This window comes from Pleurodeles waltl, chromosome 12, assembly GCF_031143425.1.
Source record: "Pleurodeles waltl isolate 20211129_DDA chromosome 12, aPleWal1.hap1.20221129, whole genome shotgun sequence".
Classification (NCBI taxonomy): Eukaryota; Metazoa; Chordata; class Amphibia; order Caudata; family Salamandridae; genus Pleurodeles; species Pleurodeles waltl.
Genome location: NC_090451.1, coordinates 372964362 through 373036450, shown reverse-complemented (window position 1 = coordinate 373036450; position 72089 = coordinate 372964362).

Below are 72089 nucleotides of genomic sequence, written 5' to 3'. Positions count from 1 at the left end.
AGATTTAAGTGCAGAGAAATATTCACTTTCTAAAAGTGGCGTTTCTAAAATAGTAATATTAAATCCAACTTCACCAGTCAGCAGGATTTAATGTCACCATTCTGGCCATACTAAATATGATCTTCCTACTCCTTTCAGATCAGTAGCTACCACTCAAACAATGTATGAGGGCAGCCCTAATGTTAGCCTATGAAGGGAGCAGTCCTCACAGCAGTGTAAAAACGAATTTAGGAGTTTTAGACTGCCAGGACATGTAAACTACATAGGTACATGTCCTACCTTTTGCCTACACAGCACCCTGCCCTACGTGTTACCTAGGGCATACCTTAGGGGTGTCTTATGTGTAGAAAAAGGGGAGTTTTATGTTTTGCAAGTACTTTTAAATGCCAAGTTGAATTGGGAGTGAAACTGCACACACAGGCCTTGCAATGGCAGGCCTGAGACAAGGTTCAGGGGCTACTTAAGTGGGTGGCTCAATCAGTGCTGCAGGCCAACTAGTAGCATTTAATCTACAGGCCGTGTGCACACATAGTGCACTCTACTAGGGATTTATAAGTAAATTAAATAGTCCAGTTGGGTATGATCCAATGTTACCATGTTTAAAGGGAGAAAGCATATGTACTTTAGCATTGGTTAGCAGTGGTAAAGTGCGTAGAGTCTTAAAACTAGCAACAAAGGTGTCGAAAAAAGTGGAAGGAGGCAGGCAAAAAGTGAGGGGTGACCACCCTAAGTCTGAAAGGTCTACCAATCTCTTTATATGCAAAGTTCATCTCTCATAAATTGCCTCTCTCACCAATACACTTTGAAGAGAGATTTATCTGGTTCTGCTGCTGATTGAGAAATAATCTCTTTCAGCGATGTTATGGTTCTGCCAGCATGAAAGGAGCATAATGCTTGGTAATATCCAGCGGAATATTGACCCTTCTTTCCCGATCTCCCCGTGTTAGCACATTGAAAGAGCTGAAAAACAGCATGGACGTTACACACACCTCAAAAAATTGATAAATCATTTTTTTTCATTCACCCTCATTTCTAAAGATACTCGATGACTCTGAGGCCTCAGCAGTTTCATTTGGATAAACTAACAAGTACTCATATATTCATATGAATATAAGTGTGATGAGTTCAACGCATTTTTAAAAGTTTAGTCATCAAGTACTAGTATAGTATTTTTTCAGGGTATACCATGGGCGTTTTGCAAGTGTTTCTCAGCTGTCTGGGGGAAACATGCTTAAAAGCTCACAGGGGAATGAATGCTCATTGATTCTGTTTTTGGGTGATTTTATTTGAGAGGCATTTTCGTGTTCATAACAACATTTTCAACGTATCGTATAGGGTGCGGGAAAACAATATTTAATAGGGATTCTTTCAGTAACATATAATCGGATGGCATGCTAGAGCTAGGGCAAATTTCTTACTGAGAAAACAATTTACAATCAGTGTTTTGCGTCACCTTACTTGTGGCTTTGGAGCCAAATGAATAAACAGGGAATGAGGGAATATTAAATTTGGAGGTGGGTTAGACAGGCATGTTTAATGTGATAACAAATATCAAAATTGAGTCCTTCGTGAATGATAACAGGGAAAACACTTTATACTTTGATTGTGAATAATTTGATCATAACATTCAAAGACCTCCACGTGTTTGCGAGGTGATAGTAGGTGTTGATCCTCCTTCCTAGTGTAGTCCTACTTTTTTTGGCTTAACTATACCCATGTGTTTGATCCCCTCGTAAGACTACAGTAATGTTTGATTTCACTCAGGTTTGTATGCTTCTGGTGTGGAAAATTCTCCGGCATGTACTCATACAGTGTAAAGTCACACTGATGACATGAACTTGCCTATCTGTGGTCATTTTTCGATTAAACGTTCACACCTAAAACCCCTTTGATGGCAGATTCTATTTTAATTCCATTGACCACTAAGACTTTACTGTTATTTACTAGGTAAAATAGAATAGGCATCTTGGTATATTTTCCACAAATCACATTTTAGAAAAAGTTACACCAATTCTGAATTGCACAAATGAGGAATAGACCCCTCTGTATGTTACCTGAGCTCTCTTGGGAACTCTCAACTTAAGGTTCACTAAGAAGGCTTGCTAATGGGTGAATAACTCAAAATCACAGCCTATTGTTGTCAGAAGAATCAGCAGCAGGCCACCAGCTCCTAGTACAATACATGGTTCCTCACACGTTCTTTTTGACAGATGTATGGATTGTAGCATTGAAGGAAAAACATATCCACAAGAAGTAGAAGACTAGAGATATGATTTTCTTTTCTGAGGATGTTGGTAATGATAAACTACACTCTTCATTACAATTGGTGACTTAATTCTGATGAGACTGGTAACAGCAGTTATTCCCCACGTTCCTATACGAATGATAAGATCTGAATGAACACCAATTACCTGTTTACTCTGTTCCAGAGACTTTGGCTGGTGAATGCATCTAAAATCTCAGGTTGAATGTCCAAAGCAAAATTATAAACTAGTCATGGAAACATCACCAGAGGTGCTGGTTTAGATTTTGGCAGACCTTAGGCATGACAGCAACAGAGCGTACTCTTGATCTACCACTGAAATATTCCTCCGACAACCTGACTAAAGGCTGTCAGAGTTTTAGAGCGGGCAGTTGAACGGCCACTTAGCGCTGATCCTCACTGACTGCAAAATGAAAACTCCCAAGGTGTGGAGGTCCATGGGTATTGTATTTTCTAAAACAAAATCCCATTTTGTCTTTGAAAATACAAACATGTTAAAAGTTTGATGGATGGTGCTGTCTTTTTGATTGCACGATCCGTCAAACATTTAATACACTGACAGGAACTGCCCGGATGGCGGACCCTGCCAATGTTAAGAGATGTCCTCTGGTCTAATGACACAACTCTATCTTTGAGGGGGAGTGGACTGGACCCTCGACATGGCAAGGATTAAGTGCTCTGACGTACTGACAGATGTAAGTCAACTGCTAATGTCTAAATCAAGACCAGTGGTACCAATTTCTCTAGTAAATCCTCTTTTCTTAGTGTAACTTCACGGTCCAATTTTTGATGGGACCGATTTTCCTTGCCCACAAGAGTTACTAATACCAGCAACTTGTAAGGAAGTCTAAACAATTCCAAACAAATTGCTACAGATTTGGCAATATTTCCTCTCCAAATCAAACAAGCTGAATTTTTGCTCATGCTATTAATGAGTGAAAAATCTGGATATTCACTAAGAATGGGACAAGAGCATTAATAAGAGAACTCCAAAGCGACAAGAAGGTCCATCCCAATATTCTAACTCAGAAGCATCACTTTTTATCGCCTCAAATCCACACAAAGAGGGTTGTGATTTGTAAATTGCCTAATTTGTGAGGTGTATGTTTACCAAGCTTTTTTTTTTTTTTTTTTTATCTTCACCAACAGGATAAAAAACCCACAGAACCGAAGTTATTTGGAAGAATATCTTGTTTAAGGAAACCTCTCATTCAAGCACTTTTTTAACTCGAAATTACAGTTGCAGACAAAGTTTTGCAAAATTGGTAGGTTGGCAGACTCGAAGTAAAACCCCTCTTCTTGCTAACAATTATATAGACAATCATGTTTAGATTACTCTGATTTAATTGAGCATATTAATTTCTCCATTCATCAGAATAGCAAAATACGAGGACCAATGATCCTCACTGGCACCCGTGCTCTGGAATCAGCTTCCCTATCACAAAAGCAATCTAGACCCTCCAGTTCAAATAGCAGCCTATCTTGAATACTACTCTCTGTTTTGCTCTGCAGTGCCAACTCCGAAAGCTAATTTAGACTGTAATGTGCAGGCAACTAATCCTCCAAGAAAAGAGCTGCAGATAGTAGAGAGACAGAGAAAAATATAGCACCTCCACCCCGTGAAACAGTTTTTCACATACCCCAAAAGGAATGATTTCTTCTTTGTAACTAGGGCCTCATTTCTGAGAAAGGACCTAAATTGACCCCAACTCATGCTTATGTTTGAGCAGGGGTGAGAATTATTATAAGATATGAGCCGACACAGGCCAATCTGCAATTTTCCCCAGGCAAATTCTCAAGGGAAATGTATTCAGTGCATTCTGATTCAAGTAGAATTTGTTGGGGAATGCAATAGTTTCACGTGTAAATTCTCAAATTTTCTTCAGCATACTTGGCATAGACGGAATTTACTGCACATGGTAATTACACCACCCCAGGGTAATGGGATGTTTAGGTGCAGAATCCTCATCCTGGCCCATGTGTATTTAGGGCCTCTAAAGTCTATAGAAGCACAACATATCTACAGAGTAAAAATAGATTTTTGGTACTCACTACCTGCTGTTTACTCATGAACACCACTGGTCTTTTACAAATCTTATACCAGTATTTTATTAGTATATTCTTTAATAATTTAATGTTGGTTTTCATAGCTTTGTGATATACTATTGTATTTAATTACAGAGTTAGAAATGTTTGCAAAGGCAGGAGAGGCATTCCTTGCCCTGCCATTGCTACCTGCTTTTGAGGTGTGCTTGAACAAATCCTGAGTGCAAAGCTGACCCAGTATATGAAAATAAATTCATATTCTTGCTCTTTGCTTCAAGGGTTTACATAATGATACTGGTTTGTCAAGCATTAGGCTTCTATTGTTAGAATGGTGTGGTGCGCACTGGACATTGTTGAGACTGCCATCTCTTAAAGAAAATAATATGTACGAGGACAGAGGATACTAAGAAAAAATTCAATAGTATCTTCTAGTCCTCCATAAGGCTGGAGGTCCATGCATCATGGAGACAATTCCATTGGTGACCCCTCTGCTCCTATTTAATTCCGTTATAAAGCATTCACAAAAAACAATATTGCTATATCATGGTTCTCATTGCCAACTTTTCATCAAAGTGATTTACCTTTGTTTCAAATTAGAGAAGCACTTCAAGATAACTGTTGCGGTGGTGTGCTAATTGGGCTGTCAATTGCACAACAAGAAGCTTGCTAAAGCTTCAGACTATGTGATTGTTTATGGAAAACAGCAGTAGCTTTCATGCTGAGCAAATATTTATTCCCAAAGCAAAATATTATCATTTTATCCCCTGGTGCTTGCTTGTTTTCCACAGGGTAGCATCATGGGACTTTGTTCACTGGATTTTGTTGTTATTACTCAAGCTTTTTTTTTAATATTACTGTGCTAGAATTAATACTGTGAGTATCCACATACATCACTGTGAACCACCAGTGTTTTTTTTGGACTTAAATGGTCACTCTCAATAAGGACGTCCGCTTTCAGTAGTCTATACTGAGTCATTCCCAAGTTTAGCCAGGCAAGTGAAGTGAGTGACTAAAAGTTATTTCTGTGTTTTTGGTTGTGATCAACTCAATGCCCTCCCTATAGTCCAAGCAAAATCTTTCATATCTAACTTGCAAATAAACCAAATTCAGGGATTGGCTCAAGATCCCAGCAAGCTCTAGGGATCCTGGAAATGACAGCTTCACCATACACTGCAGTTTGAGGAGAACATGGGATTACAAGTTGTGTGTAAAAACACACACTTGCAGGGTTTTACCCAGAAGCATGTTTCTGAGGAAAACTGGCAGAATTCATAACCACAAAAGGGCTCATCATAAGGAAAAATCTAAGGAAATTAGTGCAAGCCCTAGTTTCCTCAGTTGTGCTTTATTTGGAGGGAAACAACAATAATGATGTGCTAATATTGCACCCAGTAATTTTCATACTCCATGGTATTGCCAGTTTCAGATGTATCTGTTCTAAAAGGGATACAGGGTGCACAGTTGACATTTGTTTCTTTGCAAATGGATCTTTATTGTTCTGAGAAGTGCAGTGGCTGCTTTACTGTGTTACCTATGATAGTCTTCTGTGTCACTGCATCTGTCCCCTTCCTGGAAAGGTCAAATGATGTGCAATTATGTTTTTACCTCAATGTTTATTTACTACCCCAGCTTTCATTTTCACTTTATTCGTATTGAAAAGCATGTACGTGAATGGCTTAATAGCAGTGGAGGCCGGCAGCTTTAGGAGGGAGGGGGAGGGCGGGAAGCACACACACACACACAGACTCATTCTTTCACACACAGACACGCACACACATCCATTAACATGCATAACATTCAAACATGCACACACGCACCAAATATTAATTTTAAAAGTTCACACACACACATTCTTTAACACACACATGAACACACGCACATCCATTAACAGCACTCATAATATTCAAACATGCACGCACACACCAAACATTCATTTTAAAACATCACACACACACACTCATTCTTTCACACACACATGCATGCACGTCCATTAACAACACTCATAACATTCAAACATGCATGCATGCACTAAACATTCATTTTAAAACATCACACACACCCACACACAAACACACACTTACCTTTAGCCTCGAGGTCCCAGGAGGGTTGGGACTGCTGCCTTCTCTCATTGGCTGGAATAAGGGAAGGCAGCAGTCCCAGCCTCGTCACAGAGTGGGATGGGGTCAGTGAGACTGCTGACCCCACCCCACTCTGTAAAGAAGTGTCACTGATTGACACTCGCCCTGGGTGCTTCAGGGCTTAAACCTGAAGTGCCCAGGTCGAAGTCAATGGGTGACACTTTCTTCATCACCCAGGGGAGGGCCTCAAGGCACCTTTGCTGAGCAGAGGAGGTCACGCCCATAGGAGCTGTGACCTCTTCAGCCCAGCAAAGTTTAGCTCAGGCAGCCAGGAGTCTGTGCGATGTCTCACTCCTGGCTGTGTGAGGTGAAAATGAAGAGTGCCTGTCAGGCTGACCTGTGTTCAGCCTGACAGACACTCTTCATGAGCGGCAAAAGGTGGGGGGAGTGGCCTCTCCACCCTAAAGGATGGGCCGTGTCTGCTTAATAGTAAAATAACACAATGATTTAAATTACACAACCTGTGAAACTAATATACGGTGGTACAAGTTATAGGCGGCAGGAATGAAGATGTAATTTCCTCTTGTTGGTGTTAATTCATCGAGCTGGCCCAATTCACATTCCTGTGTCAGTTTGCTTCTGTATTTTCAACAATTCTTTTGCAATGCTATGCTTTCTGACCCACAGATCAATGCCTTCAATAGGGCAGCATTAAATGTGTGTCTGCATTTCAGACAAATGATCTCTCTAGCCTCACCTTTGTCCGCCAATTTTCATGATTTATTCAAATACTCTACATTCATTTATCATGCATCGTGTCTGTTCTTCACACCGGGTGACAATGAGTGGACAAATAAGGCACTTTCAAGTCTAGTGACCTGTAATGGCCAAAGTGTCTCATCTTAGGTTTGACTTAATGGCACTTTTGCCTTTCAGTGAAACGTATTGCATAGGACGTTTAACATGAACTACTGAGTCGCTTTGAAGAATTGCTTTTCCTTTTGATGCGAGAGAGAGAGAGGCAAGCAAGCCTCCTGGCTCAGGAATGGAGTATAACGTTTTGACATGGTAATAGGGTTGTCAGCAAGAAAAATAAACCAAATACCTCACCTTAGCTAGTAAAAGAATGAAAAAGAACCACTAGTGCACAGAACTGATCATTTTTTTTACAATCATCTCCAAATAAACAAATGTTTAATTCTTGTGAAAGCAATAAATAAGACATTGTAAATGCCAGTTTCAGAGTTGATCACAAAAGCATTTTTGATTAGGGGAAGTGATACTACAACAGTCGTCTTTTGGCCTCAAAACATCCGAATCCTCTTTAGTAAACATGCATGCAAAAATGGCACAATCCTTACTATTTGTAAAAATTATCTATAAATCTTCCCTGAACAGTCTCATTTTTTCCAATATTAGCTTGTTTGTGGAAAATTTCATAAAGACACATAATGGTTCATGGAAGTATACTTGCAGGAAACCCTCCTTCCTGTATGCTTATTTCCCTTTGTGAATCGGCCCTTAATGTCTAGTATGTTAAAATAACTCAAAAAAATGTTTGTACACTTTTCCTTTTATTTTTCTATCCTGTTTGAAAATGCCAGGGTATAAGACATTGGATTATTAGTTGCAAAGGATGTGAGTCCTTTAAAGGTAATAAGTCTGCAATCCTGTTTTTACTGGACACCAAGAACCCCATTTAGACAATATTCCATGGCCTACTTACAATATGTGGTTTGGTCTAGCACACCGGTCAGCAGACACACTAATAATTCATTGCCCAGTCAGTCAGTCAATGCCAACACCTACACCACTTGCAACATCACAATAGACGGAGGTGCCATTATCAATAAGGCAGGCCAACGGGCTTTGTCAGGGTGTCAACATATTAGTAAAAGCATCCACATATTATAATTCAGGGCAACATCATTGAAACCAAAGGGGACAGTACCAATATACAATACATTTTATGTCAGTAGCATTCACTATACTATAAAAGACTGTATTGTCCAGCATCAACATTCTTATTAGAACACTAATTTCAATAACACGTACTTCAGAGTTTTTCATTAGACTGCTAATACAATCATACTAGTTTAAATGAAACAATAATGTTGTATTTATCCATTAGTTGAAAGTTATTCGTATTCATTTCAATTAGCACAAAATCATATAATGTAGTGTCAGAAAGTGAATCATTAGTGCAGACGGAGCAATGTTCACATATAACTACATACAAATTCAACCAAATACATCAAACACACTGTAAACTTCCCATTACTTTTGATTAGATAGTACCAATAAGGGATGGGCTGTGGTTCAGGGCTTCTCCTACAGATCAAATACAATCTTAAAACATATGGGAAAGTTATATTGACATTTTGACCCCCTAAGATTTATGAGGTATCTTCAGGACATCGTTGTCTACCACTCACACCTTAACAAATCAAAGTGGTCACTGTCAAGCTCCTCATAATCACTTAAGCAGAACATAGGACTGATCCAGTACTATCAAATTGTCTATCAATAGGCACCAGTCATATCCGTCATTGCTAAAAACAAATAGTATGGGATCCACTCCCCTTTATACACTTTTTTAGAACATTTTGAGTTTGCAAAGACAGCAGTTGCTAGCGTGGTGGGGAGCTGAACACTGTGCTTGCCCTGCATGCTGTTGTTTATACAGAGTGTATTCCCTGCTATTTGTTTCATTGTTTAATTTAAACTGTTCAATTTAATATGAATGTAAGACAGTTTTAGAAGTATTCACAGAGCTCTAAAACTTATTGGCATTCAGCTCTGTTAAAATTAGTCCCATGTGACAATTGTATATATTGATCACTTTTTAAAAGTGTTGTTTAAAAAAAGTAATGTTAAATTTGACTTTACCAATAAAGAGGGTTTATCATTAGCATTCCAATCATTTCTGAGCAGGAATTACAGTGTAAACATGTATTAAGGAATTCCTAATGCTGACTGTTAGACTATTCATTCCTGGCGTGGTCTCCCTTAACTTTTTGCCTCTGTTTCCCAGATTGTTGATGTGTGCTGTTTTTGCTGTTTTGTTACTCTGGCACTTTACCACTGCTAACCAGTTCTAAAGTGCAATGCTAAAGTGCTCCTAAACAAAATGTGTATGTAATTGGTTTATATCCATGATTGGCATATTACATTTACTAGTAAGTCCCTAGTAAAGTGCACTAGAGGTGCCCAGGGCCTGTAAACCAAATGCTACTAGTAGGCCTGTAGCACTGGTTGTTCCACCCACCTTTGTAGCTCTGCAATCATGTCTCAGACCTGCCACTGCAGTGTCTGTGTGTGCAGTTTTAACTGTAAAGTCAACTTGGCAAGTGTACCCACTTGCTAGGGCTAAACCTTTCCTTTTCTTACATGTAAGACACCCCTAAGGAAGGCCCTGGGTAGTCCCAAGGGCAGGGTGCAGTGTATGGTTAAGGTAGGACATACAGTAATGGGTTTTAAATGTCCTGACAGTGAAATACTGCTAAATTTGTTTTTCGCTGTTGCAAGGCCTATCCCTCTCATAGGTTAAGATGGGGGCTACCTTTAAATATGATTAAAGTGTAGATTCCCTTTGGGAGTGGATAGATATGTGGAGTTTGGGGTCTCTGAGCTCACAATTTAAAAATACATCTTTTAGTAAAGTTGATGTTGAGATTTTGTGTTTGAAAATGCCACTTTTAGAAAGTGAGCATTTTCTTGCTTAAACCATTCCTGTAACTCAGCCTGTTTGTGGATTACCTGTCTGGGTCAGTTTGACAGTTGGGCTGGTGGCACCTCTCACTAGGCAGTGACACAAAGGGAGCTGGGGTGTAGTCTACATCTCCTGATGAGCCATCTGTGCTAGGAGGGAGGGGAGGAGGGGTCACTCACATCTGAAGGGGCTGTGCCTGCCCTCACACAATGCAGTCTCCAACCCCGTGGTGTGTGTCTGGGGCCTGGCCTGGGCAAGGCAGGATTTCACAAACAAGAGAGACTTTTCTCTGAAGTAAGCCTACTTCAAAGAGCAAAATGGGTTTAAGAAGGGCACCCAAAACTACAGACTTTAGAACACTTCTGGAAACCTAGAGGATCCTCTGCCTGGAGAAGAGCTGAAGAGCTGATGAAGAAGAGCTGCTCTGCCTGTGACGGTGCTTTGTGGAGCTATCCTGCAGTTGCTCCTTCTGCCTGTGCTAGAGGACAAAGACTGGACTTTGTGTTGCCTTCCTTCTTGTGAAGAACTCTCTAAGGGCTTGCCTCCTGTTGATTGAAGTCTCAAGGACAGCAAAGACTTCCTCTGCCAGCACCTGGAGCCTCTGCTGAGACTCCTACTCTGCCAAGTGGTGCCCATCCAGTTCCTGGGACCCCTGGGACCCCTGGGACCCTGAAAGGGGAAGCTGGTATCCCAAGAGTGAGAAATACACGCACTGATCGCCGTGTGGAGAAAAAAGCGACGTGACTCCGATCTGCAGCTGAAAAAACGTCACGCCGCTGGCTTTGCGGCTGAAAATCGATGCTCGCCTGCAACTTGACCGAAAGATCGTCGCCCACGGCTGAAGAAACGATGCGCAGCCTCGCTGACGGAGGCTGGTGAGATCACAACCCACGCTGCATGGTTTTTGGATCATCGTGCGGCCGAATTTCTGATGCAACCATTGCTGGGCGTGCAAAAAAAGATGGAAGGCCTGCCCGGATCTGAGAGTGAGGACCGAATCGACGTATCGCTCGCCTGCGGAGAGAAGAAACGACGCATGCCTTCTCGACTGAAGGAGAAAGGATGCAAGGTCTTGCTTGTGAGTGATATCGATGCATCGCAAGCCCTTTTTTGACGCACACTCACCCGTGCGGGGTTATTTTTGACACACCGAGGTACATTCTCACGCTAACAGCGTTAGCGTTGTGTTTAAAATTACACGAAGACCCTTTTTGCTTTTTAATTGATAACTTGACTTGTGTATTGTGGATTTTTGTCATTTTGGTCTTGTTTTGTTTAGATAAATATTTTCTATTTTTCTAAACCTGTGTTGTGTCATTTGTAGTGTTTTCATTGAATTACTGTGTGTGTTGGTACAAATACTTTACACCTAGCACTCTGAAGCCTACTGCTCATGCAGAGCTACCAAGGAGGTGAGCGGGGGTTAGTTGAGGGTGATCCTCTTTTACCCTGACTAGAGTGTGGGTCCTTGCTTAGACAGGGGGGTAACCTGACTGCCAACCAAAGACCCCATTTCTAACACTGACCTATGAGAGAAGTAGGCCTCACAGTAGTGAAAAACAACTTTGGTGGTGGTTTTTCACTATGAGGATATGTAAAACATAAAAGTATATGTTCTGCCTTTTACTTATATAGCACCCTGCGCTATGGGCTACCCAGGGCCTATCTTAGGGGTGACTTATATGTAATAGAAGGGAGTTTAAGGCTTTAATTGCAAAGCTGAAGTGGAAGTGAAACTGTACAAACAAGGTGTGCAATTGCAGGCCTGAGACTTGTTTAAAGGCTACTGAAATGGGTGGAACAATTAGTTTCAGGGGCCCACTAGAAGCATTTAAATTATAGGCCCTGGGTATATGGTATACCACTTTACAAGGGACTTACAAGTAAATTAAATATGCCAATTTGCATACACCAGTGTTACCTTTTTTAGGGGAGAAGCACATGCACTTTAGTACTGGTCAGCAGTGGTAAAGTGTGCAGGGTCTTGAGGCCAGCAAAAAGAGATAGCAAAAATAGGACGTAAAAGGCAAGAAGTCTGGGGTAAGAACACCCTAAAGATGCCAGGCCTAACACCAACCCTCCTGGGTGATTTCAATGTGGCGACATCATATTATCTGTGGAAAGGGCTTCACTGAGAGCCTCAGCTGTCCTTCCCTAGCTGATGAGGCTGCCTGATCCCTTCCCTCCCCAGCAAAATAATGAAGCCCCTTATGTGTTTGGATGTGGTGGTCTGGATCTCCTCCTTATATTCTGTAGGCCTGGGCTGTCCCTTCTCAGGTCCAGTAATCAATCTAATTAACAGATTCAGGATCCCTGTCCACCCCTTCCTCTTCCAGGGACTGTGTTAAGCACTAGTCATGGCTCTGTGTGGGGAGGCATTTGATCATTTTCCTGGAGAGAAGATTAATTTTCTTGGCCCAGCTGGGGAGGCAAGGTGTGGAATCTGATTATAAGCTGTGCAAGAGAAACAGGACAGTTCTTTAAGTGCCTTTAGAAGTGAAGGTGTGATGTCAGGGACTGTAAATGAGGGCTGGGTTTCATGTTTACCTCAAACATCAATAGCTTGAAGGAACCTGCAGGGTTAAGATGGCGGACCTATACTTTAATGTCTATAATGTGTGATACAGTTTAAGCACCACTGACATTCAGTAAGCACTGAAAGACCTACACTACGACTGCTCACTCATCATAATACCTACACCAGTCCTTGAAGTGTCCCTTCTGCTGCAGACTACCCGTGCACAGATACTGGGCTGCGCAAGACAGTAGTTTCAGACATGCAATTTACCTACATGTGCGATTGTGTATGCTCACTTATTTATGTGTAACCAGCCCAGAGAAACTTTCCCTAGCTCCACAGCATTGGTCTTATCTTAAAAGGCACACGCTGGTTTTCTTTCAAATTGACTATAAAGCTAGACAGCCCCAGCTAATACTTTACTGTAAGGAGCTCATACTAGAAATACTGCAAGATCTGGTGGCCATTTTAAGTGTGGTCCTCCCTGCAGAAGTTGGAGTGAAGGGACTAAGGGGCATATTTAAGTGCCCCTAGCACCATTCTAACTCCACATTAGTGACATTTTTTATGCTAATATGACGTTTGAAGGCCAAAAACGCTGTGCCATATTTACAAAGTGGCACGATGCATACATAGCACCACTATGTATAATGTATGCATAGGGGGCATTCCCCGATCAAAGGGGCTGAAAAAATGGAGCAAGGAAATCTAATAGATTTTCTTGCATCATTTGTTTCAGCACTTTTAACGCCTGTTCAGAGCAGGCATTAAAAGGGGGCATGCCATTGAATATAATGGGCCCCTATGTACTCTGCAAATTTAGGGCCAAAATGTTGGCACTTCTCCTACAGAGTACATCAATAGCTTAAAAAAAAAAAAAAAGAGTAATTACCTCCTACCCTGCGCCATAGTGCACTGTACCTTAAATTAAATATGGTGGTGGTAAAGGACACTAAAGGGTGCAAGAAAAGTGGCGCTGCACACAGTGCAGCACCACTTTTCTTAAAAATGCCCCAAAACCTGCAATGTATTTAGACTCAGTGCTACTTTGTTACTGATATGCAAATTATCCATGACTTAGCCTGCAATATGAAAGATCTTTAATGATTGCACGATTATGGGACTAGGAATATTCTTAGTTAAATGTAGGGACTATTATGTAATCCGTCATCGTGTTAGTATATATGTGTGTATGTGTGCACACACAAGTGAGTATGTTTATGTGTGCATGCATGTGTGTCTTGTTTGTCCTTTTGAAATGGTCTGTGAGTGAGTATTGTATTTTCTCTGTAGAAATGACGTTTGATGTGTGCGTGTGTTTGTCTGGTCTTTGGTTCAAAAGTGCTCTCTGTAGGACCTTGTCTTTGAGATCTAAAGTTATCTTCGAACATACCCAAAAAAGGATCTCTCTATAAGTGGCTTTCTGAAATAAGGGAAGACATGTTGATGGCAAATCGTGGTGTACTCACTCCATATACTGCTTTTGTGAAGGTACTCTTTTATTTGAACTGTATATTCATTGTTGTGTCAACAGCACAGTATTACTGTAGCAACGAACTGTTAAACAAAAAAGGAATAGGAGGCAGTCACAATGCATTAGCAGAAGAAGCCAATAAAGACAACGAATAACGATCATACATACCGCCTAGCAGGTTCAGACTAAAGAATAATTCAGGAAAGGAGAGAAGCCATAAAAGTGTATTTTCTCAATGTAATTACATATAACACGATTGGTGCCAATCGGTGAAAGACCCCATGAACACTGCAATGTGACATGCATATAGGCAACAGTTATTTGCTTTGCTTTGTAGTGAATGAAACAAGGCCATGGTAGAGTGTTTGTCAAGTAGGGTTATTCATGTAGAGCTTTATACCAGAATAGATCCAGTTTGTATGTGTTCTAGATTGTAGTCGAAAATTGAATGTAAAATAACGAGAAACGATTTACCCAGCGAAGAAATACGGATTAGAGCAAAGGTTTGGCCTATTACTTTATTAAAGTATTAAAACATGTAACTTTCCTAAACTTGGGCATCATTTTTTACAAATATCATGGAAAATCATCTTTATCAAAGGCTTCCTTCTCTGTTGCACCTTTAAAGAGATCCAAATCCAGGCCTCACACAGAGCCTTAATTGTAGCTTCCATCTGAAGCATTGACTCCTCAGCCTGAGCTAAACTGAGCTTTTTTACATGTTTGTGATCCTGTGAAATAAGCCTCAGTAGAGAGGAATTATTAAACTGCACCCAGGGATAACCTAATCACAGGAAAAACATGCAGCCTGTCAGAGGAAGGTCCTTGTAGCTTCCTTGGCTGCCTGTCTTCTGCTTTCATCTTGTAATCTATTTTCGCACTCGTGGAGCCAATTTTGAGCCGAGCTTCTTTGTGAGAGCAGTTAAGATCTTGTGCGGGAAGATTTTCTTCAGTGCAGACATGCATACAGATCAAAGCTTAAACCCTTACAGTGTGACAACTTTCTCTATTTTGTATAAAATTTGATGTATAATCTACTTTTGTTTGGTTAGGCAATTCCGGCTGTCTAGGTAACACGTTTCTTCCTGCACATTCACCCAGATGCTTTCATGTTGAACACATACATTTACCAAGGTGTATTATTTCCTACCAGGCACTGTAAAATTACTTTCACGCTTTACTGATTTAAATAAAGTCACACGCTTTACTGATTTAAATAAAGTCACAAAGTTAGTTGATTTCTTTCTAGCGCCGTGATTCATTGACTTGTGTAAAAAAACTTTTATAGAGGAATATGAGGGCAGATTTATCAGGAGATATTTTAACAAGTTAACCGATTTACTCCATTTCATAATTTACTGCATCCCAGACTGAATGGCAGTAGGGGTTTACACACGCTAGGCAAAATATATGTGCATGTTTGTTAAACTGGAATTCACATCTCTCTGCAAGCGAATTAGTACGTTTTAACGTGCTATGTGAGGCAAAATGTGGTACAATAATTAAGCAGACATGTGCACTTGTGTACAGGTCCTTATTTCAATATATTAAATCAATCATGATAATAAATACAAAAAAATCCGCTATATATATTGCACTGTTATTTTGTGGATGGTAAATTGTTTGGATTCATGCACAGTTTTTGAGGCCGAAGCATTGCTGTGTTCAAAAAGTCACATATACAGCTCCAGATATTGAGCTTTTTACTTTGCGGGACAGTTCACTGTGAAAGACTCTACACTCACTGTGTTTCGCAAATTCCATGTTTCTTTTTCTGTCTCAGAATTTAGTAGTAAAACTCTGTGGGCCATATTTATACTTTTTGACGCAAAACTGCGCTAACGCAGTTTAGCGCCAAAAAAGTTAGCGCCGGCTAACGCCATTCTGAAGCGCCATGCGGGCGCCGTATTTATTGAATGGCGTTAGCCGGCGTTAGCCCACCGGCGCTGCCTGGTGTGCGTGAAAAAAAAACACGTACACCAGGCAGCGCCGGCGTAGGGAAAAATGGCGTTCGGGCGTCCAAAAATGGGGCAAGTCAGGCTGAGGCAAAAAAAAACGTCTTAACCCGACTTGCGCCATTTTTTTTGGGCACCCAGACGCCATTAACATGACTCCTGTCTTAGCAAAGACAGGAGTCATGCCCCCTTGCCCAATGGCCATGCCCAGGGGACTTCTGTCCCCTGGGCATGGTCATTGGGCATAGTGGCATATAGGGGGGCACAAATCAGGCCCCCCTATGCCAAAAAAAAAAAAATATATATACTTACCACAACTTACCTTTTCTTCCCTGGGGTGGGTCCCTCCATCCTTGGGTGTCCTCCTGGGGTGGGCAAGGGTGGCAGGGGGTGTCCCTGGGGGCTTGGGAGGGCACCTCTGGGCTCATTCTGAGCCCACAGGTCCCTTAACGCCTGCCCTGACCCAGGCGCTAAAATCCGGCGCAAATGCGGGTTTTTTAGACCCGCCCACTCATCGGAGTCATTTTTGAAGACGGGAACGCCTACCTTGCATATCATTAACGCAAGGAAGGTGTTCACGCAAAAAAATGACGCTAACTCCATGAACTTTGGCTCTAGACACGTCTAACGCCAAAGTATAAATATGGAGTTAGTTTTGCGTCGAATTTGCGTCGAAAAAAACAACGCTAATTCGGCGCAAACGGAGTATAAATATGCCCCTGTGTGTCTGACACGGCCAAACTCTATACACCAGGCTCACGATTACATGTTCAGTGATACTGGATGCAGTAACAAACACATCACCCATAATTTCAGCCTGAAGGGAGATCCTGGAAATGTAATTTCAAGAGAAACTGGTGAGCGACCTATCTTTCTCAAAGGTTTAAACATGATTTACCTATGCACATCATCTATAATAATGCTGAATTGTTTGTCATACGTGTTACAAAATGCAAATAAATGCTACAATAATAATGGGGGTCATCCAAAGTACATATTTGACCAGTATGGTTTGGCCATGTACTGTAACAGCAATTTCAAATATTTAACATATCACGAGCCATAATGTGAAATTACATGATATTCCAATAAATTGTTGGAAACATATAACCCATCTGCCCAATATCCTATCACAAATACATATTGTTGGGCATGACCACGTCAAGGGTGAATGAGCAAAAACATAGTAATGGAAAACACACGTGAAGCCTAGCTATCAAATGTTGAGAAAAAATTCCATTTAGGAAGAATTGGTAACATACTTCTGTTACTTGGGTAGCATGGCCAATGAAGTAAGGCATGCAGTAGGGTACACACTGAATAATTAGCAATGCGAGGTACAAGGTTGTATATGTATTATGAATGCCCAGGGAGGGTCATGGTGAATGATGTCAACAGGAAGGTTGCCCGGAAATGGTACAGGAATGGCGTAACTGTGTGGGTTTTATATTGATACAGGAGGATGATGACAATTTTGACACAAAACGTGGATGATTGACTCTTCTTTGCCTGACTTTGTGAGTTAGTTTTCTTTTTGTAATGTGTAAAACAAATTTTTAATGTAGTGCACTGAAATATATTAGTAAATGTGCACAATGAAAATGAACGTTATCTAAGCTACATTAATACTTGTTTGCTCAATGATTTTGTGGCTGAGGTGCTGGGCTGGGATCTGGACAGCCTGGCCCTAGGGGAAGGACGGGGGGGGAGGTGTAGGGGAGAAGTCAATGTTAGCCAGGAAAAGTTTCTTTGACACTGGGACGGGAAGATGGAGGGGGTTTGGGAGTGGAGGAAGAGGTAGTGGTTGTAGGAGGTGTATATCTGCTGAATTTGGGTGAAGGTGCATGGGCTGGAGGCTGTTGTGAGGTGGATGGCTGTTGAGTGGGTGTGTGCCTGCATTTGAGTAATTTGGGAGGAGGGCTCACAGACACACTGGGAGAGAACACAGGGGACGTGTGCATGGTAGTGGGGGTGGTGATTGCACATGAGCGGTGTGCAGTGATGGGCGTGCTGGTGATGGAGGTAGTGGCTGAGGATGTAGTGCATGCAGGTTTGAGTACAGACGAGACTGGGGGGAGTAGGAGGATGTTGAGGAGGGGGACACAGTGGAGGCAGTGGATGTTGGTGTGTCAGCATGGGTATGGTGCTTGTGTGAGTGCCTGTGGGATGTGTGGTGCTGATGTTTGCCATGTCCACTCTTGTGTGTTGATGAGTGTGCATGCTGGTCTGATGGTGTGCTTGGGATAGGCTAAGGTAGAGGGGATTGGGTTTGGGTAGTGGAAGTTGGAGGAGGAGGCTGGACACAGGGACAATGTCTGCCATAAGTGCTGAGGTCAGAGCCTGAAATGCTCTCTGTTGGGCTGCCACGCCACAATTAATGCCCTCCAGGTATGCATTTGTTTGCTGAAAATGCCTCTCGACACCCTGGATAGCATTCAAAATGGTTGATTGCCCAACAGAGAGGGATCTCAGGAAGTCAATTGCCTCCTCACTGAGGGCAGCAGGGCTGACTGGGGCAGGGCCTGAGGTGCCTGGGGTGAAGGAAATGCCCACCCTTCTGGGTGAGCGGGCACGGGAACCACGCTGAGGGGCTGCTGGGGGGGTGGTGGTGGTAGGGGGGTGGCGGCTGTACCTGGTGATGTGGTGGGCACAGAGGTGCCCGACACAGCAAGGGTTCTCCCATCAGAGGAGGACCACTGTCGCTGGTGTCTCCTCCTGTCCCCGTCGTGGAGCTCCCCTCACCCTCCGTCCCACTGGTGCCTTCAGACTCCATAAATTCACCCTCCTAGGCCATGTGGGTTGCAGCTCCCTCCTGCTCCGGTGCCAATGCTCCTCCGCCAGATGATGCTAATGCACAAAAGGACAGGGTGACAGAACGAAAAGGGGAGGAAAGACAGAAGAGACACATGGTCAATGACTGCAACAACTCCACCGTTGGCGGACACAACACACAGGGAGCAGCCCTATGCACTAAGCCATGCACTAACAGTTCAGGGGAAAATCACGTGCCCATGGGGGACTGTGCCTAGACCCATTAGATGCACACCTGGAACCCACAGGAGCCTGACTAGGTGTAGATGGCCACTACCACTTGTGGGGTTGGAGTGCCACAGAGCCTGCCTAACAATAGACCAACTCTGGCACGTTTGCCCTGGCCTAGGGGAACCCAAAGCCCACTTCCCCCACCCAGACACCTCATACAGCGTGCAGAGTCAGATGAATGAGACTGTACTCACCCCCTTGCGGCTGCTGTGATGCCCTCAAGCGCCCATCCAACTAAGGTAATGCCACTGCAAGGATTCGGTACATCACGGGGGTCATGGTGCGACGGGCACCCCTTCCACGTTGGGAGGCCATCCCCAGCTGGGCCTCCGCCGTCTTCTTGCTCCAGAGGCGCAGGTCCTCCCATCTTTTGCAGCAGTGGGTGCTCCGTCTATGGTAGACCCCCAAGATCCACACTTCCTTGGCGATGGCATGCCAAATACCATTCTTCTGGTGGGCGCTGACCTAGAGGATAAGAGAAGTAAGAATGGATTTTACTCCCCATTCCGGTTCTTCTTAATCATTGGCCACAACTTCCCACCCTGGACCAGAAACACATACACTGACCATGCTCACATGCTGGCCTCTGCCCACCCCCTGTATCTTCCATCCACGCCACTCCATACATTCATGTCCCATCCATCATGCTCACAGTGTACTCACCTGTTTGTCTGGAGGACCGTAGTGTATCGTGTACTGGGGGAGGACCCCAGCCACCAGGTTGTCCAACTCCTCTGTGGTGAAGGCAGGGGCCCTTTCCCCAGACACTGTAGCCATTTTTGCTTCCAGACTCAGGTCATAGCAGCACTTGCAGTGTAGGTCCTCTCCTGTTGAAGGTCAGGTATCAAGTGAGTGAACAGATAGAAAATGGCGGTCACATTCGCGGCGGTCTGACCCATCACCACCGGCGTACGTCATCATTGGCTTCTGGAACCCATAGGGCCCAATGATAACCAATGCTGAATTGAACCGCGGTCTTCGTCCGACTACCGCGATGCTGCACAATGCCAGGGCAGTTACTTCATTTCCCCTTGTCCCTCCTTACAGGTCAGGCAGCCACCATTTCAGTGGGCCACATGGCAGGCCAACTAACTGTGTCACATCACTTTTGGGCAGGAATACGGACCAAAAAAACAAAAGTACACAGTTCCAGACAATAGAATCCGTACAGATGCATACAGTGAACAATAGAGCCCATGAGTCTGCTCTTTTTAGAACAAGAGCCCTCACTCACCAATTGGTGACATGCTTCATCACCGGGCTTTTGCTCCTCGTCAGGCCGGCACTGCAATTCCTGACGGGCCCCTCATGGGGGCTCTTTGCCGGAGATCGTTTGAGTGTAAAAATGCTGGTTGCTGAGTGCTAGAATGTGGGATTGGTATATGAATGTGTGAGGATAAAAATGGCTGGAGGTCTGAAAACATCATATTTAATCAACCCAGACCCCTGTCATGATTAAAAACAGAATATGGGTAAGGATTAGAAGTAATGTCTAGTCCACCCTCAAAGACAAAAAATTGACAGTCCCTGAATTGGGGGAATGTGGAAAGCGTGAGTACAGAAATTACTACACTTCTATTAATTATCTAGCGCCTGGTGGGAGCTGTCATAGTTTGGGGCCCTTACTAATTTATACCTTTGTGATGTTATGGGCACACCGATACTAATATCGAAACTTGGTGGAAGCTATCATTTTTCAAACCAAGTACTTAAAAAAAAAGTATTAATTACTTTCCCGTGCGTATTGCCTGACGCAAAATAACAGAGATGTGCCATTTTTCTGTGAAACTGCTTGGTGGGAGCTGTCATTTTGGGGGCCATTGATAAAACCTCCATCTATGAGATATTATGGACATATCTATGCCACATACCACTAACTCTCCACCATATCGACTCTTGGTGGGAGCTGTCATCAACTCAAGAATCATTGTTACACTGGGCATTATTACGATCATGTTCTTATTACTAAGACTAATTGAGTACATAACATCATTGTGCTGGTCACAGACTTTAACAATCTACTGTCTTTGTCTCCATATTATGCACATTCTTTTGATTGTGATTGGACATGTTTGACCCATATTTTGAGCTTGTTCTGACAGTTTTAATTTATTTATATACAACTGTTATGTATGACATGCCATCTACATTTATACCAGCTTGGACTACTGATGCTCACCGTTATCCCGATGGGGCCAATCCTTTAATTCAAGGAGGGTAAGGATTTATCCTCTGAATTGAGAGGAGTTTTTTCGATATATATTTCACCGTGTGATACACTGCACATTAGGGATTTTCACCTGATTGAGCTCACTGTGCACATGATTGTATTTGCATTATGAGTCTGTACTCTTTTCTCTTTTTAGGTTCCTGTGGTATGAATAGATCCCCTATTGGGTTATAACATGTGGATTAGGTAAATTTTTGGTCCTGACGAATCGCACCGATTTTAAATGACATTTTTTGCAAGAAACATGTTGATCTTTATAATAGAAGTATAGTAATTTCTGTACTCAAGCTTTCCACATTCCCCCAATTCAGGGACTGTCAGTTTTTTGTCTTTGAGGGTGGACTAGACATTACTTCTAATCCTTACCCATATTCTGTTTTTAATCATGACAGGGGTCTGGGTTGATTAAATACGATGTTTTCAGACCTCTAGCCATATTTATCCTCACGCATTCATATACCAATCCCTCATTCTAGCACTCAGCAACCGGCATTTTTACACTCAAAAGATCTCTGGCAAACAGCTCCCACGAGGGGCCCGTCAGGCATTGAAATGCCGGCCTGACGAGGAGCAAAAGCCTGATGATGAAGCATGTCACCAAATGGTGAGTGAGGGCTCTTGTTCTAAAACGAGCAGACTCATGGGCTCTATTGTTCACTGTATGCATCTGTACGGAATCTATTGTCTGGAACTGTGTACTTTTGGTTTTTTTAAAAATATGATGGGAGTATCATACACAGGACCAACATTTCTTTAAACACTCCTGACATATTAGCCCTTCTTTGTTTGTTTTCAGGAATACGGACAGACAGCGCCACACACTGATTACATCACAATCGTTCTAAACACCCTTGTGAAACCTATGTGGTGTATGACCCTCTGCTCACCTTTCTCCTCCATAGGGCATGTCCCCTGGGGCAGATGATGAGATGGCGTCATCCTCCGGTGTACAGTCCCTGGTGGACCTGTTGACAATGGAAGACAGACACATCATTATCACCTACAGACTTGATAGTGCCACAATCCATGAACTGTGTGCCCAGTTGGAGCCAGACTTGATGTCAGCTATCCGCCATCCCACAGGAATCCCCCCTCTATTGCAGGTCCTGTCAGTACTCCAGTTCCTGGACAGTGGGTCCTTTCAAACAACAGTGGCCATGACATCAGTGATGTCACAGCCAATGTTCTTTAACGTGTTGTCCAGAGTGTTGTCTGCTCTGCTGAAACACATGCGCAGCTACATCGTTTTCCCCCAGGTGGAGGATTTGCCCACAGTGAAAGGTGACTTTTATGCCCTGTGACATATCACCAACATCATTGATGCCATTGATGGTACACACGTGGCATATGTCCCACCCCGCAGGAATGAACAGGTGTACAGAAATCGCAAAAGCTACCATTCCATGAATGTGCAGATGGTGTGTTTGGCAGACCAGTACATCTCCCATGTGAATGCCAAGTATCCAGGCTCAGTGCATGACACTTACATTTTGAGGAATAGCAGCATCCCTTACGTGATGGGGCAACTCCAGAGGCACTGTGTGTGGCTAATAGGTGAGCCCAAGGTCCCTACACAGTTTGAATAGGTGTCTGGGTATGGGAGAGTCACTAAGGGTTGGTGTGTGTCTAACAGATACTTCTCGATATTTGCAGGTGACTCTGGGTACCCCAACCTGTCATGGCTACTGACCCCAGTGAGGAATCCCAGGACAAGGGCAGAGGAATGCTACAATGAGGCACATGGGCAAACTAGGCGGATAATAGAGTGAACCTTCGGCCTCCTGAAGGCCAGGTTCCGGTGCCTCCATCTGACAGGTGGCTCCCTATACTACTCACCGAAGAAGGTGTGCCAGATCATTGTGGAATGCTGTATTTTGCACAACCTGGCTTTGCAACGGCAGGTGCCTTTTCTACAGGAGGATGGGCCTGATGTTGGTCTTTTGGCAGGTGTGGAGCCTGTGGACAGTGAGGAAGAGGAGGCAGAAGAAGAAGAAAAAGACAACCGAAACAACATCATCATGCAATACTTCTAGTGAGACACAGGTAAGAGGCTGGCACTGCTCCTCTCATATCAGACTACAGTAGGACATTGCATGATACTGCCTTTTGACCACTGTGTATGGACCCTGACAGTTCACTTTGGCTTTCCATTTCACAGATCTGTGTACCACTTTCTTCCTTCTGCTATGTTTACTGCTGCCCAACAACTGTCGAACATTGGTATGTGAAAATGAACTTTGACATTGCTATTTTTCAGAGGTTGCAATTACACATTTGTGAAAGTACAGATTGACTCCAGATTGATATGTGATTCAAGGGTGTTTATTTCTGGGCTAATAAGTGGAGGGGGCTGTGCAATGGGCTGAGTTGATGGTGGAGGAATGTCCATGGCGGTGTCCAGTCTATTGGTATCACAGATGCATTGTCCAAGGGGGCATTGGAAGTGGAGTAATGGCAGTTCAAGGTTGTCAGGGTGACATAGTGGGACAGAAGGGTGACAATCAGGAGAGTCTTAATTCCTGGCGGGGGTCTGGGTTGATTAAATACGATGTTTTCAGACCTCTAGCCATATTTATCCTCACACATTCATATACCAATCCCTCATTCTAGCCTGGATCGCAAGGACCGTTTGCGGGGTGGTTCTCCTTCTGCAGGGGTGGGGTGCAGGTGGCCTGTTGGTCCTGTGGCGGGACCTCCTGTCCACTAGCGCCAGCGGAGGTGGAGGGCTGTTCATCATTCAGGCTAATGTCAGGGGCCCCTTGGTGTGCCACTGTACCCCTCATGGTGTTGGCCATGTCTGTCAGCACCCCTGCAATGGTTACCAGGGTGGTGTCAATGGACTTCAAGTCCTCCCTGATCCCCAGGTACTGTTCCTCCTGCAGCCGCTGGGTCTCCTGAAACTTGGCCAGTACCGTGCCCATGGTCTCCTGGGAATGGTGGTGTGCTCCCATGATGTTGGAGAGTGCCTCGTGGAGAGTGGGTTCCCTGGGCCTATCCTCCCCCTGTCACACAGCAGTCCTCCCAGCTTCCCTGTTATCCTGTGCCTCTGTCCCATGAACCGTGTGCCCACTGCCACTGACCCCAGGACCCTGATTGTCTTGGGTTAGTGGGTTTGCCTGGGGTCCCTGTAGTGGTGGACACACTGCTGATTGATGTGTCCTGGGGACAGTGGCATGGGTCCGCTGGGTGGGGGTTGTGGTGGTGTTTCCCGAGGGGGGAGGTTCAGTGGTGGTTTGTGACTGTGGCAGGGGAACCGACTGTCCCGAGGTCCCTGATGGGCCAGGCTGGTCATCTTGATCAAGGCATGCAGAGCCCTGTTGTCACTGTGGGCCTCTTCTGTGGGGGAACCGGATATGTCTGGAACCTCCTGTCTGGTGACGTTGAGTAGGGGTCCTGTTGGGGTGTTAATGCATAGCTATTGTATCTGTGTGTGCCATCTTGTGCAATGGGTGAGTTACCCTCTACTCCTGTGCTTGCATTATTGTCCTTGACCTTATATGATTTGTGATTTTGGTGCCTGGGTGAGTATCTCTGCTTGACATGCTTTGGTGATGGGTGTCCATACAGGTCTGTAATGGGTGTCCATGCATTGGTATTACATGTAGGACTTGGTAATGGGATGGGTGGGTTGTGATAGTGGGTTATCTGTGAGGTGTTGGGGTGATGGCTGTGAAGGTAGGGGTAGGAGTTTGTGATAGCATGCAGATCGGGTGGGGGAGATATAATAGTATAGAGTTGACTTACCGGAGTCCAGTCCTCCTGCTACTCCTGCACAGCCCTGAGGATGCATGATCACCAAGACTTGCTCCTCCCATGTTGTTAGTTGTGGGGGAGGAGGTGGGGGTCCACCGCCAGTCCTCTGTATGGCTACCTGGTGTCTGGATACCATGGAACGTACCTTCCCCCGTAAGTCGTTCCACCTCTTGCTGATATTATCCTGTGTTCTTGGATACTGTCCCACTACTTTGAACCTGTCGACAGTTCTCCGCCATAGCTCCATCTTCCTTGCAAAGGATGTCTGCTGCACCTGTGATCCGAATAGCTGTGGCTCTACCTGGATGATTTCCTCCACCGTGACCCTGAGCTCCTCCTCAGCAAACCTGGGGTGTCTTTGAGGTGCCATAATGTGGTGGGGGGCGATGTGTGTGGTGATATTTGTTGTGCTGTGTGATGTGTTGCATTGGTGTGTGTTCTTAAGGTGCGTGGATGTTCTATGAGTGATGGTGTTGTGTGCCTGTGGATGCTGGTGTTCTGTTTGCTATTTTCTCTCTGTTAGCCCCGTCCAAGCAAGGACCCTCACTCTAGCAGGGTAAGTCACACACAATCCAAATTATCCTGTGCCCACCTTCTGGTAGCTTGGCACTGAGCAGTCAGGCTTAACTTAGAAGGCAATGTGTAAAGTATTTGTGCAATGAATCATACAATAACACAATATAGCACCACGAAAATACACCACACAGTGTTTAGAAAAATATATAATATTTATCTGGATATTTGTAGGTCAAAACGATCAAAAATGCAATAAGTAAATGTAGAAATATCACTGAAATGTGATATAAAGTGTCTTAAGTCTTTTAGAAGCAAACAAAGTCTCTTTTTAGCACAAAGTACCTGGTTCGCGTGAAAAAGCTCTGCAATGGGCCGCAGAGGAGGAGAAGCGTGGAAACAAAGGGGGTGTGCGTCGATTTCTTGGGCCTACACGGTGATGCATCGTTTAGTTTCCACGCAGGGATGGCTGTGCATCAATTTCCGGCACTCGGTCGTGGATCCTCTTCGGGTTGCGGGGTTTTCAGACGCCCTGGGTTATGTGCGTGGAATCCTGGGCTTGTGGAGTGGAGTCACAAGCGCTGCGTCGTTCCGGTGGGAGTTGCGTGGACATTTCTTCTGCACGGCAGGTGCTGCGTCAATTTCCCCTCTGGAAGTCGGGCCCCATCGTCCCAGGTCGGCTGTGCGTCGATCCAGTGGGCCGGGCGTCGAAGTTCCGGGTGCAACGCAGGCGCCGCGTCGACCTTCTCCTTGCGAAGTCGGGCTGCATCGTTCCGGTTTGGCGTGCAGTGAATTTCCAACCGCAGGGCAGGCTGTGCATCGTTTTTAGTAAGGTGTGCGTCGAATTTTCACCGCACAAGGAGTCCAGTTGCAAGAGAGAAGTCTTTGTGGTCCGGAGACTTCAGGGAACAGGATGCAAGCTCTATCCTAGCCCTTGGAGAGCACTTCTTCACCACAACCAGGGAGCAGCAAGGCAGCAGGCCAACAGCAAGGCAGCAGTCCTTCACAGAAAGCAGTTAGGTGAGTCTTTTGGGCAGCCAGGCAGTTCTTCTTGGCAGGATGCAGGTTCTGGTTACAAGTTCCTTCTCCAGGAAGTGTCTGAGTTGGAAGGGGCAAAGGACCTGTTTACATAACCAAATGTGCCTTTGAAGTGGGGGAGACTTCAAAGAGTGGCTTAGAAGTGCACCAGGTCCCCTTTCAGTTCAATCCTGTTTGCCAGGGTCCCAGTAGGGGGTGTGGCAGTCCTTTGTGTGAGAGCAGGCCCTCCACCCTCCCAGCCCAGGAAGACCCATTCAAAATGCAGATGTATGCAAGTGGGGCTGAGTATCCTGTGTTTCGGGTGCATCTGAGCGAATGCACAAGGAGTTGTCAACTAAAGCCCGCCAGACGTGGATTGTAAGGCACAGAAAGATTTAAGTGCAGAGAAATGCTCACTTTCTAAAAGGGACATTTCTAAAATAGTACTATTAAATCCAACTTCACCAGTCAGCAGGATTTTATATCACCATTCTGGCCATACTAAATATGACCTTCCTACTCCTTTCAGATCAGCAGCTACCACTCAAACAACATATGAGGACAGCCCCAATGTTAGCCTGTAAGGGGAGCAGGTCTCATAGCAGTGTAAAAATGAATTTGGGAGATTTATACTGCCAGGACATGTAAACTACATAGGCACATGTTCTGCCTTTTGCCTACACAGCACCCTGCCCTATGGGTTACCTAGGGCATACCTTAGAGGAGTCTTATATGTAGAAAAAGGGGAGTTTTAGGCTTGGCAAGTACTTTTAAATGCCAAGTCGAATTGGCAGTGAAACTGCACACACAGGCCTTGCAATGGCGAGTCTGAGACAAGGATAAGGGGCTACTTAAGTGGGTCGCACAACCAGTGCTGTAGCCACACTAGTAGCATTTAGTCTACAGGCCCAGGGCACATATAGTGCACAGTACTAGGGACATATAAGTAAATTAAATAGTCCAATTGGATGTGATCCAATGTTACCATGTTTAAAGGGAGAGAACGTATTCACTTTAGCACTGGTTAGCAGTGGTAAAGTGCGCAGAGTCCAAAAACCAGCAAAAACAGTGTCCAAAAAGTGGAGGGAGGCAGGCAAAAAGTTAGGGTTGACCACCCTAAGGCTGCCAGGTCTAACACTCTCTCTCTGCTTCTTCCCAAACAAATTGTTGTAAGGGGTTGTGGGTAATGTGGGTGTGTGGGTGTGGTGTGTGTATGTGTATCAGGGGTGTGCATTTCGAATTTTCCAATCTGGTTGTGTTTTGTAAATGTGTGTGTTTTTTTAGCGCGGCGGTGTGTACCGCCAATGGATTACCGCGGTTGAATGACCGCCGCGTTGATTCGTGGGTCATGATATTGTGGGCGTATTCCTGTTGGCGTGATGGTGGAGGTTTTGCTATCGCCAGTTTATCACTGACCTTTGGTGTGGCAGACTTGTGTAGGTGTCTGTATTGTGGCGGATTATGAGATGTGGGTCATAATACCTGTAGCGGGTTTACGCCACGGCCACGGTATCTTGACGGTTGTCAGCACGGCAGTAAGCAGGATTTACTGCTAAGGTTGTAATGAGGGCCATAATATCCCATCTGAGAGAATTATATCAGCTGTGGATGGCTCATCCCAACAGGTTGCACACAACTGCTGATCCAGAAAATCATCAGCTAGTTGATTTAATAAAGCTGCACTCCTTAGGAAATGAAACTACTGTCAAATAAAGAGGAAATGGCGAGCCACATTGAAGAAGACAGAAAAACTTTCTTGTCAAAGACCGCCAGGACTGTTCTGGAGTTTGTACCGCCAATAGGCTGGCGGTACAAACTCGGGCATTACGACCGCGGTGGAAGCGCTGCAATCGGACTGACAGTGTCCAGCCACTTTTGTCCCAGCGGTTGCAATCCTCCAACGGCAGTGCTGGTTGCAGCACTGCCGAGGGGATTACGAGTCCCCCTCCCACTAGCCTTTTCATGGCGGTATGAACCGCCATGAAAAGGCTGGCGGAAAGGGGATTCGCGGGGCCCCTGCACTGCCCATGCCACTGCCCTGCCACAGCCCCATGGAGCTTTTCACTGTCTGTTTAGCAGACAGTGAAAAGCAGGTCGGGTGCAACTGCACCCGTCGCAAGGCCGCAACACCGCTCGCTCCATTTTGAGCTGGCTCCCGTGTTGCGGCCGACATCCCCGCCGGCCCAGCAGGGATCTCCAAATGGCCTCCGCGGGAGTGCGGCTGCATTGGCGGCCGCCCGGCGGATACAACTTGGCGGGCGGCGATTGCTGCCTGCCAATGTTATAATGAGGGCCTAAATCTGTAAAAAACTCATCAGGAGAGATTTTTTCTATCGTCAAATCTATGACGCACCCTGTCTCTTAAAGTGAAGACATCATACATGCTCCTCTTATGTGTGACAACTTAGCTATATTAAAAAAACATAAAATTCTTAGCATTCAGGACTCGTTTCTACCCCCAGTTGATTTCCCCCATGACAGCAATGTTTCAATTTCATCTTCAAGGTATACTTGCTGTCTTAAGGACTGCATCCCCATCTCCCCACAAGAGACATCAAGGTGAATCTGTCCACCAACCCTCTCCACCCCCATGTCATAATGTTGGAGCCTCCACTACTGCTCCCATACTTGGCAACATTTTTAAACATCTCCAGTAACTCTGCTTAGATTCCACAACTTTGCAAACAAGCACAGTCAACACCTATTTTGAACCTGGCCCAAAATCTCACTACTGCCGGCACCAGCAAAGATGAATGAAACACAAAAAAATCAGCATCTATCTACTTTGACATCTACTTTGAAAACTATTGACATCTTTGATAATTTTTTGTGGAATTTGAACAGTACAAAACACAGAGGTGGTCATTACAACATTGGCGGTAAAAGCTGCTTACTGCTGTGCAGAAGACCGCCAACACACCGCCGCGGCCACGGAATTCTGCCACGGCCATTATAACCCACAGCTCGGAATCCGCCAAAATTCAGACACCCACACAAGTCCAACACACCAAAGGTCAGTGATAAATTGGCAAAAACAAAACCTCCACCATCATGCCAACAGGAATCCACCCACCCTACCACAACCCACGAATCCACGCAGCGGTCTTTCAACCGCGGTATTCCATTGGCGGTACACACCGCTGCGCTCAAAACACACACACATATCCAAAACACTACCACATTGGGCAATTCAAAATACACACACATGATACACATACACACACCACTCCCACACACCCAATACAATATAAAACACCTACCCACATCACCCACAAACCCCTATGACCAAAATCCTGAAAGAAGGCCAGAGAGAGACACTACAATCTACAACCAAGCATCCACAGGCACACAACACCATCACCCACATAACATCCACGCACCCCACACAACACACCAATAAATATCACCCCACAAATCACAACACACTTTCCCCACACATCACCCACACTACTCCATGGCACGGCAAAGACACCCCAGGTTCTCTGAGGAGGAGCTCAGGGTCATGGTAGAGGAAATCATCCGGGTAGAGCCATAGCTATTCGGATCACAGGTGCAGCACACCTCCATAACTAGGAAGATGGAGCTATGGCGCAGAATAGTGGACAGGAATGACATCAGGAAGAGGTGGAACGACCTATGGGGGAAGGTGCGTTCCGTGGTATCCAGACACCACCTTGCGGTTCAGAAGACTGGCAGCGAACCCCCACCTCCTCCCCCACAACTAACAACATGGGAGGAGCAAGTCTTGGCTATACTGCATCCTGATGGCCTCGAAGGAGTAGCTGTAGGAATGGACTCTGGTAAGTCAAACTTAACTACCTTATCCCCCACCCTACCTGCATGCTATCACATGCCCCCACCCTCGCCCTCACCCCCATCACTCCAACTCCTCACAGATGTCCCACTATCACAAACCACACATCCCAACACCAAGCCCTGCATGCAACACCAAAGCATGGACACCCATCACCAATGCATGGCCACGGCACATACCCATACACACCTCTAAACCATCATCACACAAGGTCCCACACAGGAATGCAAGCACTGGGGTACACGGTCACCCACCCATTTTACACCATGATACACACGGATGCAATAATCATGCTTTTACACCCCTGCAGGACCCCTACCCAACGTCACCGCACAGGAGGGTCCACACATGTCCACACCACCAACAGAAGAGGCCTACAGTGATGACAGCAGCTCTGTCCAACTGGATCTAGACGACCAGCCCGGCCCATCTGGGACCTCGGGACAGTCGGTTCCCCTCACACAGTCACAGGCCACCACAGAGCTTCCCCCCTCTGGAAACACCAGCACAGCACCCACCCAGCGGGCCCATACCTCTGTCCCCAGGATACATCAAGCAGCAGTGTGTCCACCACTACAGGGAACCCAGGCTAACCCGCCACCCCAACAACAACAGGGACCTGGGGGCAGTGGCAGTGGGCACACCGTTCAGGGGACAGAGGCCAAGGAACACAGGGGAACTGGGAGGGCTGCTGTGCGACAGAGGGAGGACAGGCCCAGGGAACCCACTCTCCACGAGGCCCTCTCCAACATCATGGGAGCATGCCAACATTCCCAGGAGACGATGGCAACAGTACTGGCCAAGTTTCAGGAGACCCAGCGGCTGCAGGAGAAACAGTATTTGGGCTTCAGGGAGGAACTCAGATCCATCAATTCCACCCTGGGCACCATCGTAGGGGTGCTGAAGGAAGTCCTCAACACCAGGAGGGACACTGTGGCACAAACAAGGGGCCCCTGACACTAGCCTGGACGATGAACTGCCCACCACCTCTGCCGGCGCTAGTGGACAGGAGGCACTGCCACAGGACCACCATACCAGCACCCCACCCACTGCAGATGGAGAACCACCCCACAAACGGTCCCTGAGATCCAGGACAAAGACAGAGAACGATGCCAAGACCCCTGCCAAGAAATTAGACCGCCCTGAATGTCATCCTTTTGTCCCACCTTGTCACCCTGTCCATCCATCAACTGCCCCAGCTCCACTTCCTCTGCCCCTTTGGGCAATGCACCTCTCAGATTAATAGGCTGGACTCTGCCATGGACATTCCTCCACCATCACCCCTCACCATTTTACAGCACCCTCCAATATTGAGCACTTAAATAAACACCCTTAGATCACAAAACAATCTGGAGTCTGTCTGTGATTTCGAAATAGTGTATTAGCAATTACAGTGACAAAATGCTCTTTCTATTGTAATGTCAGCATACCTAGGTCACACAGCTCTAATCCATGAGGAAACAAAGCAGATGTCACACAGTGGGACCCACATATGTGAAATCGTAAGGGAAAGTGACAACTCAGTGACCATACACTGGGTGAAAAGGACAGACAGTAGAGAGGTAGTAGTGTTAAAGTACATGTAGTAGGCAGGTTTGTCTTCTTACCTGTGTTTCACTGGAAGTATTGCAGGATAACCGAGTTCCTGTTGTCGATGTTCTCTTCTTCTGCTTCCTCGTCTTCACTGTCCACAGGCTCCACAGCTGCCACAACACCTCCATCTGGACCATCCTCCTGCAGAAAAGGCACCTGTCGTCACAAAGCTAAGTTGTGAAACATACAGCAGGCCACAATGATCTGGCACACCTTCTTTGGTGAGTAGAATAGGGAACCACCTGTCATATGGAGGCACCTGAACCTGGCCTTCAGGAGGCCGAAGGTCCTCTCTATAATCCTCCTAGTTCACCCATGGGCCTCATTGTAGCGTTCCTCTGCCCTTGTCCTGGGATTCCTCACTGGGGTCAGTAGCCATGACAGGTTGGGGTAACCAGAGTCACCTGAAAAAGGTGAGGTACAACTGTTAGACACACACTAACCTGTAGGGATATCCCCAGACCCAGACAACTATTCCCACTGACTTGCTTCCAGGTGCTCACCTAATAGCCACACATGGTGCCTCTGGAGTTGACCCATCACATAAGGGATGCTGCTAATCCGCAGGATGTAAGCGTCATGCACTGAGCCAGGGAATTTGGCATTCACATGGGAGATGTACTGGTCTGCCAAACACACCATCTGCACATTAATCGAATGATAACTCTTCCGGTTTCTGTCCACCTGTTCACTCCTGCAGGGGGGGACCAAGGCCACATGTGTCCCATCAATGGCACCTATGATGTTGGGGATATATCCCAGGGCATAGAAGTCACCTTTCACTGTAGGCAAATCCTCCACCTGAGGGAAAACGATGTAGCTCCGCATGTGTTTCAGCAGGGCAGACAACACTCTGGACAACATGTTGGAAAACAGAGGCTGGGACATCCCTGATGCTATGGCCACTGTTGTTTGAAATGACCCACTTGCAAGGAAATGGAGTACTGACAGCACCTGCACTTGAGGGGGGATTCCTGTGGGATGGCGGATAGCTGACATCAGGTCTGGCTCCAACTGGGCACACAGTTCCAGGATTGTGGCACGATCAAGCCTGTAGGTGATGATTACATGTCTTTCCTCCATTATCGACAGGTCCACCAGCGGTCTGTACACCGGAGGATGCCGCCATCTCCTCACATGTCCCAGCAGATGGTGCCTATGAAGGACAACAGCGAGCACAGAGTCAACCAACTTAGAGGTACGCACACACAGCTTACACAGAACACGATTCACAATCCAAAATTTGCATGTATGAGTGTTGAGGCAAGGCCAAGGTATGTGTGACGCAGTTTAAAATAAAGCCATGTGGGCCCCTGATATGGCAGCTGCCTGACCTGTAAAGTGGGACAATGGGATGTGAGGTAACTGCGCTGACGTTGTACACCGTCGCGGTAGGCGTGACTGCCATTTTCTATCTGTTCAATCACTCAATACCTAATCTTCGACAGGAGAGGACCTACACTGCAAGTGCTGCTGTGACCTCAGTCTGGAAGAGACAATGGCTCATGCATCTGGGGAAAGGGCCCCTGCCTTCAGAACGGAGGAGTTGGAGAAACGCGTGGATGGGGTCCTCCCCCAGTACACGCTACTCTATGGTCCTCCAGACAAACAGGTAAGTACACTGGGAGCATGCTGGATGGGCTATGCCTATGTGGAGTGGGGTGGATGAAATATAGGGGGAGGGGAGAATGAGGCATGCATGAAACAACAGTGAGTGCATGTGCCACATGGCAAAGGTAGGGATGCGGGCCAATGACTGTGACGGTGCAGTTGGTAATAACTTCTCTTTTTCCCCTGTACAATTCCTGTAGGTCAGTGCCCACCAGAAGATGGATATTTGGCGTGCCATCGCCAAGTACGTCTGGACCCTGGGGGTCTATCACAGACGGACCACCCACTGCCATAAGAGATAGGAGGACGTTCGCCGCTGGAGCAAGAAGATGGCAGAGGCCCAGCTGGGGATGGCCTCCCAAAGTGGAAGGGGTGCCCATCGCACTATGACCTCCCTGATGTACCAGATCCTGGAGTTGGATGGGCGCCTGAGGGCATCACAGCAGCCATAAGGGGATGAGTACACTCTCATTCAGCTGACTCTGCGTGCTTGACAAGGTGTCTGGATGGGGGTGGTGGGCTGTGGGTTCCCCTAGGCCAGGGCAGACGTGCAAAGGTAGATCCATTGATTTGCAGCTCATTCCCACTCCAACCCAAAAGGTGGTATTTGCCCTCTACACCTAATCAGGCTCCCATGGGTTCCAGCTGTGCATGAAATGGGTCTAGACAGAGTCCCCCTTGGGCTTGTGCTTTTCCCCTGCACTGTTAGTGTATGGCTTAGTGCATAGGGCTTCTCCCTGTGTGTTGTGTCCGCCAACAGTAGTAGTGTTGCATGTACTTACCATGTGTCTCTTCTGTCTTTCCCCCCCTTTTTGTTTGTCACCCTGTCCTTGCGTGCATTAGCATAATCTGGCGGAGGAGTAGTGGCACCGGAGCAGGAGGGAGCTGCATCCCACATGGCCCTGGTGGGTGAAGTAACAGAGTCTGAAGGCACCAGTGGGACGGAGGGCAAGGGAGCTCCACGACGGGGACAGGATCATACACCAGCAACAGCGGCTCCTCCTCTGATGGAAGCTCCCATGCGGTGGCGGGCACCTCTGTGCCCACCACATCAACAGGCAAAGCCGCCTCCCCCCTACCAGCACCGCCCTCCCAGCAGCCCCTCAGTGTGTTTCCCGTGCCTGCTCACCCAGGAGAGTGGCCATCTCCTTCGTCCCAGGAACCTCAGCCCCTGCCCCAGTCAGCCCTGCTGCCCTCAGTGAGGAGGTTATTGACCCCCTGAGATCCCTCACTGTTGGGCAATCTATCATTTTGAATGCCATCCATGATGTTGAGAAGCATTTGCAGCAAACAAATGCATACTTGGAGGGCATTCATTCTGGCCAGGCGGCCCAACAGAGAGCATTTCAGGCTCTGGCCTCAGCACTGATGGCAGCCATTGTTCCTGTGTCCAGCCTCCCCCCTCCAACTTCCTCCACCCAAACCCAATCCCCTGTACCTCAGCTTTATCCCAAGCACACCATCAGACCAGCATGCACACTCATCAACACACAAGAGTGGACATGGCAAACATAAGCACCACACATCCCACCAGGACTCGCACAAGCACCATCCCCATGCAGACACACCAACATCCACTGCCTCCACTGTGTCCCCCTCCTCCACATCCTCCTCCTCCCTCCCTGTCTCGTCTCCACTCACACCTGCATAACTACATCCTCAGCCACTACCTCCATCACCAGCACGCCCATCACCACACACCGCTCACGTGCACTCATCACCCCCACCACCATTCACACATCCTGTGTCCTCTCCCAGTGTGTCTATGAGCCCTCCTCTTAAAGTACACAAACGCAGGCACACACCCACCCAATAGCCGTCCACCTCACCACAGCCTCCGGCCCATGCACCTTCACCCAAATTCATCAAATGTACACCTCCTACAACCACTACCTCTTCCTCCACTCCCAAACCCCTCCATCTTCCCGTCCCAGTGTGTCTAAGAAACTTTTCCTGGCTAACATTGACTTCTTCCCTACACCTCCCCCCCTTCCTTCCCCTAGGGCCAGGCTGTCCAGATACTAGCCCAGCACCTCAGCCACCAAATCCGCAAGCACATTGGTCCCAGCAACTCCGGTCTCATCGCGGGTGGCACCCATCAGGGCTACCAGTGTGCCTGCTAGCGAGGCCAAGGAGCAGGCCATTCTACCACCTGCAAAGGTGAAGAAGGTGCCCACATGCCGGAGTGAGAAGCTGCACCTAACAGCAAGCAAGGGCTCCTCCAAACCAAAAGGGGACAGTGGGAAGACAACAGCAGTGACATCAGGTGGGGAAGGGACACAAGCCGAAGAGCAGGTCAGGACAGGGCACAGAGGCTCCGGCTGAGGGACCAGAGTCACCCCTTCTGTCAACCACAGCACCAACCTGTACGGCGGTGGACACCACCACCAGCACTGCCACCAGCACTGCCACCTGCATGTCTTCTGCCTCAGCAACAGTCCCCAGCACCATCCCCAGTGGGCAGCCGTCCGAGGCTGCAAGAGACGTCCTGCTGTGTCCTTCAACAGGTGCAGACACATGCACCACCGCTAGCACCTCCGTCACAGACACCGCCGCGACCACTGCCACCAGCCCCGCGATGTGCTCAGACAGTGCCACCACAGCTGACATGGTAATCATCCCCAGTGGCCAGCCATCCGAGGCTGCAGGAGACATCCTGGACCCTGCCCAGCGTCCATGAGGCATGACTCCCAGCACTGTTTGTACCTGCAGGTGGCAGGGGAAGTCGCAGCAGGGTGGAGTCTGTCTCTGCCTCCATGGCGTATCATGCTACCTGTTCCCGGGCAATCTAGTGGCACACATACCCAGGTGAGGGAATGAGACCTGCCACACAGCATATGAAGCACTCTGGGCACCACGCCCCCTCCAGAACCAGTGGAGAATGACATCCACTACCCTAGTCCTTGGCAGGATGAAGCACTCTGGGCACAAAGCCCCCTCCAGAACTAGTGGAGATTCACATCCACTACCTCAGTCCTTGTCAGGATGAAGCACTCTAAGCACCAAGCCCCCTACAGAACCAGTGGAGATTCACATCCACTACCTCAGTCCTTGGCAGGATGAAGCACTGTGGGCACCAAGCTCCCTCCAGAACCAGTGGAGATTCACATCCACTACCTCAGTCCTTGGCAGGATGAAGCACTCTGGGTACCAAGCCCCCTCCAGAATCAGTGGAGATTCACATCCACTACCTCAGTCCTTGGCAGGATGAAGCACTCTGGGCACAAAGCCCCCTCCAGAACCAGTGGTGACTGTTATCCACTTGAGAGACTGTGGCTTTGCACTCCCCAGGATACAGCAGTGGTCAAACCACCCAATGGAGAGACTTGAGAGACTGTGGCTTTGCACTCCCCAGGACCAATCAGTGGGCACGGAGACCCCTCGTGGAGCAGTGGCGTCGTCCGTTCATCTGGTTGAGGTGCCCCCCTCCCCCTCCCCTGAGGTGCCTGTTTATTTTCCATCTGATGCCCCTGCAGTGTTCTCTGCGTTTCAAGTCAGGTATCTTGTGTGGGCTTTGCCCATGCATTCTGGGACACTGATACATGGACAATGATTTGATTAATATCCGGACTTGTGTAATTGGTGTACATATTTTTATATACAGATTTTTTAAATTGACCTATCTGATTTATATTGATTACACTTGTTACAATCATTTAATTTTGTCCTTGCATTCTTCCAGGGGGCGAGGGGGTGTGTATGTAATGCTGCTGCATGTATTTGTGTGTATGGTGTTGTGGGTGGGGGTGGGGATGTTGTGTGTGTGTGTCACTCCCTTTTCCCTTCCCCCCACCCTGTGTTGTAGGTGCAGTACTCACTGTGGTCGTCGACAGAGTCTTTCCTGCTCCTGATACAAGAGGAAGAAGACCAGCAGTGGCAGGACCTGTAGTTCGGGCTCCATGGCGTCCTGGTTCCTCGTTGGATGTCAAGAAGTGAGTGGTTTCCCTTCCAAGTCCTGTTTCCGCCGTGCTTTTGATAGCGTTGGTACCGCCCCGGAAAAGGCGGCAGATAGGCCTGTTGTAATACAGTGGGTGGAACCTTGTCTTCCGTCTGTCTGTAGGCAGTTACTACTGCGGTGCTTGTTTCTACCGCCGTGGCGGTCGGAGTGTTAAAGTGGCTGTCTATGTTGGTGGTTTCCGTCATGGTAGTGAGTCCATTTTCTTTCCCACCAGCCTGTTGGCGGTATTACCGCTGCTTTGGCACCAACCGCCAGGGTTGTAATGAGGGCCTGTGTGTACAGTTTTACATTGCCATTTCGACCAATTCAGATAAACCACCTGCCAGGCTCAAATAATATATACCGGTCATTTCTAGTGTAGTCCATACACAGCCCAGATGGCCCAGAGGGCAGTGTGCAGACTATTTAAAAAGTTGGATATGTGCTTTTAAGTTCAACTTGTCCTGATAATGAAAAACTCATATTTGTTTTCCACTACTCTGAGGCCTAGGTGTCAAATAGGATAACATTTTGTGGTTTGGGTGGTGAGCAGCGGGAAGGATGTTTGTGGGCCTGGAAGCAACCGAGAGGCAGCTCGCTGAGAGAGCATGGAGAGAGGCATGGGCACAGCCAGAGGCCAGAGACCACAGCTGGCTGGTTGGCTGGCTGCATGTGGCACAGCCACAGTTTACTCACATTTATTCACTGCTCTGGCTCCCCCTGTTTTCTGCCTGCAGCTGCTGAGTCTCAACTTCTGTGCCTCCACTGCCACATCAATCTCATTGAACTCCTCTGTACCTGGCTTTGGGGGCATCATCAAGTTCATTTGCATCTCCTCAAGCCCCAATGGGAAGACAAAGGGGAAGGGGGGGCAAGGGAGGGCAAGTGAGGCCACTTCCCACCGAAAACCCAAGCTGCGGAAGTGGCCTGGCTTGGTCGAATGCAGATTGCGCTAAGTTTCAATTCTGTCTGCTCAGATCCCACCCCACAGCATCAACCTCCAAGTCTCTGCTGTAGAGAGCTGAGTGGAGATGGCGAGGGACTGGGTTGTATACCCAGCAGATCAGCTAGCCAACACCATACTTACTAAACACACCAGCGTGCTCGTGACCCCCTTCAATTACTCGTACAAGGCATAAAAAGATATGCAGAAGGGGTAAGGCAGTACTGAGAGGCTGGAGCATAGCATCCACATCACTGGCTATCTCTCCTTCATTGGGGGGGGCCTGTCCTCTGGACTACACACCTAACCATCCGACATGGCTATTGAGCCCAATCTGCTTTCTGGTACTTACAAGCACTGTAGCTGTACTGCCCAGCTTCATGGAAGGTGAAGTGTGGCAGTAGCTTCTCCAGCTTCCTGAAATTCAAGCATGCTCGTGTACCTCCTTGACCTCCTTGAAGTCACAGCAGTGAATTCAGTTGGACAGGAGTGAGGCAGAACCTTCACAGATTGCATACCAGGTCTCTGGATATACCGGATAACTTCATGAGGTCTGGGAAGGTCAGGGCGATCGCCCCAACAGCATCTTTAAGGAGGAAATGAGTCAGGGATAACTGCTCTCTGGGCCAGGTGATGAAAATAATGAGACCTAAGTCCCAGCCTAAAATGCAACCCACAGAGAAATCCTTAATAAACATCATGGGCACAAGCCAAGAGGAGAAGTTTGAGAGGCCAGCGAACCACTCAACCTCCTCCAACAAGCCGATTACAAGTACCATTCTGAACAAGTTTGGCATCTGTATAAAATAGCCAAAAAAATCTACTGAAAGTTCAGTTTTCTGAAGGACGCAGGCTCAGACTTATTACAGGGCTGCAGACTCCCCTACTTCCCTTATCATCAGTAGAGACCATCAGTGTCACTGAAGCGATTCCAGGACAACTTGCCTTGCCTTCAACTTCTTGTTCAGACCCTAAGCCCTTTACTAACTCATCAATAAAGTGTCTAGAAGGGGCATGATACCGTCAGTTCAAATGTCTCATTTAGCATCGAATGGGCTCTTACCTGACAACTCCTGTGTCCTCAAAAGCAAAAATTATGGGATCACTCCCGTCACTCAACCGCTCAGTGGGGCGCATGGTTTCCCTCGACCGACTGAGCCACAAAGTTTGGCTGAAGAGCCCCAAGATGGGGGTCGGTTTAGGCCATCTTAATGGTCCAGGGAACAGTGGAAATGATCATAACACCTCTGGCCCCCTTGAATGCTCTGTGGCCCAGGCCTCAGGGGGCCATGAAGCTGCAGCAGAAAAGGATCATAGAGCCCTCTCATATTTAAGAGCACCAAAGTGGGAAGAATGCTAGCAACCTATTCACAAGATCTCCAACAATCGCCCGGGACCTCCCGGACGTCCAGCCCACAAGGCGGAGAGGATGTTTCAAGTGGGGAAACACAATCACCTTTGGTCGGTGTCTGGGTACCCCTTCTGAATACAGTACAGCTATCTGTGGAGGCTCTACAGTACCAATCAAACAAGATGGACATCCAGATTTCAGTCCATCTTTGTAGCAGAGATAGATGACTAACTAGGGGAACTAAACTCTGTATACATTCAGATACCACAGTAACACAATGAAACAGCCCCTGCACAAACATCATAGATATATTAAATTCTCCCTATCACGTTCAGAAACCTCATAAACAGAATTTATCCCCACAAGGGGTTTTGGCTGTTAAGTTGCATCTATCTTGCTTCAAGATACCAACCTGTCAGGGACACATACACTCTCTCTCAACTAATGGAGGATCCACTGGTAATGCAAACCCTACCTTTATGGCAGATGCATGTACTGCAAGCTCTGTGGATTGAAATAGCTTAACCCCAAACCCACACAGCAGTAGCATCATGGGTGAAGCATTGGATCCTGTTCAAACGGAGCAGTCAGCAGGTACAGATGATCTGCACCCTGGCATGAATACGGTTTTGAATATAAAAAATAATGCCAAACACAGTCAGAAAGGAGGAAGGGACAAGATCAAAAAAAAAAAACTTGCTACCAAGAAGGGAGTACACTCCCTATTCAGCATAGCAGCAAGACAACACAGGATTGCCTATCAAACCCACCAAGAGAAAGGTCAAACGTCCCCTGCAACAGACATCTTAGGGTTTGAAAATACGCCCATGGAAGTGGTCTGGGCCAGGCCTCTGGACACCAATCCGTTGGCTACACTGCCCTGACAACCACCATTGGACGATGTCATTTCCAGAAGCACAAGGGAACTGCTAAAGGTACCGGCAGTTACCACCACTTGCTCCACTGAGCTTCAAACCTCCTCTCAAACGAGCATACGTGGGAAACCAGGGGAAGCGACCCCCGCAAACAACATCATGACGAAGGGTAAGCAGCAACAGCACATGGGCCCATACAAGAACCATACACTGGGCATGAACTTCCTCTTCCCTCTTGAACAACCCAAAGCAGTGCACCTAGGGCTGATCTTGGAACAGAAGCAACCAGACGGACCCAACAAGAGAATATATCAACATTTCACCAAGGTCTTTGGGGATACGAAACCCCCTCAAATGTTCTGTTGCACTATCATGCCAGCACTACAGTGCTAAACTTCATCCCAGAATATGACTCTTGAGGACATCATGACATCCTTTAACAGGAGCAATACCCTTCAGCTATTATCATCAATGCCAACATTATCTGCCATGAGATCAGTGGATCTTTTGGCAATTGGATTTGTGTGGACAGACAAAGCACTAGAAGGGGAGTCAACCAAGGCTATTTGGACCTCAGCTGAAATCGTCAAAAGAGTGTTCTCGGAATGGCGCACCTTTGAGAGGTGCGGTACAAAGATCTCTCCACTCTATGAACCAAGATACCCACTCCCTCTCCGCTCCCCTGGCCAATCAAGAGGTTGAGCCCTGGTGACAAGCAACCATCTCCGTGCTTAAGGGGGAAATGGGAGCTTCACCAAGGAAATTGGCAGCATTCAGTGACCAACGGAGCCTTGCAAGAGATGGAATTGAGGTACTAAATGAGGGTGATAAATAATTTGCTTGCATATGAGAAGATGAAAGAATTTGGCCCATGGGCCATCTGATTGAGCCAAACACCACTGTCTGCACTTGTGTTCCTGGAATATTAATGGCCTTGCTGCAAAACTAAATGATCCAGATTTCGGTGAGTACATGGGAACATTTGATATCATTCTCTGAGAAAAGGCCTGGCTTGCTGAACATGCCCTCATTCAAGGTTTCATGAACTTCTCTGCTCCAGCTGAGAAAAGGGCCAAATAAGGTCACCTCTTGGGAGGCTTGACAACATATGTCTCTATAGTGAGCATAGCCTCTGCCACAGCTCTGAACACCAAATTCTCGGGAGTCAACACAATTAAATGTGCCATCTCAGTTAACAATGTAGAACTCAATGTGGTCCTTATCAAAGTTTATGTCCATCTAAAGAGCAAGTAAAAATCATCCAGGCAACTGCACAGGAACTCCTGAGAGCTCTTCACACCTTGTCATTTGTGGGGATTTCATCGTGCACATACTGGGCTCTTCTTCGAGCGACATTGTAGCAGCCCAGTCATCATACTGTGAGATCCCCGAGCAAGGTAGGAACTATTGTGGGGCACAAATTGGAAGTAGCTTGTTGGACGACTTTGAACACTTCAGTTTCAGGGCATAGATTAGCAGGTTTACAGGAGACAATCCACTGGTTGCCACATATCACTCTTATAGAATCAGTTCAAAGTGGGACTACATCTTTGTCACCCTCCCGCTATTTCAATGTGTATACACATATCAAATTGGTGACAGAACTGGCAGTGATCACTTCCGCAGGAGGTGACCATTTCATCTGGCTTATCTGTTCCCAGTCGGATCTGGGAGGTACTGGATACCACTTATACCATCAACTACACACAAATTAAGACCTCACTGACTACTACCAGGGATTTGTTCCAGGCTGCACCGGACATGCTATAAAGAATTGGGCACTGACCTGTGATGCTGTGTTCATGTGGGATTTCTTCACACAAACACTCAAGGCCATGTTTGTAACATCAGCCAAGGCCAAGCCAGCTAACACAGTCCACTGTAGCAATAGATTTATGCCATAAGCATCACAACTTAAGCTCCTTAAAAAGGCGGTAAACTAGTCTCTCAGAACTCTTCAGAAAAGACCAGGGAATGAAAGTGCCCAAGCACTAATAAGACAACAGAAAACCCAGCTAAAAAAACAGAAGTGGGCCATCAGAAGAGCACAGGATGAAGATCTCTGGGCCAAGTTGTTCTCGGACTTAAAATACAATGATAACACCAGGTTCTGGGCCTTTGCTAATAACCTACTCTAGCCTGATCATGAAGACATCACCTCCCACAACTCTGAAGCCTCTTGGACAAAGTTTCTAGTGCAACACCTTAACTGCCCAGAGACCAGTAGTGCTCCACAGGTCACACAGGATGACGCACACACTACCCAACCCACTGGGCAAAATAAAGTTAATGTATATATAATCAAGAGGCAGATAGCCAAAAGGTGAAGGGAAGGCGCCCTAGGCCCTGACGGCATTTCTTCAGTAGTTTTTAAGCAGGATGTCTCTTTCTGGGCAGAAACCTTAGCACTGGTTTTCTCACAGATCAGGAGTTTGGGCATACTGCCTGCCTTGTGGAAGGGCTCGAGAATTTTGCCCATTTTTAGAAGTGGCAATAGATCTCTGTCAACAAACTATCATCCAGTAGCCCTGATTGGTGAGACTGAATATTTTGCCAGAACTTTACTTGAAGAACTATCAATCTGGGCCTCCAGCAATTGTATCATCCCATTCAATCAGACATGCTTTTCTAAAACGTCACGTACTGTGACAAAGTTTTGGCAATCTCTCTTTTAATGGATGCAGCACAAGGTGCCAAAATACCTTTGTACTTCTGCTTCATTGATTTTAAAGCGGCCTTCGATCTCGTTGACTGGGGAAAGCTTTGGAGAAGCTGGCATGCTAGAATACACCTCAAGCCCCGCAATACATTCTTATCCGGCTTCACAAGGATTGGTGGGTGTGGGTCAAGCTGGGTGCTTCAATGCACCTCTGTAGGGGAAATTCCAAAGACTCACTGTTTGAAGCAGGGGTGCGTTCTGGTGCTGACCCTCTTCAATATTTTTATGATGGACCTGACACAGCAGTTGCAATCTTGCAACTCCCAAACGTCTAAATTAGGGGCACAGCAATCTCTAGCTTTCTCTATGCCGATGACATTATCCTGGAAAACCATGACCATGACGTACAACTACAAGAAAATACGCACACTGACAGGGTTCTGGGTAGATATTTGCAATGAAAACACAGACTTGTGTAAATATTTAGGTATCATTACCAATAAAAAAGGCTCATCACTGCCCAGAAAAAAAGTCATAAAAATAAAAGGTTTGGTTCTGGCTTTAACTGTTCAAAGCCTGAAGGGGAAACTGTCAGGGCCTTCACTGGCACCCCTTCTTCAAGTATCACAAGCTAAACTTATACCGATGATGGCATACGATGGTAGAGTTTTGGATAAAATGACGGTGCGCTCATACAGAAACATCTTTTCCTTCCTGGGTTTACCTCCCCGGCACAGATTTGGCTGGAGGTTGGCCTGCTAAAACAGTCACAGCCCAGGAGGTGAGCCTACCTACTAAGCTAGAATAAAATCAGGAAAGCGTTACCCAATACTCTGAACTATCTCCTATTGAAGGAGGTGTAGGATTGAGGCTTGTTGCTGGTAAAGGTCTATGTTAGAGAATCACTAGCAATGACTGGGTTCACACTGCTCTGGTTTACACCAACCAGCCATCAGGTATTTAAGAAGCTAGTTTGGAAATCATTGAAAATCCTCTTGTGCGCCGAAGTTAAGGTTACATTGTTGCAAAGAGCTCACAGATGGATGATACTAAGGGCCATATTTATACTCTGTTTGTGCCGGATTTGCGTCGTTTTTTTTAACGCAAATTTGACGCAAAACGAACTCCATATTTATACTTTGGCGTTAGACGCATCTAGCGCCAAAGTTCATGGAGTTTGCGTCATTTTTTAGCGTGGACGCCTTCCTTGCGTTAATGATATGCAAGGTAGGCGTTCCCGTCTAAAAAATGACTCCGAGGCATGTGCGCCGTATTTATACTCCCGGGCAAAAATGACGCCCGGGAGTGGGCGGGTCAAAAAAAATGACGCCCAGCCGCTTTTGCGTCATTTTTTAACGCCTGGTCAGGGCAAGCGTTAAGGGACCTGTGGGCTCGGAAGGAGCCCAGAGGTGCCCTCCCATGCCCCCAGGGACACACCCTGCCACCCTTGCCCACCCCAGGAGGACGCCCAAGGATGGAGGGACCCACCCCTGGGACATTAAGGTAAGTTCAGGTAAGTATTTTTTATTTTATTTTTTTGGGGCATATGGGGGCCTGATTTGTGCCCCCCTACATGCCACTATGCCCAATGACCATGCCCAGGGGCTAAAAGTCCCCTGGGCATGGCCATTGGGCAAGGGGGCATGACTCCTGTCTTTGCTAAGACAGGAGTCATTTCAATGGGGGTTGGGAGTAAAAAAAAATGGCGCTAATCGGGTTGAGGCGAAAAATTTGCCTCAGCCTGACTTGCCCCATTTTTTGACGCCCAAGCTCCATATTCCCCTACACCGGCGCTTCCTGGTGTACGTCATTTTTTTTGACGCACACCAGGCAGCTCCGCCGGCTAACGCCGGCTAACGTCATTGAATAAATACGGCGCCCGCATGGCGCTTCAGAATGGCGTTAGCCGGCGTTAGATTTTTTGACGCACAACTGCGTTGGCGCAGTTGTGCGTCGAAAAGTATAAATATGGCCCTAAATAACTACAAAACTCTAGCGCCACAAAAATATTTTTAACACTGGGTATCCAGCCTTTGTTAAGAAGCGATTCCTAAAGTACTGGCTCGGGATGTGGTCTTCAAAATGTCATCCTCACCCCTGACTGCCGAAGGGCCTCCCCGACACTTGCTGATTATGTGGAGTCGGGAAGGAAGACTTGCTTCACCTGGTCTGCTCTTGAGAAGCATTGCTGGGCAAAAGGAGACTGCTTTTAAAAGTCCTGTTTAATTAAAGAGGCATACAAATGTGGAGGCAAGTGGTCCTGGCATGCTTTGAAACCAGGAGACATTCAGATAAACTGTTGCTTTGTTAAATTTCTTCTGTGGGTGGGAAAATGATGCTCCACAGCACTCCTGGTTACGTTGCTGCAGGGCGGGCAGCAATGACTGAAACCAGAGCAACACAATATGTCCCATGCTTGGGGCCAGCAATAAACTAACTTTGTGCACAGTTCTGCTGCAATTAGCAGGGGAGGCCCGCTCAGGTCTGATCATTAGTGAACGCAGCACTAAGACATCTGCTTCTCTGTTGTGTCCTGCTGGCCCCCTGGGTGCACTCTTTCTGCCACTCCCACTTTACTTAGCCAACGTAACGGTCTCTTGCTGCCTCATTGCACTGAACCAGCGACGGTCAATATTTGTCACTTTTGTGGGCACAGACTTAATCAGTTCAGCATCCTAAAGACAGGTAATTTGTGTCCGGCTGCTCACCTACAACTGCTGTGTGTGGCACATATCTGTATAGCAAACTTAATGGCTTTTATTACCTGTGGTATTTTTACTCAAATTCTTACTTTCTGTTTAAGCACGGGGTCTGTTTGCTCATGCATGGGGCCCTATAAAGCTATTTGGAGGCTGCTGGCAGCCAGCAAATAAATAGTACCTTGTGTTTTAAGCTGTTGTTTATTGCAAAGGATTTTAAGTAACTATGCAATTAATAAAAAATCGGAATTTGAATTTCCTCACAACCTAGCATTGAGGACCTGTCTAGCACACACTTCACCAGCTCACAGTTGTAGCTACTTTTAATCTTGGGATTTTGTAAATCCTCTTATCCGAGTGCCCTTGTGTCCTTGCACACTCTGGCAATTGAACACAGCTATGCAAGGAGGCAGACAAAATGAACAATGGGTCTGACATACGAACTGGTTCCTGGATGGGGCAGAACTAACCATCCGAGTTTAACCAAACATGTCAGGTTTCACTCTCTACAGTGCACTTTACCTTTTGTTCCACGCAGCTTGCCAGCACTGATCATTTGTGTACTTTAAAGGCACAAAACCACCTGATTTGTTTTCTACAGCTGGCACTGAAACACTGTAATGATTACATTTTGCTTTTTTAACTGATATGTCCGTTTGGCTATGTTGTTTTAATGTCAGTTGGGTGTTTGGACTGATTGTAATTAATCAAGCAATACTACATGTGCTTACATACAATCGGGAGCAGGCAGGAGATCATGTTTAGTGTCTAAAGGATTGTACTTGGGAGCCCTTTTTAATGAGTCCAATTTTAAGTTATAATTCTGAAAAAGCCACATTGAGTAAGTTGGTATTATCTTGTACTAACCATTTGGATCTGCTGCTTGTATCCTGGGTCACGGCAGTAGTTGTAGTTGGCAGTTGGTCTTTGTGTATTGCTCCCAAACAGTAAACCAAAGGGCCATAGGTGTTGGCAGGAGGGGCCATCTCTGACTTGATGAGGGTGAGAAGCTGTTACCTACCACACTTCCTCACCCTGGGCACTCTCACAAAGGGGTTTGACACTGAGCTTTTGTGACCCCAGACAAGCTGGGGCCAAGGCAGGTAGGCAGGGAATTCCAAACACCTCTGAGGTGGAAACCACCAAAATGTTCTCCTACTTCAAAACTGTACCGGGTTTAAATATTGGACCTCAGGCCTTGCTCTTCAGTACACTTCTGGACCTTGTGAAAACCTCAGAAGGCCTCCTGTGCTGCTCCGCCAGAAGGATTTCTACTCTTTTACCCTGCTCCCCTACTGCCCTACTGCCCTGCTTCCTGAATGAAGGACTGGACCTGCTTCCTGATGACAGGACCACAAGAACAACTCCAAGGGCTAGTTGGCTGGCCTCCTGATCAGAGGCCTCAGGTACAGAATAGGCTGCATCCACCTTGAACCCAGCAACTGGACTGTCTGCTGTAAGTCTTGTCCCTCAGGTGGTGCCAACCCATCCTGAACCCTTGGAATTGGGCCTGAAGGGGTCTGCCAGCCCAGCTGTGGTTCCAGCAGAACTGACACAGTGCAACGCATGGCCTCACAAAACTCCACACAATTTATCACACCCTTCTCAGAACTGCTGCTGCACAATACATTTTTGATGCAGCTCTCTGCATCACAAGCCTCTCATCAATGGCATCCTGGATGCCACTGCAGGAGTCCTCACGTCACCTTGGCTGTGTTACATATCTTCAACATGGGACCGCCCAATTTTCCTCAACCAGAATTTAAGGTACTCTTTCTTATTCATCTGGCTTAACTCTCCATTTTGGTCAGCCTGAACCTTGTGACTTTGTCCCAGTTTGACATGACCAGATAACCACAGTTGGCACTTTGTGATTTTCAGCACTATCTTCACTTAAACCTTTAAAAATGTAATATGTCCAGTTCTACTGATTTTGATATTAGTCATTATTGATCTCACATAATTTAATAAATTAGTGTTCTATTGTTCTAAATCAGGTTGAGTCTTTTACTTGGGTTGTGTTTTCACTTTATTATTGGTTGAAGTGCTGCATAAATAATGTACACATTGCCTCTAAGTTAAGTCTGACTGCTTTGGGCCAAGCTGCCAGAGGTTTAGGCACAGGCTCATGTGGGGTGGCTTGTGTTGCACCATGATGGAGACTGTGATTGCTGCTTAATTAAGGTCTCACCCCCTCAACAAGTAACCCAATTTTCATGATGTATCATTTGCATCAACAAGATTTTGTCTCACGTGGGGAGGCATTTGACTTCTCTGTAAGGCTCTCAGCTTTGGAGTCAGCTCTGATTAATTCTGATTAACTCTCAGAGGTATTTTGAATCTTTTAAAACTCTATAAAGATCCCCAACCTGGCTCTTCTCTACCACATGGGTCATTATTTGTGGGCCCTACCTCAGCAGGTTTCCTTGCTCCTAGATGCTCTTTGAACATTGTTTCATTTTACAAATCTGAATGACAGATATTATAACCTTACAAGATGTCAAAATGGGAAAATAATTACTTGAAATAACTGTAACTCTAACTGCTTAATTTTTCTGGTTTTGTGCGAGTAAATGTGCTTTCAACCTTTGGTATTTTAAGCGAATATATATATGTGCATATTATATATATATATATATATATATATATATATATATATATATATATTGTTTAGATTTAGAAAAGTTGAAGCAACGCCTCACAGATGAAAAAATACAATTGACTAAATAAAGGTTTTATAAACATAGGTATCCTCGACCCCTCGACCTCGGCAAAATTAATTAGAAATACCTCTATCATATATATAGATTTTCTTCAGTAGATTGCAAAACACTTGGCATATGCAATTTTGCAGGTGTACTCAACGGATGCTGTTCATAAATTGCAAATAGTATCTGTTAAACGCTTAAATATTATTGTATTAAACATCTCCCTATAAAATCAAAATCTATAAATCCTCAGCTTGGGTACTTGAATAAAATAAAATCAGTTGGGTTTGGGGATGATAGGTATTTTCAAACACTAAATCTGTGTGTTAAGTCATATATATGTTGTATCTCAGTGAAGAGGCAGCACACTTGGTCATGTCTGATTTTTTAAAGAAAACACAGTCACATTTGTTATAGCCCTATAAAAAATAGTATTTGAAATATCACCTACTTACTTGAAGGTGATACTACAAAGAAGGAGTGTGAAAGTTCACCTACCAGTAATACCCCACTTTCCACACGAAGTACCAAGAGCAGAACACCCACTCCTTCTCCTTCAAAAACCATTACTGACATCTTTCTGGTACTACTGCGGGTTCTGTCTCTGCCACCACTAGGCTCACCATCACCCCAGCTGATGAGGCCTCCCTGCCTTGCCTCTTCTACCACTACCATCATTCCCACCTTGATTGTGGCTGCTACCTCTTTGGCCCTTGCCTCTCGCTTTGTCAAGACCAACATGAGCAATGCTAAAACATTCTTTCTCAGTATGCAACATCTGTCTACCGCTGCTGCCCTGCAAATGACATTTGGGAAATCCAGGCTGAATCAGATATCTTCATATAGGACAGGGGCAAGGACAAATATGTCCTCCTAAAGGAGGCTGTAGATTTAGAGACATGTAGCTCTGTTTTGTACCATCAAGTTGGTTACTACTGGAGCCACACAATCGGCTGATGGTTGTATGCCCACCACTGATGCATCAATTAAATAATGCCAAGTGTTCTTACACCCAGTAAATACTGGGACAGACACACAGGGCATCTCATAATGGGGATAATGCTCTACTCAAATCATAATCAGCCCTAAAGCCCTAAATGTGCCAACTCTATATGCCATTGATAGCAACATTATTATCAATGTATTTAATATAAAGTGTGTGCTTTTTGCAGGGCAGAGAGGCTATCTGAATGAATGAATTAATTAATTAATGAGTGAATGCATGAATGAATTAAATGCCATTTGTAAATTGTGGCAGCTGCTTCTAAGGATGCTTCCTGATGCATGCCAGTGCAGCGACTGGTAGAACACCTAATCCTCACTGAAAACAAAGGTCTTCAGCCATGCTTTAAATAGGGGGCTCTGATTTAGTCACTTTCAGTTCCTTTAGTAGGGCATTCCACAGCTTCACTGCCAGTGGAGAGTATGACTGTCAGCCTATCTTTTCCTCCTCAGCTCCAGGAATACACAGCAATCCCTGATTAGAGGAGCAAAGCTCTCTGACAGGAGCATATTCATAAAATCTACTCTGAAGATAGAGTGGTCCCTTTTTGGGAATGAATCTTAAGGTAATTGTGAGAAATGTGGTTGTTGGTTGACTGGGGTCTGAGCCCTTGTCAAGCAGATACCACAATTCTTGTCAGGGTGGGGACCAAGCAAACCCTAAATTAACCTGTGTTCACTCTCTGGTAGTTTGGCACAGAGTAGTCAGGTTTAACTTGAAGGCAAAGTGTCAAGTATTTGTGCAACACTTCAAATAGTAAAGCAGCAAAAACACCACACAAAAAGGATCTCACAGCAGGTTGGGAAACTAAAATCTAATTTAATAAATAAAACAAGACTAAAATTATAAAAATCCAATAAGTAGAGCTTGAGTTATGCATTTTGAAAGAATAGACTGTAAAACAGTGCTTAGAAGTCACAACACCAACTGTGGATATCTGGTCACGCCAGACCGGAACAAAGTGAAAAGTTCAGGTCTACCACAATGGAGTGTAGGCCGACTATAGAGACCCAGTACGGCCTGCTGAACCAATGCACCTTAAAATTTGGTTGCGAAACATTGCATGGACCTGAAACAAAGATAAGTCCAGCAGCTGGGGAGATGTATTGGTGCCGAGCTGGGGCAAGGCTTTGGTGATAGATCCTGATGCATCAACATTGAAGATCCTGTCAACGGGGCTTGTGATGCGAAGACCGGTGTCGAGGATGTGAGACTCAGTCAAGACAACGCATTGGTTCTGATCCATGCAATGGCAGCAGTGTGGAGGTTAGGAGTCATCGCTGGAATGCTCCATCGCGGTCAGCCTAAACTTTTTACTTTGTCTCAGTTCAGCACACCCAGATAGCCCCAGTTTGCCTTCTTGCTTCCAAGCACTATTTTACAGTTAATTCTTGAGAAATCCATAACATGCTCTACTTATTGGATTTTTTTTGGCTTTGTTATTTTGGTCTTGTTTTATTTATTAAATTAAGATCTATTTTAATAACCTGGTGTGGGATCCTTTTTGTGTATTGTTTTCACTGTTTTACTGTTTAAAGTGTTGCACAAGTTCTTTACACATCCTAAACACAGCAGGAATCAAACTTTTTGCCTTCTTAAAAATCACCCAGCTATCAAAGAGGTCCAGATATAAGATGTCTCAGGTCATTATGGATAGATTCAACCTGATTTGGCAAGAATATAGAGTCCCTCTGGTTTATCCACAATTAGAGCTAGTTGAATGTATTCCATTAGGTCTTTCTTTAGGCACCATAATTCTCAGTCAGTGGGTTTAACAGTGGCTTCAGAGGATAAATGATGTTTGCCAAAATAATGGATTTATCCAGAGGCTTCAGTTACTTAATAATTATCACACCATTAGTCCCACCCTACTACTTAGAATTATGTAAATTAAACACTTTTGTACCAGATATAAAACTGGAGAAAAGGCAATTTCTGACATCAGGTATGGGCAATTGGTATATAATACTATACCCAAAAATTAGCAAGGGGGTGATAACAGATTTTGTGAATAAAATTACAATCACTAGTGGGTCCAAAATCAATATTTCCCAATGGAGTTTCCTGAATCAGCTGAGTTCTAAAGCAAGAATGGCTCTCTTCAATAGATGGATGTTCTATTACACCACGGCTTTAATTCATGAAATGCATCCAATGGCATCTTCTGCCTGTTTCAGGTGTAAATACGAGAACAGGGACTGGTTGCATAAAATACTCACCTGCCCTCATCTGGCTACATTTTGAGAGGAGATCTTTTCAGAGATGAGTGTGAAAGTCAAGGTAAATGTAACCCTGGATGCCTATGGTGTTCCTTATGGTATGGCGATCCAACAACTCGAAATGTCAATAGGACAGAGCCAACTCTTTTTTATTTGCACTCTCGTGGCCAGATCACTAATATTAGTGAATTAGAAGTTAGATATAATCCCAAAATTTGCTCCATGGACTGCAAAAATTCGGAGGGTTAAATTGCGGGAAAATCTTTATGCACAAAGAGTCAGGTCTATAAGAAGATTTGTTAGAATATGGGAAGACCGGGATAATTGAAAAATACCTCTTTCTCTCTGCTACTTGACCTTTGAATATGTTTGTGGGGAAATAATTTTTTTCCCATTATTTCAAAATATTGATTTCATGCTTTATAAAAGGTTTTTATAATAAGTGGGTTGCATGGGGTTTTTAAATTCCACATATGAATTTCTGTGAATTATGATCTAATTATCTGCTACAAATTAATGTATTGTATTTGTTTTCTGCTACACCTCACAAATAAAAAGTTAAATAATCTATCAAGTGAACAATGTACATAATATTCTGATTAACGAATTAAATATTAAACATTAAAACATGAAATAAAAATGTATAAGAAAGGATAAAAACCCAACTACCTGATTGTGTTTTTTCAGTGACATTGCTTGTGCTGCTGATGCTGACGTTGAGAAGCTGGACTAGCAGTTGCAGCTTGCTGTCTGACGAATCACGCACCACACCGCTCCCTCTGCTGCTCGACTTTGTCTTCACCTACCACCTCAGTAGGCATGGGCGTTCTACTCCACGGGCTAGTTGATGGCCTTCTTGCCCTCCTCTGGCTCTCTTTGCTTCCTGCCCTTTGCAGCATCTGGAGCCCTGGCAATCTAGGGGGCTGACGTGAAAGAGAGAAGAGAGAGGGTGGGACACAGAAAATCTTGATTGTCCAGTAGCCAGTGGCTCCCCGTAGGCCTTCAATGAGGAAGCAGAAGCAGAGGACCTGAGGTGAGATGGCCTAGCCGAGGCTGTGAGCATTGGGAGGGAAAATCTCTGCAGGTGGTGGCAGGCAGCAGGACTAAAGACCTCGGTAACAAGCACTAGGCTGCAGCATCAGAAGCAGCATGGAGTTGGACAGTATTAGGGTGGTGCGGCTTGTGAACATCTTGGTGGCCCTCCAGCCTCTGTCTGCCAATATTTCCCATGCCCTAGCAAACAAAAATCAGCCTGCAGAATTTACCAACTTCCTTGCACCCAAGGAGAGGACTCTCAAAGGAGTTTTATAGGAGCCTCTGCATGCTCACCATATTGCTCACCACGCTACTTTTAGATACTTATATCCTGCCAAGTGTGACCTATGCTGGAGTTTCCAGAGCCCACACATTTCCATTCTTTGGATCTCAAACACCGCATCAGGAGAAGTTGGTACCAGGAACGTTAAGGGAATACCCCCTACACCATAAAATATACAAACGGTTTTTAGTAGGTGGCGTACTCATACCACACCACTTGACCATTACTATTATTGATAGTTATTTATCTCAACCTCTATGTGGGAACATATCCTCCTCTAGTATACTTGTAATTTATTGTATTATGTTAAAGCTGTTTTAATGGATATAATTTCCACTGTGAACAATTTCACTGATGTGCATTCCTTTCCTTTATGAATTGTTGTGTAGGGAGCATGAAAATAATACTAGGCTGGTATATGTTCCTGTAGAGGGAGTGGGGTTATTGGGGCCAGGCCGGAGATGTTAATGATCTTAACGGAGTCAGTGTAAGTTTTGTAAATGGTCTTTTATTAAAGAGTTTTCGCTTTTCGGTCTTTCTTGTTCACATGTTTTTTTCTTCTTTCCCGCCCTTCTGTTCTCTGTCTTTTGAATAATATAGTTCCTTTCCTTTTATGTCCACTAAGCTTGGTTCACCGAAGTATAGACCCCAGTCATTGGGTCCAGGAGGAAAAGAACAAAACAAACAAAAAACCAAAAACAAAGGATAAGGCAAGAAGTCTTCCTCTTCTTTCTCTAAAATAGGGATTAAGGAGGGTGTGGGGGAGTGGTGGGGAGCATAACACCCAGCAAATGCTTCAAATGTGTATGAACCACAGTGATAATGTGCCCCTTTTGTGCCAAAGTATAAAAGAAATACAAATATCTGTTCTCTAGGCCTTGAGAACCCTGTTGTCTTAGTCCTACTTTCACAGGAAAACTTTTAGCAGGTGGGAAAAATCGTGGCTGTTAGAAAAAGAAAAAGAAAAAAAAAATGAAAAACGAAAAAAAAAAGGAAATAGAGGGGATACCGAAGTGGTCTTTCTCCCTTTACTGCTTCCCGCTGTTTGTCTTTCCACACTCGTGCCCCCCCCACCACCAGTACCCCGTAGGGTTCATCAAGCAGGCACGTACCTGCGTAAGCAACGTCCCTCCAGGGATATAGCGGGAGTTGGAGCTTGACGTTCTGCCCGTCAGTGGTGTGTCTTCCCAAGGGAGCGTCCCCGACTCCCTGCCTGGTCCTGCGCGCGTCTCTGGTGTCTCCCTCCTCGCTTTGTTCTCTGCGTTTCCATTTGCGTCTTCCGCCTCAGCGTGTCCCTCCTCAGTGCATCCCTCCTCAGCGCATCCCTCCTCCTTCCCGGCTCATCCGTCTTCCTTTATGTTAACCCAGACGTCCAGGTTATAGCCGGGCGTTCCTTTTTCCTGGCTGTCAACGGTGCCCCCGGGGTACCGGGTTGCTGGTCTTGTGGTACCGTCATGGAACGGGGTCACATGGACCCTGTTACAGTTCCCACATAGAGGTTGAGATAAATAACTGGCCATAATAGTTATGGTCAAGTGGCACTGTATGATTATGCAACCTACTAAAAATAGTTTGTATAATTTATGGTGTAGGGGGTATTTTCATTCTGTTTTATTGATTTAAGGATCCCATCCCTCATTTCCACAACAGGATCATTCCCTGGTTAACAAACCAAGGAGCATTAAGGGTGCATTAGAGGTGCAAGGGGTGCAGCTTCTGTGAGTGCTAGACACTGGTGGGCCCCCTCCCTACTGCAAGTGGTCAGCAGTAGGCTTGGTAGAGTTGGTGGAGCCTCATTTTCAACTAATTTTCAGCTGCCCACTCCCCCACTTGTTACTTCTCACACTCTATGCATTACAGACTGCAGACCATCAAATATTGAATATGTTTCTTGTTCAGAGCACTCTGCCGTCCCTCCCCTACCATTGGGCCAGTCCTCCTTCCCTCTAGAAGAAACATCTGACTCATGGAAAGCTTGATGTGATTCAGTCTATGCTGTTCTCTGCAACCAAAGTTCTCCGGTATTGGAGAAAACTTGGAGGAAAGGTTGTCAGCGGGGTGGGCAGTGTAACGTCTTTCCAAGTTGGGGTATCCACTCTCTAACAATTTCCTACATAAATATCCGATTACATTGCTTAAGGCCTACCCCGTCCTGCCTAAATCCTGTTTGGCTCAAGTGTGATTTAGCCATCAGTGTGTTAAAAGTTCAGCAACTGATCTGCACGCTAGAAGCTCATCACTTCTGAAAGTCGATGCAAGAAGAGCATCAAGTGCATTAGGGGCTAAAGCAACTTCTGGCAAAAGAAAACAGGGAGAGTTCCCCTCTCACAAACTTGGCAATGTGGCATCATTCTTAAGATCATCTTTATAGGATCTAATTACGCTATGGAGAATCAAGCGTCCCTGGCTACTGGAATAAGAAAATATTGCAAAATAAAAAAGATTGAAACTCCAGAACCTTTGTGTTGCAATCCCCTCTCAGAAATACTAGATATGCAGGCCAATTTGCAATAGATCCACCATAATCAAAATCTTGTGTCAATTAATAAACTCTACGGTCAAAATGTCAAAGTTTCAAAAGACACAGGTGGAAACTTCATTTCACAGTCAGAGGAGGGTGCTCAATGTCTCCCCTTGTCCGAGTAAGATGTCCCATGTGCCCACATAGAAGTGACCTCAAGTGGAGACTTAAAAAAAAAAAAAATCTTCAAATGGAGATGCAGCCTATGAAGTCATTACATCCAAACACCATGCCACAAATTATGTGGCTGCAGGCCAGCCTGTAAAACCTCCTTGGCCCCTATCCCCAGAAATCAAAATAGTGTATGTCTCAACACTCAAGCCTCCACAAAGGACTCAAGTGGCAAAGGAGGAAGTGCCAACAGCTATCAAGTTCTGATTGAGTGGCATGTCAAAATTAGGCCTCGTTGGAGTTCCCAGAGTTCCCTTATGCGGAGCTCCGCGAAGCACCTAAAAAACTCATCCACGCTACTCGGAGTTCCACAAGCGGCAGAGTATATTAGGTCGCTCCATTCGAGCTGATTTTCAGTGCCAGGTGTTTGTTTTGTGTTGAAAAATCAGCATGAATGGCTCCCTGCACAGTGCAATAGGGTACTGCTTCTTTTCTGCTACTCGAACAGCAGATTCCTCAACGTGAATGGAAGGTTGCTCAATGTGAGTGGTCACAATTATCTGCGACCACCCGCATTGAGAAATCCCGCCAATTAAGTGGCTCAGAAATGTAAGTCACACTGCCCAGTTACATGTTGCACAGCTCAGTCATCCTCTGTCATGGTTATACATTACATGTGTGAAGTGCCTCACCACTCCAGGACCACCTTTGTATACTGGCATGTGTATAGAAATGCACAACATGAGTCACCAGAACTACACGTCCCACAATAGTAAGTAAAAAAACATAAGGGCAAAAATACAAAGTAAGTGGAGCTGGGCAGCACTAAAAGTCACCTTGCTGCACTGTCCTGTGCCACATGGAAAGGGGAGGAATTGGTGCTAACTACAAGATAGCATGCCTTCCTGTCCTGTCTCCCTGTGCTGGCTCACACTGGGCTGATTAGCACCAATGCAGGCACCCTTGTACCATGTTAGATGTATGCAGCGTCGCAGACAGGATTCTCCCTGTGCAGGAAGGGACATTAACAATCATATCAGGCTTTTTCCTCTTTCTATGTGTGCTGGAAAATACAGAACACATAGAAAGAGGAAGAAATAAGGAGTAAAAAACACATTACTTCCTATTGAGGCTCCCCTGGGCAGGTGTAAGAATTTGTTGCATTCCCCATTTTGCAGATCCTTGTAAATCAGGAAATGCAACAAAACCCATGGGTTTTGCATTTGAAAACTCACTGCAGTGCCCATGGTATGACCCACTGATGCAGATTTAGGCAACGCAGTAACTTGTGCTGCCTTGCCTCACTCCATATCTACAAGGCCAGTAAAAGCCATGCAAGTGGATTTGTGTGGCCTTTTAGATATGGGACTGCAGCCTGCTCTGCTAGTGCGTCACAAAAAATGATGTGCCGGCAGTGGAAGCTGCATATAAATAAGCCCCATGGACTAGAACAACACATCATGCATGGACACCTGAACTCTACAGAACCTGATTGTAACAATACAGGCCACCTTGCACAATGAGGTCACTGTGTCTTGTATGAGCCCATAAACACAAATGTGCACTGTAAGAAAAACATGGGTCTGTGCTTGTCAGCGGAGAAACAGCTCCCCCAAGAGGGGGACCAGGTGTGGGGTATGAGAAGTATTAACACATAGGAACATAAAAAGAACCATGTGTATACTAACTGGCATGACAATACATAGCACACTGCTATCCTGATGTGCATGGTGAGACGACACAAGTGTCAATTGCCACGGTAGGGAGACCAAAATTCAACCTATCTACTAAATCTGACTAGTTCAGGGTAATGCAAGAGATGCATATCAGAGGACTATGGGGGTCATTCTGACCCTGGCGGTCTTGGAACACCAGGGCAAGAATGACAGAAGCACCGCCAACAGGCTGGCGGTGCTTCATCTCCCATTCTGACCGCCGATTTTCCCCCGGTGGTGATAATCCACCAGGGCAGCTCTGCAAGCAGCGCTGCCCTGGGGATTATGACCCCCTTACCGCCAGCCTGTTTCTGGCAGTTTACACCACCAGGAAGAGGCTGGCGGCAAGGGGTGTCCTGGGGCCCCTGGGTGCCCCTGCACTGCCCATGCCACTGGCATGGGCAGTGCAGGGGCCCCCTAACAGGGCCCTGGCCTGCTTTTCACTGTCTGCATGGCAGACAGTGAAAAGCGCGACAGGTGCAACTGCACCCGTCGCACGGCCGCAACACCGCCGGCTCCATTTGGAGCCGGCTCCTGTGTTGCGGCCTCATTCCCGCTGGGCAGGCGGGCGCTAACATGGTTAGCGCCCGCCGGCGCAGCGGGAATGTTGGAATGTGGGCTGCGTTATTGTGGCCGCATGGCGGCCGCTTGGCGGTTCCGGCCTGGAGGGCGGCGGAAGCCGCCCGCCAAGGTCAGAATGACCGCCTATGTGTGTTGAAACCAAAGCTTATGTGTAGCCCTGGTGGGCCTATGGTTATGCAGTGCATTGTAAGTGCTGTCTGAGTTGGTTGAACTTCCACTTTGTCTGAATGGTGAGACAGTGCATAGCAAGGAGGACAGAGCGGATATGTGTACTGCAAGGGAGGCAGACCAATACACATACACTGGTGTGTCTGACAGTGCCACACTTATGTTGGAGCTGGGAAGGAATGACAGAGAAGATCCCATTGGGTACAACATCATACATGTAATGTGGTCCTGGGTGAAGATGTTACATGTGGCAAGAGGGAGTCTGAAGGGAAATTGGCTCACCATGCTACATATGTCTCAGTATGAGTATGCGAAATAGAGATATGTCAGTAAGAACTAGTCTGCCAGCACAAAGGGCAGGAGTGAGCCATGGCTATGCTAATTCATGTTGCAAACCTGGGTAGATACATGTCACACAATTCCAGCACTACTACCATGTGGGGTACAGCTTGACCAATAGCCCTCAATAACAGCCAGACATGTCTGTACATGGGATATGGGCACACATATTGTTGGTGTTGTAGGCACAAGAGAGTCAACGTATGATCTGGGTTACATTACTGTGTGGCCGTGAGTTGAGTCACTGGCACAAATGAGGAGTGGCAGAGGAGGCATGTACATGTACAAGTGAGGTGGTCTGAGTCAAAAAATTTGCTATACTGTGCAGATACCCAACTATGGCAATTATCAACTGGGTTGAGTGTCAATGCTAGCAAACAACCTTGTGTGACAGGGCCAAGACCCTCAGATTTGGCACACAGTGCCCACTGTCCACAACGATTAAGCCAAAAGTGTATCCAATCAAATCAAATGAAGAGACAGAAATAGAAAATACATGGTAATGACATGCCCTCATACATTCCTTCAGTGTAGCAAGGTTGTTTGGTGTGTGGAGGTGTGCAGGGTACGTGTTACAAAGTCAACCCTTGACCAAATAAATGCACAATGTGTATGCAAGACAGAGCAACAATGCAAAGTGTCATAACATACAGTGTTAAAGCAAGATGGCAGAATCATTACAAATTTATGACCAAACCCACAAGCACAAGAAGAGCAGTGGGCTAAATACTGGTAACAGGGAATACAGACAACCTGGGGATAAGGTGTGATTTGAACAGTAGTGTTGTCAATATGCTAAAACACAATCACTATAGGCATCATGAAAAATAATACAAATTATCTTGGCAGATGTGGACCTGACTTCCTCTCATACATCGAGGAATGGTAAGCCCGGTCACCTGTGGAACTATGTTGCAATATGTGGCATGAGTAAAAAAGTATGCCTTGCTACACCGTGGTTGTATTAAGAATGAGGAGAAACTGCCAGATGAAAGGCAACTACAGTAAAACTTGGACTCCATATCTCCATGTAACAGACATCCTATGTATCATTCTTGTATTGAAAATCAAAGATTAGCAAATCAGATAGCCAATTGGATTATGTTGGAAAATGGGTTATTGGTAGGGCAGGTAGGTACCTACACCTAGCAACAAGCCACTAACCTCCACCTAGGTACAGTTAGGTCTCAGTAAATTAATCCCAGCTCAACCCTTGGTAGCTTGGCAACGAGCGCCAAGGCTTAACTTAGGAGACAAAGTGTAAAGCATTCAAATATCAAAAAACAGTAATCAAATAAAACACAGGAAACAGTTTAAAAAACCAAAACCAATTTATAAAAATAGTTTATATTTTTATCTTTAAAATGACACAAAAACGATTAAAATCGGTTCAGGGGAACCGGAGATATGAATTTTTAAAGAATTATTATTTTTCTAGCGCTTAGAAACAAAAAGCGCCAATCGGGTCATCTGGTTGCACCAGGACCGGGGCAAAGTCAAACTTTCAGGCCGACCGCGATGGAGCCCTGCTCGGCTACAGGTCGCGGGAGGCCTCGGTTAAAAAGTTACCTTCTGACTTAGTCTTTATTTTGAAGTTTTTCTTCACCGGGACGAACCTGCCAGTTGAATCCGACCTCCTGGAGCCCTTGTCCGGATACGCGATGTGGGTTTCCTCGGTGGTGATTTCTACCTTCGGACTTAGTCGTTTTTTCGAGATGAAAATCCTCCGACCGGGGTAAACCTAGATCTTGATTCGACGTCCGTGGAGCCCTTCTCGGATATGATGGCTGGGAGGTCCCGGTCAACTTTTTACGTTCGGACTTAGTCTCTTTTTCGGATGTTTTTCTTTACCGGGACGAACCACGAAGTCAGGCCGGGTCGCGGTTGAGGCAAGCCGGCTAGAATTTCCGCGGCGGGTCGGTCCCTCTCTGGAGCTTTTTTACAAAATGTGTCAAATCTTCTCCAAACTTCTGGGGCTTCACCCAGATGTTCTTTTAAGGTTCTTTTGGGATCCACAGCTCACCCCAAGGGTCCAGAAGTTCTGTGATGGTCCTTGGGGGGTGCGGACTTCAACTCCCAGAATGCACCTGGCGCAAACTCCTTTTTGGCCACTGGACAGTGGTCAGCTGGTCACTTTTTAAGGAGTTGGTGCAGGGGACTCTGGATAGCAATTTTTCACCTGTAGCAAACAGGGAGTCCCTCCTTGAACCAGTTGAAGCCAGGCAAAGTCCTTCTTGTGGTGAAGCCCAAGTGTGCAGCTGGTGCAGTCCTTCTGAGTGCAGGTTCCAGGTGCAGGCCAGGGGTCCAGCAGGGCAGTCCTTCTTCTCCTTAAGTTCTTTCTTCTTGAAATTTGGTGGGGATCTGAGGCGTGGGTGCAGGTCTGCCAGTTTTATCCTTGCTCCTGGGTGAAAAGCAGGGGGGCCCTGGTTCTCCAATCAGGGACAGGGTCGTCCCCCTGTGATGACCACTTCCTGGGAAGTGTGGCAAAAATCCATCCCAGAAGGCAACAGTCTCTAAAAATCCAACATGGATGAATCTGATTTTTGGAGGTTACATCTGGCTGAGCCCACCCACTGGTGTGGCTAAAAATCATAAACACACCCCTCTCCTGCCCTCTCCTAATCTAATCAAGGGGGCACCTAATTGTCTGGGGTTGCAGGATGTGGGGGTGTTGCTGGGTGCTCCAGATGTCCTTCTCTGCCTTTGAAGACCAGTTTGGCAGCCCTCCCCCTTCCTGCCTCACCATCTGCTGAGGGGAGATTCTCTCCCCCAAGCACATTCCTTTGTGTGAAGCCAGGCCACTTCACACCTCATCAAGGCAGCCTGGCAGAAGCTGCTGCAGGCTGGCCAATCAGAGCACAGCAGCAAAAACAATGCAGAGCTGAAATTGGCAACTTTTTAGGTAAAGTCTAAACTTTTTACCTGAACGAGTTATATTAAATCCAACAACTGGAAGTTGTGGGATTTATTACAACAATTAATTTGATACCAAATTCCTGGTATGTAACATTTAAGGAGACTTTAAAATTTAAAATAAAGTCTGCCCATTCTAGCCTATGAAGGCCATTTACTTCAATGAGGGAAAAACGAATTTGGCTGTTTTTACCTCACCAGGGCTTATAAATCTATTTTTATAAAGTCCCTGCTTATAGTTACATGGCACCCAGCCCTAGGGGCACATAGGGCACACCTTAGGGGTGACTTATATGTACAAATAAGGTAGTTTAAGACTTTGGAAGTACCTTTAATTCCAAAGTCGAATTTGCATATAACTTTAATTTAAAAGCAGCCAGCAAGGCAGGCTTGCTTTTAAAATGACACTGGGCACCTCAGCAGTGCACCTAGGTGTGCACCACCTATGCTGTGGTCCCTAAACCTACATGCCCTACCATATACTAGGGACTTATAGGTAGGTTAACTTAGCCAATTATAATTAGCCTAATTTGCATATTCATTTTACACAGAGCACAGGCCCTGGGACTGGTTAGCAGTACCCAGGGCACCATCAGAGTCAGGAAAACACCAGCATAAAGTGGAAAATGGGGGCAAAAAGTTAGGGGGCCTCTGCAATAAGCCCTGTTTTCTCACACTCATGTCAACATGTAACATAGGACACCATTAACATTTTTCTCTCTCATTGTAGAGGATGTATCCATTAGTCTGTTTGTGATGACGATCTGGCTGAGGGTGACAGCCCACCAACCCTTGACCAAGACACCCTCTGGCAAATTCTGGCCTCCTTTGACACACCATCTCCGGTTATGGGAAGGGCTGAAAGTATTGTGGGGCTCCAGAGGATCCCCATCACCCAACAGACACCAACTGCCAGCCCACCCCCGCCCTTGGACTCCGAGGAACCCCCAGTAGAATTCCAACATTGTGTGGTAGGAGTACCGCAGGAGATGCTATATGTGGTGTGGGTGGGGATTAAGACAATGGCAGGCACTCTATAGACAGTGCAGAGGAGCCTCAGTCCTAATAAGGACACCTCAGCTGCTATACGAGCCACCTACCTTCCGCTCTATGGACTGCAACCGTCCCTGACTAACATCGCTGATGTCATGAGGCAGAGGCATGAACAACTGCCCTGCCAAAGTCTCACCAGCAAGTTTACCAAACAGCTAGGGGCAATCAGCAACATCCTGGAGTCTATAGAGGGGATGCAGGACACATACATCACCACAATGTGTGCCTGACACTGCGACCTTGGGGCTGTGCTTCCAAACCAGCAGGCACTTCTCAGTGCAGTGCTACCTCACTTGTTAGCACAGAGAAATGCTGCTGTGAACTAGGGCTCCACATCTTCAGTCCCTGATGTGTGTGTGCCTCCGTTGCCTCCCTCACCTACAGCATCCCCATCATAGGAAGCACCACACACATCAGACTGTGTGGATTTTCTTCCTAGTTTTTCACAAAGACTGCATTAAGCTTCACCCCTCCCCTTGGTTCCATAAAACAGGCTAAATACACCTCAGTGGCTAACCAAGGTGTGTTTAGTAGACTGCATAATCTGTTCTATGGTTTAAACTGTGCTTGGAAAGTGTACGCAGGACTTGTCTTTGGCTTGAAAAAGTGATTATTTTAAGTGCATGATAAGCAGTATTTCAGTGGTTTAAAAATTGTCCCTTACCTGAAAAGTAGAATCTGCTAGCTATGAAGCGTGGATTGTACCGGTCTGTATCGAAGGAGATTCTGATTAGAGGAGCACCTCCCTGCCCCCTGCCACAGCATCTTTGACTTGGAGATTGGCTTACTAGCTCCCAGACAAACTGAGCCCTCTTCTCACAGCTGACCTGGCCCTTTACGTTTGTGGAGGTATCCCCCAAGACTGCCACCTCTATTTTATTAGCCCATCTTTTCTGTGCCCTATACATCCTAGTGAGCAAGAGTCAAAGAAGGTGGTAAGATCACAGACTTTCTGTGATGTCTTGTAATTTGTAAATAAGTGTTTTTTCCCTACCTGTGACCGTTTATATTTGGCTCCCGGTTTTTCTGCAAACTTGGTACCTTTATACTGTTGTTTTTTTCTACCCATAACAGTGTGAATTTTGATCCTAGTTTTTCACAAAGACTGCAATAAGCTTCACCCTCCCCTCCAGGTTCCAAAAAATAGGCTATAAAAATACACCTCAGTGGCTGACCAGAGTGTGTTTAGGAGACTGCTTAATTTGCTCTGTGGTTTGTAACAGGCTTGGAAAGTGTGTGCCACACTCATTTGTGGCTTGAAAAAGTGATTTTTTAAGTGTGTGAAAGCAGTATTTCAGTGGTTTCAAAATTGTCTCTTACCTGGAAAGTAGAATCTGTTAGCTTGAAAGTATAGATTGAGCCTGTCTGTATCCAAGGAGATTCTGAATAGAGTCGCACCTCCCTGCCCCCTGCCACAGAAGCCTAGACTTGGTGATTGGCTCTATAGCTCCCAGGCAACTTCAGCCCTCCTCTCACACCTGCACTCGCCCCTTAGGTTTGTAGAGGCAACCCCAAGACAGCCACCTCCAGTTTGGGAGCCCATCTTCTCTGTGCCCTAACAGCCTAGCGAGGAAGAGTCAACAAAGGTGTGTTGTGGACCCATTGGTAGTTCCCTGCTGGCATAGTGGTGGCTTAGCTTAGGCTTGGTGCCTGTGCGCTTTTACCCAAATAATATGCTCTGGATTCATTTATACATTTTTATTAATGTTAGTTTAGGCTGTTTTGGTGGCAATCTTTTTTTTTCATAATCAGTCGCTATTCTGCGAGTACATCACTATCAGTGTTATGTATGACATATTTTGCATCATGTTCTTTTACCCTGGGCTCAGAAGAACAGAATGTGAGGGACACAGGATAATATTTTGCATTACCGCCACAAGACTATGTAAACAGCTCCGTGCTTAGGTACATACCCACATCATGCTTCCGTGCAAGAACATAAACATGCCCTCTATAAAAACATCTTGTAAGACAAAGGACATTAGAGGGAGTTCAGTCAGGATTTTACATCTACAACCTACTCACTGACACACAACCTGACTTACTCTTCATAACTGAATCATGGTTGGGAGATAACATGGCCCCAGTGTTGCATGAAGCCGTTCCTCCAGGTTATCAAACCATCACACAAAACTGTGTAGGGAAAAAAGGAGGTGGACTAGCTGTTATATTCAAACAAACAATAAATCTCAGCAAAACAGACAACATCTCCATACAAGGTTATGAGGCCCTCATCACCAGATTCGCCCTACACCAAATTCCTCCTGTAACTTCATCCTCCTTCACAGACCACCACCTAGCAATTCAACATTCCCAGTCACATTTCTAGACACAGTTTCAAACCTTATAACACTATACTCCAGCCTATTCATTCTTGGGGATCTAAACTTTTGGTTTGACAAACCCAAAATTCCCCATACAGAAGCTATCATCACTGACTTAGTCACATTGAACCTATATCAGATTGTACACAATCCCACACATGTGGCTGGACACATCCCAGATGTCATTTTTGTAAACTCAGAACTAGTTAGCATTGAAAGCATCACACCAGTCACATGGTCAGACCACCATTTAGTAACTTTCCAACATAAAACACCATAAATCAACACACCAAAAAACCACCTTACATACATCCATCTATCAACAATGGAACAAACTCAATTTTGAATACTTAGAAACACAACTAACAGCCAACACAGATCTAGACACAATAAAGTCTGTTCAAAATCTTTATGAGTGGGTACAGGAAGCTTTCGATATTCTAATACTATTTAGAAAAACAAAACAGAACAAAAAAACAAGCACCTTGGAAAATTATAGAACTAAAAAAGATAAACAACAAATCAGAAGGCTCCAACAAACATGGCTCAAAACAAATAACATTAAAGACAAACTTCAGCTCAGCAACCTTAACAGACTCTACAAATCAAAAATCAAAAAAGCTAAAACATTGTACTACTCTGACAAAATTAAAAATGGTATATCTGCACTTATAACATTCTCAACAAATTTTGAAAATCTAAATGCATGGAAGCAACTTATACCATTAATCAAGATTTCACGGACAAACTGACAAACCATTATACAACCAAGGAAAACACATTGGACTCCTATTTAAAACAAAGGAAAACCACCAGCACCCAACCTGTTTCTAAAAATCCACTCCAAGAGTAAGCCAACCCAGCCTCTGCAACCCTTTTTAACAAATATCACAAAGTGAATTTATGGATCTGATCAAAGAAAGTGGCCTTCAGGCTGCCCCTTCTGACACTTGTCCACCACATATCTTCAAGATCATTCTTGTATCTACCTCGGCTGCCACACCAGTAAGAAGAATCATCAATATGTCTTATACTGTGAGAATCTTTCCCAAAGACCTTAAAAAGTCTTATGTACTGCCAGTAAAAAAAGAAAACAAACCTGGACCCAGATGACCCCAGCAACTACAGACAAATTACAAATGGACCTTTCCTGAAAAAACTGACTGAAAGAGGAGCTTTTTCCCAGATGTTACAATTCATTGAAGATAACTCAATACTTTCAGACTACCAAACTGGATTCTGCCCAGGAAGAGGCACTGTATCTGCCCTCATCACCATCTGGGATGATCCTAAAATGCACACTAGACCACAATGGAGTTGCTGCATTACTTCTCCTGAACCTCTCAGCTGCCTTTAACACAGTTGACCATGACACTCTGTTATAAAGACTCAACAAAGCCGGCATAGAAGGGGCTGCTCTCAACTGGATCTCATCCTGCCTTCAAAACATAACTAATTTCATCCATACTCACCCTTCCTCATCCAAAGCCTACTTCACAAAATGAGAGGTCCCTGTAGACTCAATCATTTCATCCATGCTTTTCAACATCTACATGATGTCATTATTGGCAATGATCAATGATTTTCAACTCACATGTTACAACTATTCAGATGACACACAAATACTTCTCAAATTGGAATCATTTTCTGTACAAGTGGCTAAACTATTGAATTCATTACCCTCAAATATAAGACCCACAGAAAACTATCTTATGTTCGGAAGACTACTTAAGAGTTGGCTCTTTCCTACATAACCACCATACTCAAACAGCAATTAACTGCATATCCCTTTGTATGTAAACATTCTATAATCTGATTATATGTATATATCTTGATATGTATATTTCATTGTACAAATATGTGTAATATTTATTTTATCCTAAAATATACACATACTCTTTGGGCCTGTGGTTAAATGTATATAAGTATGTATATGAACATGAGGGTGTATGGTTGAATGTGTATACATATATGTATATATATATATGTATATATATATATCAATATGTAAATGTATGTGAATATATATATATATATATATATATATATATGCATATGTATATATATATATATATAGAGAGAGAGAGAGTATAAATGCATGTATATGAATAAATGCATATACATATACATGTATATATATATATATATATATATATATACATATATATATATATATATATATATATATATATATATATACATGTGTATGTATATATATATATATATACACACACACACACACACTACAAAAGAAAAACTGCACTCCAGGGGATTCTGTTCAAGCCTTCTCCATTGATTAGCATATCCGCAAACTTCACTGACGCTTTTGAGCTCTGCCTTTTTCAAAGTGACTCCATCTGATCACACAGCAGTTATTAATATTTGACTTATGTGCACTTATATGCACAGTGCTAGCATGCTGGGAATCGTAGTTCAACAATGTTCCCTATAATAGCTCAAATCATCATGCCTTCAGACTGGAAATCGGCAGTTCGTATTATCACTGTAAGCCTTTTTTAAAATGCTTTCTAAAAGAAAGGAAAGTAGCCATTCATCCCTGCGCCCTTGTCACAGGAATCCTTGTCCAGGACAGGGCCGCTTCAACACTCTGGGCTTAATCGTTCACACAAACAGTTGCGAAGTTGGTTAAGTGTGGTTAGTGTCAATCTCCATTATAAAGTGCAACACACAGGGGATAAGTATCTCCTCGCTCCACTTCGAAACCTTCCAATGTGCAGTTGCAATACTTCCCGATGCTGGGCGCTGTTCCTTTTCTTTCAGTTACAAAACATATATAATACACGAAGCCGCCCTGCAGGGTTGGGGGCCCCAGACGATGGAGATGTCTTTTGTTGGAAACTTCATGGGGGGGCATGACCCACTTGCCAGCTTTGACACGTACTGAAACCAGATAGATTTTGCAATATGGTGAGAAAGGGATTTGGGAGATATCTATCTATCAGCATTTCCAGTTTTCATAGCAGTATCATGATTACGCAGGCAGCAGTAATTGTAAGGTTTGAAGGACTAAAGAACACATAAATATTGAAAAGCACCAAGTCACTTAAATAAATGCACTGGAACTATAATGGAAATGTGACTGTGGTGGTTTAACGCTATTTGAGCTGAATTGGAATTACACTGCAGTAAAAACGAGTATTTTATTAACAATGCTGGTGCATTATAGGAGATGTATTTTTGCACTACTGAGTCATGTGACTTTGGAGATAAATAGCACCTGTATTTGAGCACTTTCAACCTCTTCCTGTGATCAAGGCATGTTCTTTGCCAAAACGCGTCAGGACTTTAATGTGCAGGCCATTTCTCTTTATATGAATAAATGCCTCAGAATATTCTGGATTTGGGCTTCGAAATTCTTTTGATGTTTGGATATACGTATATATATATGTTTATACATACACACACACACATATATAATATATATATATATAGATGTACACACACACACACATATATATATGTAAATTATTCCACACTTGACATGTTCATAGGTCGTTGCATACTATCTATATAAATTGCTAGATTAGATGCTTATGAGTCTCTGTTTTTTTTTTTTTTAATCTCAATAGGTATATATTATCTTAACTATTTATCTCCAAACATTTCATTATTGAATTATTGAGGAGATGTAAAATAATGTTATAAAGTACACAAAGTAAATTAACTTCAAATACTGCAAATATTGAAAGTCTGTGTTTATACAATACAACTTTAAATCTCAATATATTATATTCCCTACACACACATTCCCGTACTGTATAATAATGCATCTATATATTTACTACTTTAGTCCTACTTAACAAGAGGAGAAAAAAGTAATTACTCTCTTAAAAACTTTACAGCTTTACTCTGTCTCACCATCACCCAATACTTCTATCAATCTGTCCTCTATCTCCATCCTCTGATTCATCCCAACCCCACTCTACTACTATCTACAAAATGACCCTGCTAGACTCTTCCCTCCTCTATCCCTCTTGGCTCACCCCAAACCTCAGTTCACTACTATGCTGTGATCTCCCAAACAACCCTACTAAATTCTCCCTCATTTATCTCTCCTTTGACTCAACCCAACCCCCAGTTTACTACTAAGGGCTCCCTAATCCCTTGCTACTGATTCTTTCTTCCTCAACCCCTCCTTTACTCATCCCAAACCTCATCTTAAAACTATGATCTCCCAATTAATACTTCTGGATTATTCCCTCCTTTTTACCTCCATTACTCTATTCAATCCATCTAACAGGCTCACATGTCCTAAATTCAAATGAACTCATACCTCTCTACACTAATAATACTCTGCACATATTTCTCTATATTAACCCACCACTAATCCTTTTGTGTTCCAGAGTAACGTGCTACTTACTGAAAAGCTATTCACCGCCTCATCAGGGGTAGTAAGCACTATACAAATACACTTACAATTTCAATCAGAGGAGGAAGGTGTGGAATTCACCTCTTGCCAACTTAAAGCTGCCCGGTAGAATTTCCTTATGCCAAATTGCCAGTTTCTTCTTTCCCCAGTACCAATGACCATGCCAGTGTATTTACCAACTGGTACTCCCCTCAGTTTGCTGTCCCACCTGTTGATCTCAACCATATGTGGACTGTCAATGTGTCCTATCTTTCCTGTTGGCAATTTGTTAATTCTTTTCCTCACTGAAGCACACCTATCCTCCACATGTCACATGCAGTGTATCCCCCATGAACTCTGTCTAGACATTCAATGGCTCAAACATACTTTTGGGGTTGTTGCCATAATAACTGTGCCTGTGATCCTGCAAATTGTTGAACATGTAAATAAAAGCACTGAGTTCAACCTCTGTGTTGTATGTCTGTTGGAGCCTGGGCCTGGGCTAAGTAGAACATGGTGACTGTGTGAGGTAAAGACGCCAAGTAGTTGGCAAAGTGACATGTTTGTATGGAGCTATGGGCAAAGCTACACAGGCTGAGAAAAATATATTTGGTGAACCCTAAGTGTACGTAGACTTGCAAGTAGTTACTAAAGATCACAGATCAAGTGCAACAAATAGCATGCAGTCAGTATAATTGGTGATTGAAGTCACAACACTGGTGGAGAGCCCATCCATGGATACTAGCCAGCAAACAACACTGGTTTGACTAGCAAATGATGTAAGGGTGAGTGTGTAAGGGGCTGGCATCACTGTGTGACCTCAAATCGCCTTGATTCGTGACAATGGCTTGACAACACCATCCTTCCAGTGAATTTTGCATGACCTACACACCGCGTAACAGAATGTGAATGCTTGTTTCGGCCTACCTATCCATTCACATCAAGAGTGCCACTTACAGTGCACAACTATGTTTGCAGTTCCATTATATGATTCCATGCCCAACATGACAGCTTCCTCTCCGTAGGTCTTTCACCTAGTCCCACATATCTACAAACAATGCTAGCAAAGCCAAGTGCATATATTTAACATAACATAAGCAGATATGTTACCTTTTACGCAGTAAATCATAAAGGAGAATTTAATGTATGAAAATTATTATTTAATGTAATTATAAATCTTAATCTACCTACCACCACCTAAACTTCACTAATTTACTTATCTTACCTAAACTAAACTATGCTACCCAACTACAGTACCTTATCCTAAAAAATATCAAAAACTAACTTATCTTAACTTATCTTACTCTACGCATATAACACAACATGTTAAACATCAGCCCCACCCCCTTAATAAATATCTTCATACAAAAACAACATAAACTACACTCATACACAAACTAACTAAACATATAAACCTAAACAAAGATATGTTTTCGTATTATTTGAAATTTATTGTATTTGTTTTTATTTTGTTATTAAAACTGATATCCTAAATATCGACCCCTGCCCACTAAATAACCCACACACTCCTATACTAAAATAATTAACCCACCCCACTGAAAATATTAAAACTAATATACATATTCTATGCCTACACTAACTATGCCTAAACTATGCTATAAAACAGCAGAATATAACCAAAACATAAAACGTGGAGAAGGGGAGAAAGGGTCCCTGTGGCCTAAAAAGGCTCCATAATTCTGTCGACAGCCTGCTGCAGAGTTTGAAATAAGCATGTTGGCATTCCCTCCTTGTGTTCCAGGGCTACCACCTGGAGCTTGAGGTCTGACATGTCCTTCATCATGAGGTCTGTGAATGTTGAACAATGTCCAGTGGGTTGAGACTGGGGCACTGCTGGTCCTGTGGGATGGCTGGTGGATGTGCTCAGCATGGGGTGTGAGTCACCTCCCTGGTCCGCCTTGACATCCTGGCTTGGGTCTGTTGGTGCATGTGTGGCTGGGACCTGGAGTATAATGCGCCAAGTGCTGGTTGCCCTCTTCTCTGCACATTGTCTGTCTATCCTTCGATATGCCTGTAACGTTCTGCATGGATGAGGTGGGTTTTCTTCTGCTCTGGGGTCATCTTGCTTGTTGGAGTGGAATGAAAATCTATCAGATAAAGCACAACTTGGAAATATGTCAATCACCATAATGCTTCATTTAGTATCAAACATCACATCTAGCATCCCTAAATTCCAAAAGTTGAGCTGAAGTGACCATCCATCTAAAAATATGTTTTCTTCTCCAAATTTAACAAGGCCAAAGTACAAGTTGTTGCAAATGTTGGCTATTGCAATTGCATTGTCTGGCCAAATCTAGGATTAACCATGTCAATACAGTGTATGCCTAGGAACAATGCGGTTGTGTACACATCATATGATACACATGTTCCAATGAATTTATTATTTGTGTCCCTTCAGCCTGCAATGGGCTTGATTCCCTGGCCATGAACCAAGGTAAGATGAGCAATGTCTGGCAAGCATTGTTTCTCAACATTGTCTCCCTGATATGGCATCAACACAACTTTGGACACATTGCTACACAGACATACTATGTCCCTACTTCTGAAAATATGAATGGAAACTGGCTAGCTAAATTGCATCAAACAAAGATGTTGGATACATCTCATATGTTGACTAATGTAAATACCTGTCAGACCATGCA